The sequence below is a fragment of the Gymnoscopelus braueri genome (assembly GCF_963280865.1).
Source record: "Gymnoscopelus braueri genome assembly, chromosome: 3".
Classification (NCBI taxonomy): Eukaryota; Metazoa; Chordata; class Actinopteri; order Myctophiformes; family Myctophidae; genus Gymnoscopelus; species Gymnoscopelus braueri.
In genome coordinates, this window is record NC_137612.1 from 43,444,038 (window position 1) to 43,516,126 (window position 72,089).

Consider the following 72,089-nt stretch of genomic DNA (forward strand, 5'->3'; position numbering starts at 1 on the left):
AAATAGTCTCTTTTTTTGGAGAGAAACCGAAAAATGTCATTTTCTGACTTCAGCTGTATGGCTTGACAGGCTGTTATTGATCCAGACCTGTAAATACAGTAAAAGACAAACACAACAAAGAATCATGAATATCTTCCAGTGACATTCAGTCATATAACTGCTTGAAAATAATTAAAAAGTAATAGTTTCACAAATCAGCTATAGGCCTACTTACTTAATGTGACACTTGAGTCTGCATTTTCTCCACTAATCGTCTCAGGTCTGGCTGGTATACAGAAGTTGCTGTGCGCAGACAGTCGTGCAGGTGCTTGTCAGTGAGAGCGTTGCGCTGCTTTGACTTGATAATTCCCATCGCTGAAAAGGCACTTTCACACACATAGGTTGATCCGAAACAGGTCAGGATCTTCTTTGCACAAAGAGTAATGGTGCTGTAGGAATCGCCAGGTACATTGTGCATCCAGAAATCCACCACGGATTCATCATTATGTTTCTGCTTCAAAGCGTTATTGTTTTTCAATTCAATTAGTTCCTCTTCAAATCGCCAAACCTGTCACAGTGCTTTGAAACATCCCTCACATCAGCGCTGTATGGGTTCTCCACCATAAGAATCACTGGCATGATCAACTTTAGGTCAGTAAAACGATTTGCAAACTCAGTGGCTATCTCATCGAGGTATGCGACACATATTGCTGGTTGAAAGGAGACACTGCGCAGCTGACTGACTTGTGCACGTAAGCTTGGGAAGTGAGTAAAATCAGAGTCGCCAAGCTGGGCTTGATAAAGAGAGAGCTTCTCTCTGAAGGCTGAAACGTCATTCAACAACACAGGCAGCACTTTGTCATTTCCTTGAAGCTTCAAATTGAGGGAATTTAAGTGCTTGGTTATGTCTGCAAGAAAAGCCACATCTAGTGCGAATTTCTCATCACTGACATAATACAGATCAGCCTGCTTCTTCTGTGTAATGAACTCTCGAATCACCGGCAGCAAGTCCATAAACTTCTCCAGTACGATGCCTCTGCTCAGCCATCGGACTTCAGCGTGCAATGATAGGTCTTGATATTGTGTCTCGTATTCTTCAACCAATGTGCGGAATTGTCGGTGCTTAAGAGCATGACTTCTTATGTAATTAACAACTTTCACTACTTTACCCATCGTTGTTTTCAGTTCAACACCCCTCAGCTTGCAGCAGAGCTGTTCCTGGTGAATGATACAGTGGTAGGAAAAGAAGTCAGGAACTGCAGGTTCTTTTCTCAGTAATGCAACGAGCCCTTTCTCCCTTCCAACCATAGATGGTGCTCCATCCGTGGTAACTGACACCAGTTTTCCCAAATCAATCTCTCTCCCTGGTCCTCGGAAAAAGCCCATGAGTGTCGAACAAACGTCCTCTCCTCTTGTCTGACCTCTTAATGGCAGAAGTGCGAGAAGTTCCTCCTTGAAACTATTGCCATTAAAAAAACGCACCCAGATCATAAGCTGTGCTGTGTCTGACACATCAGTAGACTCGTCTATGGCCAGGCTGAAATAGTTTGATTTCTTGAGATCTTCTATCAGTTTCAAAAACAAATCATCAGAAATGTTTTCCACACGTCGGCAGAGGGTTGAATCAGAAAGCTGCAGTTTGGATATCTGTTTGATGATGGCGTCTTTGTTTTTAAAATCAGCAAAAAGAGACTCACTAGCATCCAGCCAACATGTTTTCAGCTCTCCTTCAGTGAAAGGCCTTCGGCTTCTCGCCACATTCCATGCTACTTTGAATGATGCCTCTGTTACCCTGTCACTTTCCTTACAGCTGAATTTCAAATTAGTTTGTTGGTCATGCAAGCCTGAAATAAGTTTGCGGATTTTATCTTTTTTAAGCTCCCAGGTGGATATTCATCACTGAACTCACTGTGGGTATCATGGTGACGTTTAATGTCACGTTTTAAGACAGCAATTGGTCTTTGGCAGAGGAGACACACACTGGCTTGTTATTCACTTCCACAAATGCAAACTCTTCCTCCCATTTTTGCTGAAACCCTCTGTGTTCATCTCCAATCTTTCTTTTTGGCCTGGCCTGGCCAATCGCCGGTGTTTGCCACGGAACACCGTCGTACAAGGAAGTACAAATGAGACATCAACACAACAGCCCTCTTATGTTTAGAAATGATTTCTCCACACTTAAAGTAGAAACATTATATTTTTATTGGTATAACCACCAAAAAAAGGAAGCAACCCATATATTTGAACGGAAATGTATATTTTTAAAATGTATATATATATATTTTTTTTTTAAAGAAGAAAAAAGCAGCCATGGGTATTTTCATAGACCTGGTTGCTTATTTCTCTCGCTAAATCTGGCAACACTGTTTTGTACTTCCTTGTACGGTGGTGTTGCCCAGAGTGTAGAAAAGAGAGTAACGACACGCTTTGATGTCGCCGCAAAGCGGGCTCCTATGGGCTATAGTTCCAAACATTGGAACTATCTCATTGAGATGTACAGAGAACTTCCGCATTCCATTCTTACAATGGGAGTCGACGCTAGTGTCAGAACTCTCTTTATGGCTCTGGTGTCGCCTACCAAACGCGAGCCGATCTACAAGTCATTCAGGCGTCGTGGATGAGACGCTTGTGGACTTGTAAACCGCCGGTGTTTGCCACGGAACACCGTCGTACAAGGAAGTACAAATGAGACATCAACACAACAGCCCTCTTATGTTTAGAAATGATTTCTCCACACTGAAAGTAGAAACATTATATTTTTATTGGTATAACCACCAAAAAAAGGAAGCAACCCATATATTTGAACGGAAATGTGTATTTTTAAAATGTATATTCTTATAAAAAAAATAAAAATGGTTTGACCATGGGGCCGCCAAGACGCTGCGTTGGGGCCGCATGCGGCCCGCGTGTTGAGTAGCGCTGTGATGCTAGTCTCTCATCAGGACAAACGAGGTTGAAAAAACTCTTATCCATGTGCTCCACAACATCAGCTCTTGGTTGGTGGATAACAGTACTCAATGTTCCTTAAATTAATACTCAGGTTCTTTGCAGTGTGAAGGCTCCTTTTACACGAAAGGGAAGAAGAAGTGGAAGGGTAGTTTGGCGTCCAGGGTGGGCGGGGCCCTGAAGCCTGGCACTGCCTCCGCAGACACTGGGGTGAAGGTCACCGAGGTCGTGACCTCTATGACCCAGCTGCCTCCAGAGTGCAACGCCTGAGGAACGACCAATCAGAAACGAGATCATTTACATGAACAACCAGCGAGATACAACATCTCATTCTTCAGCTTAGTTTAGTCAAAGATGGTTAATTTATGAAGATACACCATCCCGATTGGAGCCACTAGAGGCGACATGGTACACAAATCCTACAAATAGTCTCCTAAGTGGGCGCCGGGCCGCCGGCGTCTGACGGCAAATCTCGCGAACGTCCTATGTTTACTGGTGCTAGATTCCGCGAGAGTGTGTTGCTGGGACAGAGAAAGGTTGATAATAAAGTACATTTTCTCCTGATTTGTCTCACTGAAAAAAAGCCATTTTGTATGAAAATCTTGGGAATATTGTGTGGCTTGTGACGATAGGGTCCAATATTTACTTCAGTGACCATGGGGCCAAAGAATAGTTCAGAAACTGTGTTCACGTTCACTCTTCCATTGAAATTAATTGACTACAACATGCTTCCGGTCTCCTAGAAAGTTACTTCATACTTTAGTCCAGAATTAGATAAAATGGTGATCTTACCAAGTCACTGGTATTAGTGTTGATGGTCTCTGTGATGCTGACAACCTGTGCTTGAGCGTTATGTAAAGATCCATACTGGGTCCACTGAACCTCCAGGTTCAGAGACAGAGGGATGCTGCAGCCCTGGGCTTCCTGAACCAATCACAACACACCACATGTTTTTTAATTTAAAAACATCAAACGGGATTATACGCAACGATTTACAAATACACAATTATACTTAAAACATTCACAAAAAGTGGGGTTCACATTTCACAAAGTATATTCTTCACAGGTTTACCTATGTACCTACATATGCATTTCTTTTACCTTTTTTCTTCTATATATTTATTATTAATGTTCTACTAATCACAATTTTGCAAAAATGGGGGTGTCAGTGATTTTCCACATTGTTTTGTGGTCAACGCATGACTTGTCTTAACATAATGATCCTGTAAAAAAACATCAATTTAATCACAGTTTCTTCAGGGATATTGAATTTTTGGCAAACCCAAAAGTTTCTGGCTTTCCACAGACTTTCCTTCATGCAATTTACAATGACCCACCATTTATCAAAATTCCTTCCCAAGCAACCATAGTCTATGTCTTCATAGCATGCAGTAGTACCAAATAGTTCCCGCTGGGGATTAACCAAATGAACCCTAGCATCCCTATTCTGGGGGTGAACATTCAGCAAAGATTGCAGATCTTCAAGCTCACTATTTTCCCTATTTCTGCATGGCACCGTCGTACAAAAAAGTATAAAATAAGAGGTTAATACAGCCAGCCTCGGCTCACCTAATCATCTTGCAAAGTCACATTTATTCTCTGTAGTACGCTGGTGTCGCTTGCCGAAAAGACCTGATCTTGTTGGCAAGCGACGCTGTGTAAATAAAGCTCACCGTGGGCTTGTATGTGTAACTGATGGGGAGCCAGTCCAGGGGGCTGTTGGCTGCAGAATTCCCAAACGAGGAGACATACTGAGGGAAGCTTTGTCCTCTCAGAACATCCAGAAGAACCTGGGACACCCAGGAGCAGTTTGCTGCCTCCTCCAGGCTGCAGTGTAGACACATACAGATGTATGTCGGTTACTGTCTCACATACCGTATGACGTATGTTATGTAGATAGAAATGTGCTGTTTGCTTGCCCACAAATGTACAAAATGTTATTTAGATGTTACTTTGAAGCACTTAATTGGTTTCTTTGCATTCTATGTCACAGATGTCATTTTCGCTCTTATCCAGAGTGACTTACATTTTGTAAGTCATTCTGGATAAGAGCGTCTGAAAATGTCTAAATTTGTAATTGTTCTCTTTGCAAATCATCACATTTCCTTTGGCCTATATATGTCTGCATTTCTGTAGTGCAGGGGTCTTCAACGTTTTTCAGCCAAAGGACCCCTTAGCTGAGAGAGAGATGATCAAGCAGGGACCCCCCACTACATAGTGTATAAAATTGTGTTGCAGATTAAACTTTTTTTGTAGATTTCGTAGATGGCTCATAGACTTGTCTGACAGCACTATCACCAGTATTGGATTCATGTTCATAATGTATTTTCAAACATTTAACCAATTAAACCATCAATACTTGGTAAACTTGACCTTTCACTCTGTACTTATGTCTGCTCTGGTTTCCCTCTACAGCAGAGGTCTTCAACAGGGGGTCCGCGACCCCTAGGGGGTCCGCGGAGGTACTGCAGGGGAAATTGTTTGATAAAAAGAAAAAAAGTTAAAAAAAAGTTTTTATATTTTTTTCCCCAAAAATTTCAAGATGTCTAAACATAACATGACATATTTGAATAGCTTAGTATTGAATGCACAATAACATGGTATGTTTATACATATTTTGTAGAGAAAGAAAAGGTCTTTTGCACACCTACTGGGACAACCTGTGGGTAGGAGCAGGCTCCAGGCAACCATTTGTTCATGTTTATACATATAAAACACAATTTTATACATAAATATACGATATATGTGGTGGCCTACCCCCTACCCTACGAGGTAGGGGGTCCCTGCTCCATCACCCCATCAGTTTGGGGGTCCCTGGCCTGAAAAGGTTGAAGACCCCTGCTCTACAGTCTACACCAAACCTTGTTGCCAAAAATAGCCGATCTACAAGCTCACAACACCTCGCACGTTGTGAGCTTGTAGATCTGCTATTTTCGGCTAATGTTCCCCTCAGAATAGGGATGCTAGGGTTCAAGTGGTTAATGTGAAAAAAAACATTCCTATCACACAAAGATTTGGCGGCCCCCCTGTAGTAACTCTGAGGACCCCCTAGGGGTGCCGGACACCCTGTTGAAGACCCCTGCCGTAGTGCCTTGACACAGCTCATCGACTCGCCTTAACGTGCATCCAGACAGCGTGTCCACACCAAACAGCACAGGGGAGCGGTGGTGAGGTCCTTGAAGACAGTCCTGCTGTGCTGAACCCTGCAAAACAGTCAGCATGCCCCTCCTATCGCTGCTCTGAATCATCCCTGTGAAGAGATCCGTTAAGGATTTGAACCAGTGGGAAATTTGGGTAAAGTGATGATAAGATAATGACACATGTAAGTATCTGACAACATATAAAGTCACAATACCAACTTTGATGAGGCAGTATGAGGCAGAGGTAGTGTTGTTTTCATTTCCTGAAAAGTTAATGTTTTGGACATAGTTGGTTTCTGCCCGACACCAGAGATATAATAGATCTGCGACTGATCACTTGTAAATATCAGTCCTTAAAGATCAGATTTGAGAAACACCTCAGATTTGCCTGCAGTCTGAGCAAAGCCTTAACCACTTAAACCCCAGCCTCCGTATTGTGAAAATAACAGATCGACAAGCTCAAAACGGTGCGCTGCGACGCGTTGAGCTTGGCGATTGGCTATTTTCAGCAAAAAAAATAATATGCACTAATATATACACTAGTATAGAGCCCTGAGGGACTCCGCTCAGTTGGTTAATCCAGCTCTGCTCCAACATGGTTACTGATCTCATCCTCAGTAAGTAAAGGATATTCTGTAGATTTTGTTCCAGCCACAAGGGGGAGTCCTACCACATAACCTGGATTTCCACTGTAGGGGAGATTGTCTTGCTCCACACCATCCTGTGAAACAGAGAAATGACAAATCAAGATTTCACACTTGAGTGTCCACTGAAAACTGGATCTAAATCCTAACCAAATCTCTATCACACAATGCTGTTGCTTGCCGACTAGTCTTTTGAGACAGACTGTTGTTGGCTACAGGCTCACACAATTTTCAAATGCTTCCGCCATACAGTCTCTGCTAAGTCTGAAAATGTGCTGCCTTTGCTGACTTTGCAGTCGAATAAATACGTCCTGCTGTAAAGCAAATTAGTCGGCGCATATATAACTTTCCGTTTAGCAGAAATGGACATTAAAAAAAAAAGTATTTTAAAGATATTTACATGCAGAAAAGAAAGTACAGATGACAGCTTTCTGTGCACTGCTTCCAAGATTCGTAGTTACAGACCTATGTAGCGTACTTAGATTGTGGAATACTTGTCTGGCTTGAGAGACTACAGCTATTATCGGCAAGGGACACCATCGTAAACAATATCCTTCACATATTCAACACATTTGACCATTAGTTGTGTAGATATTACAGCTCTTCAGATGCAATATTGATATTCATGAGTTTTTCAGTCTGACTCATTATGGTATTATAATTGGAAAAATTTAAGTTGCGATATAATTTATTACCTGGACGAATGAAATAGTAAATTGCTGCTCCATGGTCAGTGCACGTCCACGGACGGATCCAAGTGTCACGGACGCACTGCAGTTCACTATTTCACCAGCAGGGGTGTACTTCACCACAAAGTCCACCTGAGGTGAGAAAAAATACATTATTTACATATTATGACTATAATAAAACAAGTTCTACATTTAATTTGGAATAAAAACAGGCAGGCTTCCATGGACCACTACAGTTACGGATTGAGCGGTCTCTCTCTCTCTCTCTCTCTCTCTCTCTCATATGACACACTGGGCGAGACCTGCTACTCTGGTTGTCTAAGCGGAAGTACCGACCAAGGACATCACGTTGATGCTTTGTAAATCTGCACTTTGTGCCTATAGCAGGCTTTTCTCCTTGTGAGATGGGATAACAGATGAGATAGCAGTTTGAGCTTGTACATCAGCTATTTTTGAATATCCCATTCATAGCCATTCGAATCGACATTCATTCATTCATTCATGTACCTTTAGCACCACAGCAGTACAGAGTAGTGGGCTCAGTAGAACTGGACTGAGGTTCTTCATTTCACTCAGCTCCACCTGAGTCACAGAACCTTCCAAAGACCTGTACACAACTGATGACAACTCCACAGCCACAATCTGGAACACACACACAACACAAACATAAATAAACAACCAGGACAGCTCTGGCCGCGGGTGTTCTGGACCGACACGCCAGCTACACACGACACATCATGTTGGCACATGGTGACAGCTGTCACTCATAACCTTGGACCCGACCCCAATGTATTGTTTTAGCGCTGTCGACTGGTGTCGACCCTGCCTGTGTCAATTCGGCATAAGATTCAATCAGCATTCACATTTGCATGTTACATTTTAAACTGGATAATAACTCATGTTATTATCCAGAACAAAAAAAAAGTTGAATCTTGAACAATGTAGCTATATATCTTTTGTCATGTATTATGGTTTGCACTCCTTTTATATTCACAAATCACACACCAGGCAATAAAAGGTTGTGCTTTGTTCAATGAACCCATTCAATCCGGGAAATCTGTGCCATTTTAGATTTTAGCTATATCTATCACATTAGTTCTCACAGTGGGGGTGCCTTTTAACCACTTAAACCATATTGTATACTTTGGCTACTGAAAATCGTGAAGATTTGCGCAAATCTTTGAATATATATATATTTTTTAACATTTTAACATTTTTAACAAAAATCTTTGCTTCTGGGGTTCCCTAGAACAAAATATTTTGAGATGGGGGGTCCACGGCCAAATACATTTTGATGATATAGCATCAAAATATAGCAACATAAGTTTTTCTGAAAACTGTTTCTGGATTTAGAAGACACTGGATTTAGAAGACATTTGTAGAATCGGCCTCAGGTCTTAACGTGTTAAAGTGATATAAGTTACTTAGGCTTAAATGCTCACCTCTGCATCTTTACTCTTCATCTGTGAAGCAGAGTAGAAGTATTTATCACAACATGACAACTTGAACAACAACTACATTGTGTTTGTGTATTACTAGTATAAAACATTTAAGCTACAGTGACCTGTAAATAAAAATGTTGCATTGCAACGAGTTAATGCCAGTACTTTTGTACTTTTACTCAAGTTAAAAGAGATTTTAATACATTACAACACATTGCTACTTTGACTTAAGTAAAAAAAAGAAAATCACAAAATTGTGTGTAGCTGGAAGTCAGTATAGGTGTAGATGTTCAGAGACAGGGTGGTGTGTGTGTGTGTGTGTGTGTGTATATATACAGTATTATGAGGACTCACAGAGCGTAGCTGGAGGTTAGTATAAGTATTGATATTCAGAGCAGGCAGAGTGATGCAGTCCTTATCTACAACAATGCTCCGGGAACAACGGCTGCTCTGTTGCTTTAAGAACGCTGAAGAGACACACGTGTTATTGATTTAAATCGATCACAGTACTGTTCTACAAGCTAAAACTGCGACACATTGTTAATAATAATAATAATTAATAATTAGACCACCAATTATTTCAGTTTACAGTTAGGGGTTACAGTAAGTGTCTTGCTCAGGGACACCTCGACACATTGCCAGGGCTGGAAATCGAATATGGGCCCTTCTGTTATTTTCTGGTGTTTTCACTGTTTGTTTAGGTAGAGACAGGGACGTTTTTGGGATACCAAAACAAACAGTGAAAACACTAAAATACAACAAAGTGTTTCTGCAGGTAAACACCACCACACTACTCGAGTGGTTGATGACTGCAGGTATAGAGGGAAATGGTGAGTATAAAATATATTGTTTTGTTATGTAAACACAGGGCAAAGTTACACACTATGCCTTTACGTAGAACATTAAATGTATATTCATGATATAAGTGTCCCTTGTTTGCAAGAGGGACACTACTAATACTACTTCCACTCCTGATGTCACAGCCTTAACTCTCTCAGTGCCACGCCCCGAGATATCCCGAGTTTTTCCCGAGTACCCTCAGTGCCAGCACGAGAAATCCCGAGTTTTTACTTTTGACTGTGGTCGCGCTATTCTGTTTATTTTTCATGATCACTTTCGCTTCCTGACTCCTTCAGACTCATTGGGTTCCGGTTTCATGACGCAGATTCCGTTTACGGTTCTCATTTTTTTCCCGCGGTCATTTTCGGCCAGAATAGGGAAAGTCACGGTTTTTCACACGGTATAAAAAACAAACGGAGAGGTCCACGTCTACTCTCTTTGGTCTGGGTGACGATCAGTCATCGTAGTCGTGTATCACATCGTAATTTAGCCCGATCAACGATTGTCAAAAATGTCAACATCCGGTTATGACCGGATGTGACGTAAGCCTGTTTGGGAGGGGGCGAGTGAGCCAGCGAGATCATCAATGTGTCGATTTGTTGCTCTCTACTGGTAGAACTGTATTATGGGTTTAAAAACCTAATCAGATCATTTATTTGAATGAAAAATTACAAAATTACAAAATAAAAAAAAACGCAAATTGCTGGCACTGGGGGAGTACTTTATGAAAATACTCTTGGCACTGAGAGAGTTAATATAAAGCTATTCTCTGGAGTGGGAAATGTTTAAATGTTCAAACACCGATTTCCAAAATATACATAACATATTTATTGTTTATGAGAATGTCAAATTAAAACATAGGCTTTAACCGGAGAATGTGATGCTCGCTGGTACCAACCTGCAGGATTTGTGTCTAAACAGTAGTGGGCGCTCCCGCCGGGCACAGGCAACTGCAAAACACCCTCCTGTTCCACCGTGGCTATGACGTCCCCAAACTGTAAAGTAACAAATAAATGTAGTACAGTATATATAATGTTGTATTTATTTAGTATTAAAACAGCCTTGTGGACAGGGTTTGAGACTCACCAGATATGCGTTTGATTCCTGGTTCTCTGTTTGAGCTGATAAAACACTGAAGCTTGCGTCTACAAACTGCTCAAAGAGGGAATCAAAACTCCTGACGGTTGGAAGAGCAGGCCAGGAATATGATAAACCATCAACACCTAGAAAACACACAGACAAATACCAGGAATATGATGAGGATAGGTGAGGATTAGGCGTGATAGCTATTGTTTTTTAACAGACTGTCTTGTTATGGTTCAGCTTGTCCTTGTAGCAGCTAATGTAGTATAACTATGGTCTGATCCCTGTGTTCATTGGCAGAATTACCATACCACCGATCTGAGTTTTATTGTACATCTCCCCATGATACCATGTACATTAAAATCAGTCATGGCGACTGAGAAATGTAATCCATGTGTACGGTTTAACTCTGTTTCCCAAAAACATGGTTGGGACTTAATTTTGAGTTGCAAGTAAATACCCCACCCCCCTTTTTTCCGTTTCCTACATCTAGCAATATTTATATAATTATTTCAAAAGATTTTCAAAAGATTAAAACATTTTTTTTAAATCTATTTTTTTTCTAAAGAATTTCATACATAAATGAACAAATCTAAGAAGTAGTGAAAATAGCAGATCAGCTATTTTCACTAGTTTGGGTCTCTTAAATGTCTCTTTTGGTTCTCGAGCTAAAAGGTTTGGGAACCGCTGTTTTAACTTGACTTACGGTTGTGGGACTGAAGGCAGAAGATGTCGTAGTTAAAGAGTGTCTGGAGTGTAGTGAGCGGAACGGAGAAACCATCCACGCTGCTGCCTAAAGAATAAGAGGCTGTGAGACGACTGCATTTCTTCTGGCTCTCACTGGAAAGACAAAAGCACACTACATTTAATAAATAAACAAGTACAGACAGACTAAAACATGAACACAATTTATAGAATTCCAAGAGCTACTTTAAAGTGATTTTTTGTTACACACACACACACACACACACACACACACACACACACACACACACACACACACACACACACACACACACACACACACACACACACACACACACACACACACACACACACACACACACACACACACACACAGTACGGCCCAAACCACAGAGTGGTGTCACTTGCCTGACATGTGTCACAGAGCATGCGGTGAACAGAGGCACTTCATCACTGCAGTCCATGATGTCACAACAGCAGTTGATGTCACACACGTCTTGCTGCTCATCACAGGGACACACATTGGCAGCTAGAACCACAACACACACACACACACACACACACACACACACACACACACACACACACACACACACACACACACACACACACACACACACACACACACACACACACACACACACACACACACACACACACACACACACACACACACACACACACACACACACACATTGACATCATATGGGATGCTGCAAACATGCACAATTGAAAGGTTTTTTGTTCAAATTAAAGTGTTAAATAGCTCTATGTTGTGATAGTAATCATTGCTACAGAGTGTATGTTCAGCAACAGGGGTCTCCCCTGTCTCTCCAGCCCTTTAGTAAACAAAATAATGCAATTTCAGTTAAGGATACCATTTTTATCCAATCAGGAAAGAGAACTCATACAGGATAAACAAGTGAAATTGGAAGTGATGACACAGGAATGAGCAGACAAAATTGGAACTGTCTGGAACCCTATACATTTTAAGTTGATAAAAGGGTACTCTCTCCTGATTGGCTGAAATTGGCAACCCACCTGAAAATGTATTTTCTGTTTATGAAAGAGCTGGAGAGATGGGAAGACCCCTGTTATTGAACAAACACTATAAAGCAATGAGTACTGTCAGAATATAGAGCTATTTAACACTTTAACACTGCATGTTTCAAATAAGTCCTGCATTGCAGCTTGATATGAACATTGAGGGTTTTAAATGTGCACCATCTGTGAGTGGAGAGAGCAGGCGTCCGGACAGAGGCAGGGGCTCAGCGGATGGTGGCACCGGTTTGGTGGGCAGAGGTTCGATTCCCGGAGTGTCCGGCGTGCTGCTGTAGGCAGTAGTGGAAAGTAAGTGCACTTACTGTAGTCAAATACTGTACTTACTTACTTATGTTGAGGTACTTTTTTTTACTTGAGTATGTCCTTTGAACAATACTTTATACTTCTACCACACACACATCTCAGAGGCAAATATTATACTTTATAGTTACTACTACTGGAAATATATTGTTTAAATGCATAAAATGGTCCATTTATAAAGAGTACTTGGTTGGCAAGATTTGCTATCCGATATCATGGGCATAGAAGCCACCGAAAAAAGCTGATTTATAAACCCACCATGTCGTGTGGCCCTAAACTAATGATATATTAACTTTGGTTAAGTCAGTAATTTCACCATTAATTAACAGGGATTAATGATTCTTAATGTATGAGTTAATCATTAATTACGTTATGAATTTTTCCCTTATATCATGAAGAAGTGTTAATAATACCCATATTTTGATGCCTTAATTCTTTGACTCAAATCAAAATCGTACTAAGTATTTCTTCATTGTGGTATTCAGTGGTGTAAAGTAACTAGTATATTTACTCAAGTACTGTAGAGTAAGTAAACTTACTTTACTGGAGTATTTCCAATTTTCAGTACTTTTACTTCTACTCCACTACATCTCAGAGGCAAATATTGTACTTTTGCTCCACTACAATTATTTGAAAACTTTAGTTACAAGTCACTTTTTTATTACTATACTAGCCCTAGAATGTCTGTGATCTTACATTCATTTCATGTATTTCAAATACATGAAATGTATGTAAGATCACAGACATTCTAGGGCTATTACTATACTAAACATATATTAACCACTTCAGCCAAAAATAGCAGATCTAAGCCCACAATGCATTGTGAGCTTGTAGATCTGCTATTTTCTAAATATTGTAATACATTGTTTACATTTGAAAACTTGTGAAACGGGACATTCTGCATAATGAGTACTTTCTACTTTAAGTACATTTGTATACCAATACTACTTTTACTCAAATACATTTTAAATTCCGGATATTGATACTTTTACTTAAGTAAATTTACTTATTCCAGTGCTGGCTGTAGGGTTCGATCCCCGGGTCCTCCGGCGTGCCGCTGCTGTAAGAGGGCGTGGTGGGATCAGCCGTGGGTTGTACGGTGGAATTATAGTCTATGAAGTTGAAATCCGTTGAGTTTTGCTCAGAAATCGAGGAAAACAACAAAGTACATAAAATACACCGAGACAAAACAGACGCCATGTTCCGTTGCTATGGCAGAGAGAGACGCGCTGTTGCATTCTGGGAATCCGCGTTTACGTCGATGAGCGCAAACCGTCATTTTACGTACATTTGTTGCCTTGATACATGACAGTCATGGATGAACTTCAACCTGGTGTTTGCAATTTCTCTCTTTTTAGGCCGTACATCTACATAAACGTTCAGATTTCAAACATAAAGTGCTTTCTCATGGAAACGGATGTTACAATTATGCACGGGCCATCAAATGTACCCGTATCTTCCGTATTGTTCAATAAAAAGCATTTTAACCCGATGGGTGGTTATTTTCTCATAGAGTTATAATGTATCAGAGTGCAATACACCTTCCAACCAATAGGGTAACGTAGTTGAAAGCATGGCAAAAATGCTGAGAAAATGGCCACCAATCGGATTAAAATGCTTTTTATTGAACAATACGGAAACTACGGGTACATTTGAGGGCCCGAACAGAAATGTAACATCTGTAACCACTAAGTAAGCACTTTATATTTGACATCTAAACGTTTGTGTAGATGTACAGGTAAAAAAGGGAGAAAGTACAAACACCAGGTTGAAGTTCATGTATGACACTAGTGTAACGTACGCCGTCTCTCGCAAAACCCTTATAGATGGGTTTCCGCGCGACGTCATCACAGAGCAGAGTGCGCAATATGCGCATGCGCGGGGGAGAACGAACCGGAAGCGCCATTCACTCTATTGTTATTTTCGGGATTTAGATAGGCATAATGCTGCTATTATAGGCATAATAGGCATAATGCTGCTATTATATACAAACAGATCCAACTTCCGACAAATCATTTTTATTGAGTAAAGAAGATATTACAAACTGCATCATTTAATCTACTTTCATTAAACCTGGTGAAGACCATTTATTTTCTGAATGTACAATGGCCAGAGCTGCTGCGGGTAATAGCGCCCTCTACAGGCTCATCCCGCCACTGCGCGCGCATCATCCTCTCATGTTTACAAACAGGAAACCCATCTACATATATTGTATACTTATGTATACAATTGTGTTTCATAAACATACATGTCATTGTGCATCAATACTAAGCTATTAAAAATAATAGACAGATTAATTAATATATTCATGGTTTTATTTTAAACATGTACAGGGTACAGTGAGTAGGGTGGCCGCACTGCCATTTATAAACATACCTTATTAACTGAGAACAAAATCTGTCAATTGCACAATAATCATGTATACAAGCTATACAAAATGGACATAATTATAATTATGTAATTTATAGATATCATCATTTATTTAATACATAAATGTGGAAAATGTTTAAAAAAGATATGAAGACAAATGGACCTTTTTGAAAAAAATGAAAAAATATATGGAAAAAATATTTGTATATATATATATATATATATATATATATATTTTTATTTTTTTTTCAATTTTCTAATCAAGCAACAATTTCGCGGACCACCTGCAGTACCTCGCGGACCCCCTAGGGGTCGCGGACCCCTGTTGAAGACTTGCACTAGGCCATTATGAGCACTTTAAACCTTTACTGTATACATTGAAAATAGCCGATCTACAAGCTCACAACGAGATCTGCTATTTAAAAATCTTGAAGTAAAATGTTAAGTATTGAGGAACACCACAAATCTGGTACGGGGCTCCCTGGCACAAAACATTTTCAATTTCAGATGGGGGTTAGGGACAAATACATATTCCTTTGAGGGTCCATGACATAAACATAATTGAGAACCACTGGTTAGAATAATTTTAAAATTGTGAAGCCCAAGTCCAAATAATAACTACACTTTAGAAAAAAGCCCAAAAAAACGCAACCACCAACTACCAATATTTACAAGCAACTTCACAGAAAAATAAGCCCAAAGTAGCTTATAATAAGTGGACATGGCAACACTGGTTTCTGGCTCGGCAGTATCGCGTAATTTGTGCTCTTTAGATAGCTCAATAAACGTATACAGTGGGGGTTATATTATACCTCTATGGTTGGGGTGTGCTGAAACTAGCGCACCCCGAAACAACAGGTTGAGAATTGATTGCATGAAACAATCACCTGTGCATTCCCCAGTCTCAATGTTGGTAAACAAATAATTGGTCTATAAGAGAGTTACGACAAATTTCATTTGTCTATGAAATTAACTCAAGGACCCCAACGGAAACAAGTCCGCAAGGACTTTTTTGGCCGTACCTTTTAGACAAAAGCATTATTAATGTAACTGTGTTGTTTTACATTCTTTTGCCTAATACAAATTTCAATCAATCAATCAATCAATCAATCAAAACGACACTAGCGTTGACTGAGTGCCATCGTAAGAATGGAATGCGGACGTACTCTGTCTATCTCAATGAGATAGTTCCAGCCAAAGATTGTTAATATAAGAAGATACACAATCTCAATTGTAGCCACTAGAGGCGAAATAGTACACAAATCCTACAAATGGTCTCCAAAGTAGGCGTGGTTTGCTTCTCCCCCTACCAAAATCTTGTACATATTGTGGGGCTTGTGATGATGGGGTAGCTTTTCAAATGCAAACTTCTAATTGTGATACATTATGAAATCGAGAGACAGAGAATCTAGATAAAACCCTTGTCTAATGGGAAAATAAAAAAAGACCAGCACAATTTGATGGGATAACTAATTTAATGTTTCTTTTACAAAAAGTAATTCATGATGATGAATATCCTCACAGTATGTTTCATTTGGACAGCAGTATTTCAATGGGCAGAGAGCAGTAACAACGCTGCAATTTAATATTTCTGATGCCAGGTTTTTGGGCGCAATGCAATTCCATAAAGTCCTAAATACATGTCCATAGGGTTATATTTACACTTCTGAAAAAAAATCAGATAATTGTCATTGTTATGTATGGGAGATTGGGCTCAATATCATCAAGACTTACATGTACCGTCATCAAAAAATCAGCATGTTTCTAAAACATATAATACAGGAGGACATCTAGGTCAGTAATACAGGAGGACATCTAGGTCAGTGGTTCTCCTAAGTGGGGTCTGGGGACACCCAGGGCAGGGGTCCTTAGGGAGTTCCAGGGGGTCTCCAACATGTCCCATTTCATTTTTCGGCTTTTAGAAAATACCCAATCTACAAGCTCACAACACATCTCATGGTGACCGTTGTGGATTGGCAATTTCCGAATATTGTTGACAAAATCTTGACAAATGTTGCCGAATATATATTAATTTGGGGGCTCTTGAAATTGAAACGTTTTAGAACCATTGATCCAGTTAATGGCACCATACTTAACTTGAAGCCCTGAGTCATATGGGACACAGTGTTAAAGCACTTGACCAAAGGGGAAAGGAGTAAATATAGCGTTTTACATACTCTCATTTTGAGGTATAATAGAATAACAAACTGTTCTGTATCCAAAAGCAGCCACGGGGTTGGACACTGGCAAACACAAAACAACATTTTGATACACTTTGTCACATTGACATGATCGTTACGATGGTTAAGAGGACAGGGAGGAAAGCCTCCATCTTTCAAATCACACCATTCAATGATTAATGATAATGCTACCATCTCTGCTACAGATATAGTATCGTTTAGAGTAGACCAGTGGTTCTCAAAGTGGGGTCCGGGGACCCCCAGGGGTCTTGGGGAGGTTCCAGGGGGTCCCCAGCAAAACTAGTCAATATAGCCAGGCATCACAATCGGTTAAACTACGTTATCCCTCATTGAACCCATTTCATACTTTGACTATTTGAAAATAGCAGATCTACAAGCTCACGTGTCACGATGTGACAAGTTGCGAGCTTGTAGAGCTGCTATTTTCAAAAGATTTTGACTGCTCTTTTTCCCTTTACACCAAATCTCTTTGCCAAAAATACCAAAGAGATTTAGGGTTGATGTGCTCAACAATCAACACAGATATACTTCTGAAGAGCATTTGTGAAGTTCTCTTGACCAATCAATACTAGTTCTCAACCATTTCTTCTAATACCAGGGATCAAGACATAGTGTGGCTTGAGATAAAGGCTTGCCCTTAACTATGTTGTTGACACAAGATTCAGTTACCCCAGGCCCAGATGTTTTCATTTACAAAAAATAAATAAATTATATTGACTGCAATAGAAATTCTTTATACACTGGCTGAAAAATACAGCAACTATTCCCTTTAGCAGCACTTGTTCAAGTGACAAGTCATTAAATTGCACTCCTTAGAATGATCATGATTCACTGGTCTGATTCCAATTAATCAGACCAATGCCTCAGGTCTTTAAAGAATCATTCTACAGAAAATGTCCATGTTTACAAGTAACATCTGCTAAACAAATACTTCGTAGGTGGAAACCTGCAAAGAACACTAGCTCGACATGAACCGTGTAAATAAAAGGCACATCTATATGCAGTCTCTGTTTACATACATAACACACTGAAGCCAACGCAATCTGTCCGTTACAGTACATATGAGGTAATGCCAGTAGTAATAGCAGGACTGGTCTGTACATGCTATTTACACATTTATGTTACAGTGCAAAATCTCCCCCAGTGCAGTTCTCTTCCCAAACAAGAACCTTTAGTTCTGGTATGTTCTTGAAGCAGCAGATCTTCAGATCTTCAGACGAAAAGAAGCCTATGTGAAGAATGGAGACGTTACAGTTCACGTGGAACAGCTCAGCTCCAGTGATGTTGGATCGGGACTTTGGGGACATTTGGCAAGGTAAACCGTTCCCCTGCGCAGAATCACTATAGACTTCACATTCCTTTAGCTGCCATCTGAGCCTTTTGGGCCAATTCTGCACCTTTGGCCTAGAGGGGAAGGAGAGAGATAAGAACAAACAAACAAAAATATTAGATTGGATTTAAAAATAAAAAGTTGAAGTCGAGTGCGATTTCTGTGCACCGATGAAAGTGACAAGCGAGTGAACATACGTGGATCAGCTGGGCTTCTATGGATGGCATGTCGTGTGACACATCCAGAATCCTGGCCGGGTCCAACATGTGCTCCATCTACAAAACAGGCAAGTTAGTTTGAATAAAGCGACACCGCTGTACTATGGAGTATAAATGAGGTTTGAGATGGAGGCCTACATAAAGCAGTAAGAAGCCTCTATGAGGATGAGTTGTGCTACCTTTCTGTCCATGAGGACCGGGGCAGGGTCCACCATGACTCGTGAGACTGAAAAGGACATGTCTTTCACTGGAGCTTCATCCTCCTTAGGAAGGACCGTAACGCTCTGCAAAACAGTAGTGTGGAAAACGGGAAACAGGTTTAATAATAAAAAAAGAACGCAGTGTGACACGTTGTGAGCTTGTAAATCTGATTTTTTAACAATTTGGCAAGCAATGACCGCCTACAATTCAAAAGTGGTTAAAAATCGGGACACATCGGCTGCATTAAGTTGCCGATTGCAGTGTCAGTCGGGCTCAATAGACAGTATATAAATACAGAACAGTACATATGAAATGTATACCTCCAGTTTGGGCACAGCAGGGATGATGGGGGTCTTGGGTTTGAGTTCAGTCAGGTATAAGGCACGAGACAGCAGCAGCAGAGATGGAGGAACCTTCTCTGTCAGGTGGAGATCCAACCACTGCAAAGATACAAGGGTTCATTGATCATCTGACACAAACAAAAACCAAGGAACACACTCAATCTACGAGACAATAGCTAAATCCCAACATTCAAATTTCTGCCTCCGCGCCTCCTACCTCCAGTGTGACTCGGAAATCGCGTCCCAAATGCTAATTTGCTTTTGGAGAGAGGAGGCTTCCCAAGCCGCTAGGGAGCGAGGATCAGCGAGGATACATCAAGTGCATCTTTCATGTCTCTTTGCAGAAGATTTTTCATCGGAATGCGTAACATAAATTCTCCTTCTCCACATGACAACCCTCCAGGCTACGGAGTGATCCAGCTGTGTGACACGTCATACGCAACTGCCATCACTTCAAAATGACGCTGACTGAGCGAGGAGCGTTCCCACTCCTTAAAGCGAACCCAAATGATTCCTCTGTCCTCGCCTCTCCTCCTCACTCAGAGGCGAGGCTAAGGCACGAGGAAACGACATGAGTGGCGGACGTGTGGGCAGAAGATTGAGTATTGGGATCTGGCCAGTAACCTGCTCTTTGGAGAAAAACAGCAGTCTCAGCTAAATGAGAAGAATCTTTGTAAAAGAGAGGATGGATTCACGGGGTTGAGGAGGGTTGAAAAACGAGACAAGCGTAGACATGGTACCTGATGTAGTTGCTCCTGGAGCAGCTGGGTTGTCAGACCCAGTGACCTCATTCCTCTGCTGTGACAGGCTGCCTGCAGCTCCGAGACGCTCAGCACGGACACACCCTCCTTAGCGATCATCTAGAGAAACACACACACACACGTTTGTATTAGTACACTTGTGAGGACATAAATATTTTAGGATGGTGAGGATGGTGAATGAATGCACTTTTTTTTATTATTGTTTAGCTATTTTTAACCATAACAATAAAGCCGAAAATAGCAGATCTACAAGATCATATGCATGCGAAACACCAGCACGCAACTAGTATAATTCTTACCCTAACCCCTAAAACCTGATCTCCAATTGTCTAATCCTAACCATAACCTTTTCCTAAAAGTAAGCCCAACTCTAAACATTTTTTGCCATTAACACAACCATTTATTTTGTGAGGACCAGGAAAATTGTCCTCACAATGTCCATTTGTCAAATTCTACTACTCTTGTAGGGACATTTGGCCCTCAGAAGTATAGTATTACAAGTACACACACACTCGAGTTGCATAACTGTGCCGTATCGGCAAGTCCTAACAAAGAAAGAACACCTAGTCCCTACCTCTTGGTTACGTCTGCAGACATGAATGTTAATGATTTATACGTGGTTGTGCGCCACAGAAACAGCCAATTAAGCACACAATTCATCACGATGCATTGCATTGTGAGCTTGTTGATCTGCTATTTACGAACGACACAGACACTTAAGGAAGTATAAATCAGGATTAAGGATATTGTGTAGATTTGCAGGGTCTAGTTTTAAAACCAAAGCTTCATGTTTTTCCTCCGGGAAGTGAAGTTCAACATTGTGATATGCGTTATTAACTGCATCTCAACGTTTATGTGCACATAGGGGATACAGCACATACTAGCACAGTGAAAGTAGACAGCTCACTGATTATGGAACACTAAAACATTACCGTTGTTTTCTTTTTAAAAAGACAACCAGAGATCTCTGCCCACCGATACATTGAATACAAATTCAATGTATGAACAGCGGTAACAAACCCACAACCACTGCTTAGAAAAACCAATCCTGATACCGTCCAAACATGAGGTTCCGCCCTAAAATAAGGTCTTTGCAATGGTCCAGTGAAGTTGTTATAGCCCACACATTGAATTTAGATGTCACCAGACGCATCAGTAGGACGAGAGCTCTGATCATCTGGCTACGACAGGTGTCCTGTGCAAAAAACATCAGATCTACAAGCTTACAACTATGGCAGGTGTTCCGAGTGGTTGTTCTCACCTCATCGTCAGCCTTGATGCTCCTGAGCTTCATGAGCAGGTGGAAGCGCAGCAGGTTGTTGGTTCCTATGGGTTGCAGCTCCAGCAGTTTACACAGCGCCACCAGCTGGCTGCGCTCCAGATGCTCCAGAGTCAGCTCGTCCTCAAACAGCTTGGAGAACTGCACAATGTCACGGGTGGTAGGCTGCTCCCCTGTGTGACGCACCTGGAACATGACCCACACACACACACACACACACACACACACACACACACACACACAGTTTGTCTACAATCGTTTAGATGTGGGACTCATATCTGCCCTTTACCTGATTTTGAAATTTTTGAAATTGGGACAACTCAACAGCTTACAAGTCTTTAGAACATCTATTAGCAATTTTAGTATGATTAAACAATTAAGTGTAAAGATTTGGCTCAAGTCATCCAAATACAAGGGAGAGACAAGTAACTTTCAGTTAGGGACTGGTCGTTATTTACCGGAGGTTGGTATGGCCCAGAAGAGGGGGGGGGGGTCATCAAACACTTTTTTGAGCCCTGGGGGGGGGGGCTTGTTTTTTTTATTTTGGCTTTAGAGGGGGTCATACAACTTTTATTTATTGAATTATGTACCGTAAATTTCGGACTATAAGCCGCGACTTTTTCCCAATTTTTCGACCCTGCGGCTTATATAACGGTGCGGCTTATCTATGGATTTTTACAGCTAACGGCCACTAGGGGACCTCCTACATCGATGGATTTTACACCCACGGCTTATAGTCCAGTGCGGCTTATATATGTTCCAAACATTCAATTTAGCTGCTGCGGCTTATAGTCAGGTGCGGCTTATAGTGCGAAAATTACGGTATGTTAAAAATGTTTAGTTTTTCATACTCCCCTATTTATATCGCGTTTAATAACCCTGTATGGTGAATTGACATGGTATCTCCCACAGTGGGAGTCTCACTTCTGTTTAGTTGCGCAGTGAACAATGTTGCCAGATTGACCAATTTTAAGTAATTGGGCTGGAAAAAATATGCTATGTGACATGCTATGTGCACATTCGCTTGCTTTTTAACATATCTGGCGTTTTTTTTTCACGTAGCAGCAGCAGGTTGGCAGCGGATGATTCAAAATGACTATACGGAAATATCTCAACCGCGCCCAAAAGCGGCTAGAACAGAAAAAAGCTAAAATATAGCAAAACTACTGAAAATGTCTTCAATATTTCAACCAACACAAACGGATGCTACTGCAAGTAGGCTACCAAGACTTTCTTTACACACTGTCGCACAAGTTTCCTCATCAAATGTAAATATGAGAGCTGCTCATTGACACATCGTACCACTGAAAGAGCGACAGCTCATCCGTTTTCCAATGTTGACATTGCTCTCAGAATGCATCTCTTCCCTGGATCAGTGGGGAAAGATCATTTTGCAAACTGGAAATGATCATAAATAGACTGGGGACTGCATCGATTCATGGCAACTGACTGAACCATCTAACTTGTCCATTGAATCACACGTTGCATCAATTGGATGTTTCCGACCTTAAAAGGACTTCCCCTTAAAAGAAAGCACTATTAAATCATATTGGTAAGTCAAACGTGCAGCGCTTTAATAATGTTCATTTATATATGCCCTGTATGCTGTGTTTGGCCTTCATGTAATGTATGGTTGGACATAAGGCAGCGCCGACTGCAGTCAGTGCTTTCTGAGAGAATGTGACAGCTGATTGTGTGTGTGTGTGTGTGTGTGTGTGTGTGTGTGAGAGTGTGGTGCAGAGGGCTTATAATGATGATAACACTTTCCCCGTGACAACGGCTCTAATAATAATAGACTGATTGCAAAGCACTATTATATTAATTTTGATAATGTCTAATAAACAATGTTGTCTATCAATGCATGCGCTCATTACACACATAACGCATGCGTCTGCTGACTCTGTGTTTTTGACAGCTTGATTATAAACGTCAGAAACGATCAGCATTCATTTTAAGTTCTACTCCTACTGTTGGTTGTGAATATAAAAAATATGGTTTATTGGGGGGGGGGGTCATACATTTTCCTCCAGTCACTCAGGGGGGGTCACAGAAAAATATTTGGAGGTCTGGGGGGGGGGGTCAAGAAAAAAAAAAAAAAAAAATTACATCTGGACCACCCCCCCCCTGGTAACTAAATAACGTCCAGTCCCTTAGGGCTGTCACGATTACAAATTTAAGTTGATGATTAATTGTCACTCAAATAATTGCGATTTAATTGTGTGTTTGGTATTGAACATTGGAACATATGAAGCCTTTTAGGCTTTGTAATCAAAAAATTGCACAGGGCAGATTTGACAAATAACTGAAATATACAAAGAAATGTACATATTTGATAATTTATGTATGTAAAAAAAAAGCTGAAATAGCGGATCTACAAGCTTACAACACGTAAGCTTGTAGATCTGCTATTTCTGCTTTTTTTATATTTGAAAATGTGTGAAAATCTTTCAACATGGAAACGATTATGACTATTATGCAAAAGTAATTGTGATTCTCAAATAATTGCGATTAGACGATTATGTAATGATTGTGACAGGCCTACTTTCAGTAAATAATCTTTTTTGTTTGGTTTGTTTCTTTTTTGAGTGTTCATATCCAGGCAGACAGGTGCAGACTGACCTTCTGTACAAAGGTTGAGAAGCGGTTGGTCTCGTCTCCCACCGCCTGGGCCTTGTTCCTGCTGGCCATCTCAGTGATGGTCTCCTGGAGGAACTTGGCCAGCTCAAGCTTAGCAGCCAGACCCTTCTTCTGCTTCTCCTCCTGACCATGCAAAGAAAAACACTCAGTTCTCAGTCCTCAGTTCACATGTTCTGAAGAAATGTCTCTATGACTGAAAAGAAAAGAAATGTATCATTGCTGATTCTGATCCTAATTTATGATTTAATAATACAGGAGGAATGCCATAACCACTTGAACCCTCGCGTATGGGGCGAACATACCGTGAAAATAGACCATCAACAAGCTCGCAACACATCGCGGCGCGTTGTGAGCTTGTCGATCGGCTATTTTCCGACAAGGAGATTTGCTGTAGAGAGGATAAGAAGAGAAGCCAAGTACAGATCCATCAGGGACCCCTGTCAACGTACCTTCTTGGACTCTGTCTCGAAGGTGGACGGCAGCATTTCAGGAAAAAGTTTGAGGAAGACGGGCAGTAGGAACTCCATGAAAGGAACGATGATGAAGACCGTGAAGGGGACCAGACGGAACAGATCTGCACACGTCCTCATCAACTGGAGACAAAAATATACAACGACATTGATGTAAGGCGTTACTGCTCCCACTCTAGTCACATATCTCAGAGGGTGACATACCCGTTTCCTGTTTCAGTTCATTTTCTCATAGCTTCATTTGATTGGCTCAGCATTAGATTTGAACCGGAAACATATGTGAAGGTGTCACGCATGTTTCCGGTTAAAATCTGCTGATGCTGCCTCATCATAACTACATGTCTGACATTTGTAACAAACCAAACCACATGACAATCGGTTGACAATTCATCGAGTTATGATGAATTTAATTGTGGAGAGACTCTGCTTCAATAGACCGAATATGGCGGTCACAATGTTGCATCGCTCAAATGAACCAATATAGGCATCTACGTGCATATTTCTATGGTTGCCAAAATAAACAGCATTTAATAAATAAAAGGTGTTCTTACTCTTCGGCGCTCTCTCCTGGTGAGGTTGTGTCCGTGCAGTAACCGCCAGGCCATGCTGCAGGCGATGTTGGTGTCTATAGCCAGTAGTCTGAAGCCGTTGTAGTAATGCTTCAGCTCCTCCATAACTCTTTTACTCAAAGGCTTCCTGGCCTCCACCAGCGGCCTGGCAACACAGAATGCATTGTTGTACAAATTATTGCCATTACATTCAGTGTTTTGGCATAAAAAATATATAAAGTCAAAATTACTTCTGTTTGCCTTTAGGCTTTTTAAAGAAAAATTGCACATGGCAGATATAACAAATACCTTTAAATATACACAGAAATAACTGACTATATCTGGTACGAATAATCAAAAATAAATAATGTACTATGGGCAAAACAGGCTATATATATATATATTTAATAAATGGTGCATTTATATAGCGCTTTTATCGCTTTACTAATGAATAATTTCACACTTTCAAAAAATGTCTACAGATTTTAAAAGCTCACAATGAACTTTTAGATAGTCCATTTGTGCCATTTCTCAACAGATGAATTCATACAGATTGAACGGAAACAAGTCAATTTGTGCCATTTCTCAATAGATGAATGGAAACGATTTTGACGATCATTTAGCACATATACATATATATATATATATATATATATATATATATATATATATATATATATATATATATATATATATATATATATATATATACAGTGGTTCTCAAAAATAGCAGATATACAAGCTTGTACATTTGCTATGTTGGAATAATCTTGATTTTTTTTATGGGGGTTCCTGGCACAAAACATTTTCAGATGGGGGTCCATGTCCAAATATATATCATTTTGGGGTTCCTTGGCACGAAAACAAAATTTGAGAACTACTGATTTAGAAGGCATTTGTAGGATCGGCCTCAGGTCTTAATGGGATAATCGTCACAGGCCTACCTGTCAACGGCACCGCTGCTGGTCGATGCTTCGGTCTGTGGGGGGGTGGGCTTGGCCTCGGCCAGCCTGTCACATGACTGGTGGAAGAAGCGCACTGGAACGCAGCCAAGATGATGCTGATGAGCTTCTGTAGTGCGTCCAAAGACGTAGGGTCTATGGTTCTGTGAAGGTGGTACGGCCCAGGTAACTGGCCTATGGCGCTGTGTGGGTGGTACGGTCCGGTCAACCGTTTCTGACAGTGGACCACTTTGAGACACGGACACGAGACGAGCATGGTGCTGGTGTCTGGAGATCAAATGTGACCCCCTGTGAAAAAAACAGACAAGCATTAAAGCCCTGTAACACTTTGTTAAGCACCAAAAGTACTAGCATTAGCTAATGACACCACGTGTCAGGCATCATTCATTCAAGTTTAACTAATAACAAACTGTAGCAGAAATGAAGCCAGCAAGTAGGTCAAATGAAAGAAAGGAAAAAAAAGACAATCATTAAACCCTATAATAATTATAATTCATTGCATACCAAAAGTAGCAAATGCACATTTCAGCTAATAACACCACATGTCAACCATCATTTATTGCCTTTTAAATATACATGACCATAGCTAATAAACTGCTACAGTCAGTGTAGCTTGTAGGAAGTAATGTCTCATTATTAGCACTTATTTTTAAGTACTTCAGCTTTAGAAGTAGTTCCCCCCGGAATTTACCCAATACCAGTATCTATATACTTGCAAGTCCGCCATCCCACCCATGACCCAAAATGTCATTATAAAACAAAATGCCAGACGCCAGAGGATATGGACTGAACTGACTGTGTGCAAATAGTTTGTACACTCAGAGTTAAATGAACTCTCAGGATTTTACTGTCTTTTACCTTGAACGAGTCACAGCTACCAGGACTTGGGATCCAAACACAGCCATGGTGGGAAGCAAGTCTAAAGGTCCTGGAGGTGAAAAGATTCATATAACAGATCACAGTTAAGACTACGAGTTATAGTGTGATTGCTGCTTGCTGAATACAGAAGCGAACCCCCACCCCAAGTCTGACACGACACTTTATTATGTTAATTAGCCTAAGTTCAGAGCAAAACAAACTGAGCAAGACACTTAACCCCTGAACGAGTCATCTGCTGTGTGACTGTGAACACAGAAAAGGAATTTCACCTCCCCCGGGATGATACAATACTCCTCCTTTCCTATATGTAACTCATGGCCAAAGTTCAGTACAGATAATTATCCTGTACAAGATGTTTGTCTTGTTTGGCTGCTGGTGTTTGTGAAGGGCAGGGAGCAGGGAGATGACCTGGCTTGCCTAGTATGTTGTTTGTTTACAACAGTGGTTCTGAACCTGTGGGTCAGGCCCCACAGGGGGTCCCCACATGCTTTTCTGGGGGTCCCCAGATGACAGTAAAGTGTCAATTTAAGGACTTAAGACAATTTTAATACCAAAAAGAAAGAAATGAAAAAATACCATTACTGCATCAAAAGTAATCAACAAACTATACACGCACTATAAAACTGGTCAACATTGGCCAAATTGTCGAATCATATAAGGAGGCAATCTACTGAGCTTGTAGGCTATTTTCACAATATTTATCTGTGCAACAGAGTTAAACTACATAATGCTTCAACACCTACAATTCCAAGTGCTTGTCAGGGTGAGGGGTCCCCATTTCAAATATGATTATTTTCGGGGGGGTCTGAAATGGTTGAGAACCACTAGTTTACAACATGTAGTGTGACAAGCAGCAACGCTCCCCCTCTGATGGGCGAGAACTTAACTTTATCACCAGGGGATACGTGGGATTGTTTCCAAATGTTCATACAAAAACATAAACACTGACAAGGTCACAATGTGTTGCAGACAGTGCAACATGTTGAGAGCTGGTAGATCTGCTATTTCGGTGTGCAACACCACACTCATTCACTTTCAAGGAAACTTGTCGGTCCAGCTCCAGTGTGCAGAGACAACAAAGTTGTCTTGATCTGAGTGATCAACTTTAGACAGCTTTACATACATAAAGCATTTATGTTGGCTAACAGAAGGTTATAGATTGTGGTGTTGTGGATCTTTGGTCAATGTTAAGATGTAAATCAATGAAAGGAATGTTACCTTTCAAGGAGCAGACCATATAGATTAAGGCTTAATTTATGCTTCGGCGAAAGTGTTGCAACATTATATCAATACTATACACAGCTTCAAATATCTGTTCTGCAGTCTAGCTTATTCTTCTCAATAACCACAGAGCACATTGTAATTTGTTTGTGCAACTCTGTTGCACTCGTTTTATTGTTTCTTCTGTACAATTTGATACCGTTTTCTGAATTAAGTTTACTTTTGGTAAAATCACCATTGGAAAATATTGCTAAATAAAATCAAGTTATTACTTATCTACTATTGTCCTCTACTATAACAAAATACCTCTGCGTAGTGCTCTGTTGTATGCTGTCATTGGCTGGGAGAGAAGCATGTCAGTTGATAAAAATAGGACCCAAGTAAACTGATTTAAAAAAAAAGCAGGCTCTGTTGTGGGCTGGAGTCCAAAATCCATGTAGGTTATTACAGAATGTACAGTACTGCAGTGTGAGGCCACACCCTCTGTGCTAGTAACACTGTTTCACTGTAAAGTCAGTGTTCTACCTCTTGTCTTTTAATGCCTGCAGCTGTTAAAACTATTTTAACCACGTTCGACCCTACGTGTCCCTATTTAGACAGGTCATAGTGTGGGAAATCCTAAGAAAACAGTGAAGATAGCAGGTCTACAAGCTCACTAGTTGTGAGCTTGTAGATCAACTATTTTTTTTACATTTTTGAAATAGTAGGGCTTAAATACGGCGACCGGACGTCATCCAGGATTGTCCCCGTTACAAGCTTTGTGTCCGTCTCTAAAGCACAGTGTTTTAGAGACAGAGACAGCTGTCCAAGTTTTACCACAATTTCAAATATACACTGCTCAAAAAAATAAAGGGAACACTTTGATCCCTTAATTCTTTTGAGTTTTTTCGTTAGCAGTATGTACACAGTTCATGAAAAAACTCAAAAGAATTAAGGGATCAAAGTGTTCCCTTTATTTTTTTGAGCAGTATATTATCATGTTCTGTTGAAAGGTGCAGTCACTGGGTGTGCTAAACTAAGACATTGATTCTCCTTTTTCATTTCAAGGACCCCCAGTTTGATATGCATTGGCCAAAGACCCCCATTTGATACCGTTTATTTTTTACAGTGTAGACCGCCCCAATCTACATTGTAAAATACTCCGTGTTAATTCGCTGAGAACCAGTGTGTGCCAAGCAATAATAAAATAATTGTCCCACATCCTGATGGAAATAGAACAGTATACGCAAGTCCTGGATTGGGTGTTTGAAAATGTAAAAGGTCTAGTGATTAATAACATGAAGTGATAGTTATTGTACCGACTGGGTGCATCTCTGCAGCTGACCGTGTTTTCAGCGAGTTTGTTTGTATGTCATTGTGTGTAACCTGGGGATAAAGCTGTCAAATCAATTAAAATAGTGTCACTCACACCCCTGTCGACACCCTGTGAGAATAGTCTGCTATATCTCTCTCACACTCACACACACACACACACACACACACGTACGTTGTGGGGGTGATACTGATGTCATCAGTAATCTAATCAGTTTAAATTCTTGACAAAGTTAAAGCTCTAGAGTAACTTGTTCATTAACAGGGGTCTCCCCATCACTCCAACAAACACACACACATGAAACAAACCTAGCCATGGTTCACATTCAGGACTAAATCAAACCAATCACTGTGATTATTATGGGAAGCTATTTAACACTCATTTTAACAAAGAATATCACTTACACTCTTCTGCACACTAGGTAGCCACAGTCACACCTAACAATCTGATGAAAAGGTATCAATTTAGCCTAGGCACTGTATATATATACACTTTAGTTTATGTTCACAGTCTGCCAGGCTCTCTGCATGCTAGAGCATTGGTTCTCAAAGTCGGGTCCGGGGAGGGGTACCAGGGGGTCCCCAGCAAAATTAGTTAATATAGTGCCACAATCATTTTAACCATATTTTATAGTTTGGCTATTCAAAAATAGCAGATGAGCAGCTATGAGCTTGTACATCTGCTATTTTTGGAGAATCCAAATGTATATTTTTAAAGCGACCATTTGTAACTCAAATCTTTACTTCTGGGGGCCCCTGGAACAAAATATTTTTAGATGGGGGGGGGGGGGGTCCACGGCCAAATACATATCATTTTGGGGGTCCTTGACATGGAAAAGTTTGAGAACCACTGTGCTAGACAGAGTGTGAATTACTGTGAGACAGCGCCCCCGGTGGTGGCGGGAGGCCATGATGACCTATCGGCTCACGTGTAAGAGATTTTCTGGTCAGTGAATAATGAAACGGACAGTCACGACTCACGATGCAGCGCGCGTGCACCGACTGTTATTATTGATGCCACCAATAATACATAAATAAAACCAACTAAATCACAACCGAACGCGACTTCGCCCGTTGTGTAACGAGCCGTCAACCGTTACATAATTCACGACGAACTCCGTGAACTTGTATCATAAAACCATTTAACCCAACGTGTTGATACTGATATGAAAAACCACAGTAAAGCGATTTTAAACCAAACGCTGAAATAAATTAACATCACTTACCTAAGAAACGTTGTGGGGTTGTTGTTTCTTTAGACTGTTTGCGTTTTATTCGTCATGAAAATGTTTTATTTATCCACTTCTAGGCCGGTAAATTTCCACCACGACGTCCTCTGACTGTCATGAAAGCACAGTGACAGACTGTTCTTCTGGGAACAGTGGGAAGGAGGAGGCCACGACCATATCCGAACATAGCCGACCACCGCCGATGAGTGTTGCCACCTCGGCTTATTATAAGCGACTTTGGGCTTCTTTTTCTGTAAAGTTGTTTGTAAAAGATAGTGGTTGCGTTTTTTTTTTTGGGGGGGGGGCTTGTTTCTAGTAGTGTTGTTTAAAACCAGTGTTTCTATATTTGATATTTGATATTTTATGCCAGGGAGTGGGACCAAGCCCTGGTCCACTCCAGAGCGTTTAATAGCGAGTTCTGACTATCGCTCTGGACCAGGGCTATGGGAGCCCTAGCCCAGTTAGAACCTCTCCCTCCGCTATGTAGCTCCGAGATGAGGTCCTACGTGGCCCGTTGCCGTTTTAGCGAAACTTTTTCCACACATTTTCCACTTTACATGTTTCTTACCCCTTTCTGAACATCGTATCCAAAAAGTAAAGGTTTTCTGAAATGCTCTCAGATGTTTTAACTTCTAGCGCGCAATTAAATCTATCCAACGAGTTGAAAAAAGCGTTCAAATAGCTTCTCTCCTAAATGTTTTTAAGACATACCCGGAAGTTGCGCCCGTAGAGATAACACTACTGATTCCCCTACTGGTCAAATGTTGAATTGCATCTTCTAATGCATAATATAATGGAACCGGCTGAGGAAGAGAAGCTATTTAAACGCTTTTTTCAACTCGTTGGATAGATTTTATTGTACGCTAGAAGTTAAAACATCTGAGAGCATTTCAGAAAACCTTTACTTTTTGGATACGATGTGCAGAAAGGGGTAAGAAACATGTAAAGTGGAAAATGTGCGGAAAAGTTTCGCGAAAACGGCACCGACACGAGGAACCTCATACAAGATTTGTGTTAGAATTTTTCGAAAATATTTTTCACATTTTCTTCAAGATTTGTATTTTTGTATTTGTATTTTCAAGAAGAATATAGCAGATCTACAAGCTCACAACGTGTGAGCTTGTAGATCGGCTATTTTCAAATAGCCAATGTATTATAAAACGCGAAGGGTTGCTTGTTTCTCTCGCAAAACTTGGCAACGCTACCACTACTATCGGCTAGAAACATAGCAGATCTACAAGTTCACAATTCGTCGCGGACGTGACGCGAGCTTGTAGATTTGCTATGTTGCTGGCGCGCGTACGGACGAATCACAAATCCCCCCTCCCCGTATAGAGGCACGTCTCCTACGGAGAGCAGTGTGTGGACAGAAAAATATGACAGACAATGCTCTCGGCCTAGCTGTAGTATACAACCCTCGTAGACGTATTTATGATTCTGACGTTTTCAATCTACGAGAGTTGTAGGGTGCACTTCCTATAGTGCTTTGGACTTTCTGCACTATGCCCCGTAGACACTCCAAACATTGTACAAAATGAAAATAAAGGTGCTTACCGCCGAGCCCCAAATGTTAACTACTTCTACGGGGTATTCGTTTAATGTAATAATCCATATATTTAAACAAAGAAGTGTTTTAATGCCGTCTGTGGCCGAACGCCATTTTTTCACCCTCGTTTACTTCCTGTTTACATTTAGTGTAATTCCGGTTTTCACCGGATGCGCCCCCTCACTTCCCGTCACTAACGCCCATTGGGAACTTCCGACAGAATCGGCCACAGACGGCATTAAAACACTTCTTTATTGAAAGATATGGATTATTACATTACACTACTACCCCGTAGAAGTAGTTAACATTTGGGGCTCGGCGGTAAGCACCTTTATTTTCATTTTGTACAATGTTTGGAGTGTCTACGGGGCATAGTGCAGAAAGTCCAAAGCACTATAGGAAGTGCACCCTACAACTCTCGTAGATTGAAAACGTCAGAATCATAAATACGTCTACGAGGGTTGTATACTACAGCTACTCTCGGCCAATCAAAATGGCAATAAGGCGTCGTCTTTCCCCAGAGTGGTGGTCTGCCTGACTGCCCATATTAAGGGGTAGGGGTCTGCCCTTGATACAGGAAGGTGTCACGTTGCAATAGCATCCAACTAAGCATCTATTCTACAAATCCTAATCCTTTAATCCTAGTGCAGCAGTACAACACACACTTTATGATTTTCACTTTTTGATTCAGATATTACATTTAATCTGTGGAGTCTGGCAGATGCTAAACACTACTTTACATGCTACACAGGCCTACACCTTATTCATGGCTCTGCACTGCCACTGTAGCCAAGACTGCAGGACTGCAATGCGAATTTACTAGGGTACCATATTATGCATAACTGTGTATGGTATTTTAAATTGTCTAAATAAATGAATCAAATAATAAATCAATCAATGGAGGAATGAGAGTTTGTGAACACTGTTTTTGTATAATGGGATTCATGTGTGTGGCTGTGATCAGCATAAATGTTATGATCCCAGGTCAACAGAGAACTATAAATTACTATCATACTGTTGAACAAGGCCTGGCCACCGCCTGGCATTTAAGCCGGCCTTGGTGTGGATTTTACCTGTACAAATGTACCGTGTGGACGATGTGGTTGAACCACATTGGACAATTACGTTGATACTCTATTAGCATGTTATCTCATGTACAATGTGCTGACACGCGTTTTCACCTTAATGTCTAATCTCATGTAAATACCTGCTACTGGACCTACATGTGCCACCACGTTTGTGTCTAACCTTATGCACATTATGTCTTCTCTAACATCATGTATACATACCAGCCCTGATTATATGTGTATATTATGTAGATATCTTAGATTTTTGTTTATATCCTTGACACGTTTTTCTGTTTTTCTTTCTTTCTTTCTTTTCTCCCTGCTCTCCCATGCCCTCCCCCTTCTTTTCTCTTCCTGAAAACAACAAAAAATGATGGAGCTCGCACAAAAACGAATTTCACCCACTTCTTTACACCTGTAAACCTATGATGTGACAATAAAGATGCTTCTGAAAAAAATCACATAAATAAAGAAAACGTAGAAAAGGTAGTGCTATAAAGTGACTAGGATACCAGGTAAACATCAAACCTAGCATCTGTCTAAACTCTAAAGTTTAAATGACATGCTATCTAAATAACATTCTGTACATTTGTGGTTGAGCAAAGAGTACATGTACGTATCTAAATAACATAACATGTGTGAACAAGTAACCAACATAGATGGGTTTCCGTGCGACGTCATCACAGAGCAGAGTGCGCAATCTGCGCATGCGGGTGGTAGAACGAACCGGAAGCGCCATTCACTCTGTTGTTATTTTCGGGATTTAGATAGGCATAATGCTGCTATTTTAGGCATAATAGGCATAATGCTGCTATTATATACAAACAGATCCAACTTCAGACAAATCATTTTTATTGAGTAAAGAAGATATTACAAACTGCATCATTTAATCTACTTTCATTAAACCCGGTGAAGACCATTTATTTTATGAATGTACATTTGACTAGAGCTGCTGCGGGTAATAGCGCCCTCTACTGCTCAACCCTCCACTGCGCGCGCATCATCCTCTCATGTTTACAAACAGGAAACCCATCTATACATCTGCACAATGAGCATCCATCAAAATAGACAACAAGAACTTAAAGGAGGAGTTCACCCAAAAAACGACTTATTTTCTATCAATTGCACACCCCATGAAGCCTTGAATCCATGGATTTATTTTTGTTTTTGTGGTATTCCTAAGCCAATAATTTGATTCCCGTCTCCTACCGGCTAATGTATCCGGTAGGAGACACAAAGTAGAAAGTTTGTGTCTCCTACCGGATACACACCCGGTCATCAAATTATTGGCTTAGGAATGCCACAAAAACTCAAATAAATCCATGAATTCAAGGCTTCATGGGGTGTGCAATTGATAGAAAATAAGTCATTTTTTGGGTGAACTCCTCCTGGGGGGGGGGGGGGGTTAGGTGATACAAGTATAGCCCCTAGTTTAGAAACCCTACCAGTGAAAGCTAAATAGAAACTGCAGGAAAGTTGGCATGCTATAATGGTAACCATTGTTCTCGCGATAACATAATAATGGTGAAATCTTGTTTGAAAAAAATAAAACCTGTCTATGATGATGTCACAGCTCCTTCTTACCTCCGGACTCTGGGCTATGGTCGATGCTTACACCCCTGCCCGACCACTTCGGTCTGCCGCCACGGGGCGACTGGTTGCCTCGTAGCTCAGTGGTCCTTCTGGTCGATCTACACGGTCACAGCTTTTTTCTGTTCTGGCCCCACAGTGGTGGAATGAACTCCCCACTGATGTCAGGACAGCAGAGTCACTGCCCATCTTTCGCCGCAGGCTGAAAACCCACCTCTTCAGGAAACACTACCCTTCCTCTTCGCCTTGCCTACTTGTTGTTAACTAGTTGTACAAACTCTTGTTTTATTGTTTTATTTGATCTTGTTTATTCGATACACGTATTTGTTTTAGCTCTTGCTCATTTGATTTTCCTATTTGTCTCATCTGTTTAAGAAAGTAGGTAGCTGATATATTGCACTTTTACCTTAGCGCTAGGTATACTCTTAGTTGCTTGTTTTAGAAGAGAATGCACTTAAGACTTCTGGAGATTAGTAGTTTCGTTCCCTACCTATGTTGAATGCACTTATTGTAAGTCGCTTTGGATAAAAGCGTCTGCTAAATGACTGTAATGTAATGTAATGTGTCCAGACACAGACCATTTTATCATGAGCATTAGTGAAGATTATATAAAGATAGGTTAAAAATGGGTGAAGTCGTTCTTTAATGAATCCACATGCCGATCTACAAGCTCAAAACACGTCACGATGACTGTTGTGAGATTGACTTGTAGATCTTTTCACAACTTAAAAGTTTGTAAAATATAAGTATGGAATTTCTTTGATTTTTTATCTTTTGAAATAATAAATATTTCTAAATGTAGCAAACGAAGGGAAAAAAGGGACAATATTTACTTGCGCCATATAAATGGGACCCAGTGTTTGGGAGCCACTGCAGTAGGCCTAGGTCATTTAGTCTAATGCATAGCGCAGTGTTGGGACAGTTCTGTTCACAACTGTTGTTCTAACTTTTACTTCTCCTACTATTGATGATTTCTTGTATATTTATATGACTTGATGAATTGAATACACAGGACCACAATGTAAACAAGCCCTCAGGGCTTTTTGTGTTATCCTTTTACCATTATTGTATACCTCTGCACTTTTTGCTAACTGTTAATAAAGTATTCAATCAATCAATCAAGAGTTGAAATTAAGCCTAATCAGACATAGTACGCAGTTGCCTTCTTTTTTATTCAGCAAAAATAAATAAAAAAATACAGCAACATGTTTTATCTTTTTAATCTTCATATTCACACATGTGTGCTATGCTGCCAGATTCAAATATAACTTTAATGTATTGTGGAAAAGGCTTAACGTGAAATAAACAATTTGGCATAATTTTCTCATAAATAATTGTTGTTTGAACATCAAAATCTTCCCCGCCCACAACATCTTAGTTAGTTGTTGTGATGTCAGGAGTGGGAGAAGTCCACCATGGTAAACTCACCCAAACTCTGTGTAAGCAAGTACAGGGATACTTATATCATCAGTGTGCAGTTAATATTTAACTGTAGAGAAGCTTCCAGAGAATTGTAATACTTGTGATGTCATTACTATGCTGTACCTGTACAGTCACCTTTTCAAAGCTTCTTATTCTCATTTTAAGGCATATGACCACCTGTCACCAGGCTGGCCTTGGACTTTTGCTCTTCCTCATGGACCTACCGTTGGATTCTACCAGTGAAAGTTACATTTTTGAGGACTATTGATTTAATACTTTATTAAACATAAATGCAAACAGCACGAAGTACAGTCAGACATGTGGGCTAAAAGGATAACACAAAAAAGTCCTGGGTATACTTCCATTGTGGTCCTATGTATTCAATTCATCAACATAGCATAAAAAATAACACCAAAAATACAATATCATCAACAAATATAAAACACAGAGTAGAAAGGGGGGAGGGGGGGTGTAGTCGGTGGGAGAGGTGAGTTTACCTCCTTCTCCTCCTTTGGCCTCCTGAAAGATGGTGAGTTTACCTCCTTCTCCTCCTTTGGCCTCCTGAAAGATGGATCCACATTTTTTAAGGGATGGTGTCACAGCATTCCACACTTTGGTAGCAGTGCAGTAGAAGGAGAATTTACCCATGTTTGTTCTATATGTGGGTGGTACCAGGTCGTCGTTGGCCCCCTTCCCTAGTATTGTACAATGGAGCTTGCACAAAAACTAATTTCACCCACTGTATTACACCTGTAAACATGTGACAATAAAAGTAATTCTGATTTCCATACAATTATTTAAAAAAGAAACTGATATTTTTGTCTTTTGCCCTATACCTCGAAGTGATTCACGTTTTTGGGGCGTGTGCAGAACTGGTAAGTGGGAAGAGGTTTGCATGTGAACAGTCCAGCAATGCAAAACTAACCACTGGACACATTGGCCTCTCTGACACCTCTGTTCAAAGAGGAACTGAGTTGTATTGTTATGTAACACACATACGCATGTCTAAGAGAATGTACTTTATTGTAATGATTACACACTGAATTAATTTGATGATGAATGATAGGATGATGACAGTGACGACACCACCCCCACCTCCTCAGACACAGCCTGGCCATTGATTTACAAGTCATATGTTAACTGTGAGACAGACCGACTGATATACAGACAGACATGGTTGAGGTTAAAATAATAAAACAGATACTTAAAAAGCATAAATACTTGAAATTTAATATTCCTATAAATAAATAAACAAGTGATAAAGTGCCACGTGGTAATATTCCATTGCACAGTCCAGTAAGAGTCCAGAGGGCATGGGTATGGGACAGGGAGATAGTTGTCCTGTAGTATAATTATGTTTGCTTTCAACCCTATTAAAATGAGGTTGGTATTTTGTGGGGAATATAGCCATAATGCATTATAATTAAAATTCTCTTAAAATGTATCACATATTTAGTCACGAGAAGGGAACGAGAAGAGGCCATTATGAAACACATTGTGCAACTGAATATGAACAAGTCCAGTTGGCTCTTGCTGGCACAGCAACTATATTTCCTACTTGCTTTGGTTCTATTAATTTATTTTTTACGTTTGGTTTAACTCCCTAGTTTATTCCCTATACGTCTGCTTTCGTCTGTTTGTTTGTTTATTAGGACATACGTTTCATCTGTACACGTTTGATGTGAAGTGCTCAATTTATATTTTATATAAATAGCATACATTCAGATTTGATTTGAGGTGTTTTATATCTCCACCACCAGGTGGCACTGTTGTATAGCCAATTCATTGCTATGTGGCATCCAACTCAGCCAAACAAACTTGAAAGTCAACATACACTTATACTTCCACCGAGTCTCTAAACTATAATTTCCAAGCCATTTAAGTTTGATTCAGTGCTCTGGTTCCATGATAAAACATATATTTTTTAGATTTAAAGCTGTAGCACTACACATAAATGGGTGTTGGTGGCTCTGTGCTGTTTTAAAGGTGATAAGGTAGTGCAGGACACTTTATGAAAGGAACCTTGTTTATTACAGTTGGTAACATTATTCGGCCCATTCAATCATATATTCATCATATCAATCATACAAATATTCGAGGTTAGAGGTTATAGGCTGCCATGATTATTATTATTATTATTAAATATATATATATATTAATATTTTGGGATCCTATTAATGGCTTGGGATTTGTAAAATGTGTTATACTTTCAAATATAAAAATACGAGTTCTAAAATAAGGCATTAATGTGGTCTTAGCAAATGTGGATAAATGTAGCAGTTGGCTACTACTGGTTCTCAACGAGTTAAATAAACATTGAGCAGTTTATAGTGTGGATTGTGGTCCCAGTGATAAACACACGGCACCAAACTGGGGGTCGTCGATGTTAAAGACGTTGTCTATCACTGTGTTATGTAATCAAATCAAAATAAGATTGTTTATGTACTATGTAGGCTACGGGCCATTGTTGTTCCAGCACGTTAGAGCCCAAGTGTGATAGGCAGTCAGTTTCGGTCATTGACGTCACAGGCTGCCTAGGCGATAGTAGCAGTAGTGCTGACGTCAATTACCATATTTGGAAGTGATCGGGGAAAGGCGGAATCAGTGTTGCCAGATTCTGTGAGAGAAATAAACAACCAGGTCAAGAAAACAAGCCCAAAAGTATCGACTATGGGGCCACATGAGCACTTTAAGTTTAAACAACGCGTTGTGAGGTTGTAGATCTGCTATTTCAAATAAAATGTTCGGGGGGAAAGGGGAAATTTGAAATATTTTGGAACGCAACGTCCCTGGCACAAAGTATTTGTAGATGGGGGGGGTCGGTGGACACATACATATTAACATGGGAGGTCCTTGACATGAAAATGTTTTAGAATCACTGGTTTGAACACCATAATGAAACAAGCCCAAATGAGTAACTACACTTTACAAACAAGCCCCAAAAACCGCAAGCACCAATATTTACAAGCAACTTTACAGAAAAACAAGCCCAAAGTCGCTTATATTAAGCGGACATGGCAACACTAGGCGGGCTCAGCGAGATGAAAGGAGGAGGAGGCTGATTGGCTCGATCGCCCGTCGATCACGGCAGGGAGGACAATAAACCCCCCTGCGGCCCACAGGACGTTCAGGCCCTATAAATAAACAGCCTGGCTGGCAGTCTGGCACCCATCTGCTCTCATTCGGACCCAAAGCCACACAGTGGACGGAACACAGCACGGATCAAACACTAATTTGTTTTACAACCAGGACGTTTCTTTTAGAATTAGACCCTTTTCTATTCTTTGGCGTCGAATTCCAACTGATTATTACATCGCCGATCCCGGAACTGGAGCTACCAATCTACCGATTTTTTCCTACCAATCTACCGATTATTCGGTCTGAAAAACAACCGAGTTGTCGTCTCAAAAGAAAGCATCTTTCTACGTTTGGATCGGAACTAAACTGTGATCAGACGATATAATGGATCACTGTGAGGGAGGATCGTCCGGATCTTGTAATAGGACCAAGATGGCTCCGGAGGTGTCGGCGGCCGCAGGCTTCGTGTCCAGACTGCTGAGGACCAGAGGTTGTCTAAGCGAGAACCAGCTGCAGGTCTTCAAAGACTGTCTCCAGAACTCACTATCAGGTTGGTACAATGTTCTCTGAAATCAAAGCTCTATTTGTATAGCAGTGATTCTCAGCCTTTTTAATGTAATCAAGGACCAGCATAGTTTGGTATGCATTGATTAGACCACGGACCCCCCATTTGATACGATATGTTTGGGTAAGGCTACGGGTCCATTTGGATCCATGGTGGTGCTGGACCCGACGTTGAAAACGGATGTACTAGAAAACATACAGGATATCAATCAACACGTAGATGATCAGTTTGCCTTCTAGACCAGCAGGCCTAGGTAGCTTGCTATGCTATTCATGTATAGCCTACTGGCTGGTAATATTATTTTAAGGCCCTGGTTCTCAAGCGGGGTCCTTGAGGGGTTTCCAGGCGAACAGTTTAAAGTAAACACAATTTGAAACGGATCTACAAGCTCACAACACAGTAATAACAACTGCAGCATACATGTAGTATGGTGGTAGTTGGTCGGGCAGCTCACCCTTTCAACCGTTTTGATGTAAACCACTACCAATTTGACGTTTATCTCAATTCTAGCCCTGGATCATAGATTTTTTTTTTATCGAGCCTTGACTTTTACTTCTTTGATAGTCATGATCCAATGCTATCTCAATTCTATGTTCAGTAGTTCTATTTACTTTAATGGTGAAGATTAATTGATTACTTTTTTTTAACAGTTTGCAAATAGTACAGGGGTATCATGATTCTTTATGTTTTGCATGAATTGGAGACATACTGTAAGTGTTCATTCGAATGCAATTGTTCTTTGCTGATAGTTTGTTTTTAATATTTTTTTAGAACGCTACCAGCACCACTGGTTCCCAGAGAGACCCCAGAAGGGTTCCGGGTTCCGCTGCATTCGCATCAACCACGAAATGGACCCCCTGATCGGCCGGGCGGCCCACCACATCGGAATCACCGCCGAGCGGCTCTTCAGTCTCTTACCCAGGGAACTCACGCTATGGGTGGACCCTTACGAGGTCTCCTACCGCATCGGCGAGGACGGCTCCATCTGCGTGTTGTACGAGGCCGACCGGGGCACGGCTAGCCCGCCGCCGTCACTACAGGCCCTCCGGGCCGACCTGTCGTACTGTAAGAACCATTTTCTGATGAGTGGCCGCAATAGCCCCCCGAAAAACTACCTGATGACCGTGTCCAGTTAACGTGAGCCGGCCAATGGCAGCACTACCATGACACCTCTGACGACCTCTGACCTCCTACCTACTTCCTGTTTGATTACGTAGCACTGGGGACAGGCACTAGACTTAAGACTTTTGGCAGATGTTTGGCTGTTGCTTTACAGACTTACTTTGCACTGCCAGTGGCTCTGGACATGTACTGTCATTCTCAACCTTTTTTTTATTTTTATTTCAAGGACCCCCAGTTTGATATGCATTAAGACCTGAGGCCATTCTTAAATGTTTTTAAATCCTAACAGTTTTTGAAAAAAAAAATGAATAGCCAAAGAAATCTAAAGTGACACTGATGCGTTCCAGGTATTAATGGGTTAAGCCACGGACCCCCATTTGATACAAAACATTTGTACAAATGGAACCAAATGGACCTTACAGGTACATTTCGTTCCATTCTTATACTTACAGACCTGTTCCAAGGTTCTGTGAGGGTCCATTTGGTCCCCAGTTATCAACCATTTAGCTGAGGACCCCATGGGACCCCATGGAACCCCACATTGAGAACCAGTCCTGTAATGTGAATGTTTTGTCCAGCCATCTTTGAGCACTAAATCTAGCCGCCATGGCTGTGTCAAATGTTGTTCTCTCAAGGTGCAGTAATAGCCATGATTCATCATAAAACAGCTTTTTTGGCAGATGTGAATGTTTATAGGTCTTTGTTCTGGTACATTTCCAAGATCACATTTGTAACTCTGAGAGTACAAATTGATAAATGAGCACTGAGGGTTTTTACTGTGCTGTGTTGTTACAGTGTGATGTTTGTATGGGACATGCCTGTGGGTTTGGACTTTCCCATCTGAATTCCAACATGAAGACTAGTGTCCCTATTCTGGGGTGAACATGTCAACAAAAATAGCAGATCTACAAGCTGTTGTGTAGATCTGCTAATTTTGCTAATGGAGAGTTTGGGTGTCTTGTGATGTTAAAAGCAAACCAAACCATTGTCACAGTTGAGGCTGGTAAGGTGGTTTATATTCTAACTGAAGTCTGTAAGTGGTTGGTGGGTTGGTCAGTGCTGTTGGCCCATCGTCTCATTCATACTGGCTTTACACTCCATCATGTCATGTGATGGGTGTAAATGAGTCCTTGTAGCATTTTAACTGGCCTGTTGAACAGTCCATGTTTACCTTTTTTTTTCTAGGAACTGAAAACATTTTAGTTTTGTAAGCTGTTTGAAGCTCAGTATACATTTATTGTATATTTTTGTAATGAGTTAGTATGCATTTATTGTACATTTTTGCAATGAGTTTCTGTATAGACATGTACAGTTTATTGTTTTTCTTTTTACAGTTTTTGTTACAATAAACTGAACATGAATTGAACGTGAATTGACTGTTTTGCTTGACTTACTTTCCCACAAAATAAGTGCAAGGTTGAATTTCATTTGATAGTAATGAGATCTATGCCTGCATGAATTTTAATGCTAGAAGCTTTGCAGACTTGAATGTCAGAACATTTACAATTGTAAGAACATTTAGTCCGGCAAACTCTTATCAAACTGATTATCTTGACTTAAAACATTTGGACCTCTAGGACTGAATACCTTAACTAGGGAGAAAGCCGATAGATACAGCCTTACAGTGAGTAGATAATGTTTTTTATCTAGCTTTTAATGCAATGCAAGTTTACAGTGTTGGCAGTCTTAAGAATGTTTACTCAAGCTTCTTTATTTCTGTTCCAACACAATTCAGCATGTATTATATTACAAAATTATCATATTATCAAAACAAAGCATAATTGTGTTATTTCCATGATAATTCAAATGCACAGAAGCATAAATGTAGTTTTTTTTCTGCCAGGTTTAGGTTGTGTAGAAACCAGTAGAATGCAGTTTGGTAGAGAGCCTGAAGAGGACATGTTGGCTAACAAAAGTTCTACCAGAACAAAGTTCTGACATATCAATGATGCTCACACTTATTAATTTCAAGGACCCCATTTTGGTATGCATGAGGCCACAGACCCCTATAACTCTGAGAGCGTACAAAGGGGCCGTGGGTCCATTTGGTTCCATTTGTACACTCAGTGTTACAGACTTGTAGGGGTCCATTTGGTTCCTAGCTATCAATCATTTAGCTGGGGACCCCCTGGAACCCCTTTGAGAAGCAGTGAACCACTGTCATATAGATGAATGACGTCACAGACACATGACACTCAGATCCACATGGAATGTACATCGTTATTCGTCAAGGGACTTCACAACTTCAGCAATCTGGTAATCCATCTGGTTTAAAGTAAACAAAACAAACATATTAAATTTTTTTTGGGGGGGGGATTACATTTTGGGTAACTTCAACACACCCAATCAGGTCTTTGTTGGCAAGGGACACCGTGGTACTACAGAGTATAAATTATAAGAGTAAAAAGGCCCCGCTGGGCTGGCTGCCCCTGGGGTTCCTCCTGTAATGGGGGGCACGTGGAGGCCAGCAGTGGGGGGTCGGCACGACTCGGCAGTGATGGGGGGGGGTTCATTAAAGTTGGGATAAAATCATGGGGTTGATTCACTGAAAGCAAACCCAACACAGCAGCTTAAAAGTAACTAGAATGAACTAAAACCAAAGTAATAAAAGGTAACTAACTAAAACTACAGTAGATAAAAGTAACAAAAAGTAAATAAAGTAATTAAGATGTACTTATTTAGATTTACTTTAGTACTTTTACTCAAGTACATTTTGGATAGCCTACCGAATACCAAGTTTTTTGACTGTGTGTTATCGCTACTTTTACTCAGTAAACAATGTGAGTACTTCTTCAATCACTGCTCAGAGTTAAATCTTCACCAAGAAGTGTATCCCTCACATCCCCCCCTCAGTGTAGAGTGGAACATCCCCCCAAAAAGAAAGAAAACCACACCCCCCCTCAGGTTAGAATGGAACATCCCCCCAAAAAGAAAGAAAACCACACCCCCCCTCAGGTTAGAATGGAACATCCCCCCAAAAAGAAAGAAAACCACACCCCCCCTCAGGTTAGAATGGAACATCCCCCCCAAAAAGAAAGAACAATCACATCCCCCCTCAGAGTAGAATGGAACATCCCCCCAAAAAAGAAAAAAAAATCACATCCCCAGCAGCCAGCCAGGCAGCCATGCTTGTCTGGAGGGGGGGGGGGGGGTTAAATGCTCCATTGACAATGAATGGTCTGCTCTGTGACCCTCAGGCAGCTGCTAGAGACTGTCAAAACACTGGAGAGCAGCCCGCAAGCGGATTGGTTGACGACCAGATCCCAGTATCCAGGCAGACTGTCTCTTCTTCACTTTCTTCTCTCTCCTTCACTCCCTTGATTCCCCCCACAAGGAAATACTACTTTGTTTGGCCTACAAGTTACAGCAGTGAGAAAATAAGGGATATTATATACACGTATATATTTAAACTTTTTTTAAACTTTCTTTTTTTACTTTAGTACACAGATGAGTATTTATTCAACAGGTTGTTACTAACATATCGCTGCTGTAAGGCAGAAGCCTTGTATCTTCAAATTACTAATAATAACTTTTTATGTTTTTGAATGAATGCCCTATGCAGTGTCGCACAAAAGCCGATCTACAAGTGTCACAACGCGCCGCAAAGTGACGTGTTGTGAGCTTGTAGATTTTTGCTATACTTTTGATGATAGTGAAAGGAGGATAAGTGTGTCTCAATGGAAAGGAATAAAAAGGAACAGAGTATGATAAGAGTAAGTACACAATAAAACATTATGTCAACAACAGTTGCATCTGGTATCACTAGGCATACAGTGATAAAGCTTTCACAGATGGGAGTGATTCAGTACAGATAACAGATAAAGGTTAAGCACATAAGCCTAAATCATATAACATAACAAGTAAAATCATTACATAGATCCGTCTATCTAGTCTAGTGGGTACTATTTCAACAGGTTGCGACACATTGCGACTACAATGTGCGACTACAATTAGAAAATATTAATTGGAAGCAGTTAGTTTAGAGTTTATTTTGTACCTTCTACTAGTGAGAAACTATTCTCAACATGAAGCAATTCTGCATTAACTATTACATAATGAAATATATGCTGAATAAACAATTACAATGTGATGTAGTGTTTTCTAATGTCATAATGTACTGGTCAGCTGACTCGACTGCACCGTTAGAAAGGTTTGATTCAACAAGCCTCGAGTTTAACTCAACAAAATCTGTCTCTGTCTCTGGTCTCTCTCAATTTTCAGAAACTCCCCCCGCCCCCCGGCCCGGCCCCTCCTTCTTCATCTATATTTCTTTGTCATTGGCCCTTCCCTCGCCCAGGGCCAGTGACACTTCCTGCAGTGTTGTCACTTGTTGCTCAACATAAGAATGCCAACTAATCCCTCAAAAGTGGCATACACACTCCTACCAAAACACATTGCATTACATTACATTACAGTCATTTAGCAGACGCTTTTATCCAAAGCGACTTACAATAAGTGCATTCAACATAGGTAGGGAATGAAACTACTAATCACCAGAAGTCTTAAGTGCATTTTCTGCTAAAACAGGCAACCAAGAGTGTATCTAGCGCTAAGGTAAAAGTGCAATATATCAGCTACCTACTTTCTTAAACAGATGAGACAAATAGCTTAATCAAATGAGCAAGAGCTAAAACAAATAAGTGTATTGACTAAAGAAGATCCAATAAAACAATACAATAATAAAACAAGAGTTCGTACAACTAGTTAACAACAAGTAGGCAAGGCGAAGAGGAAGGGTAGTGTTTCCTGAAGAGGTGGGTTTTCAGCCTGCGTTTTAGTATTTGTTGGCGGTTGTGTTTCATTCAAACTTTCTTGAACGTAGCCTGCTCAAACATGCACTGCACTCACCCTACTCACACATACCATAAGGCACCGGTTCTTAACGTGGGGTCCAGAGACCCCCAGGGGACCTCATAGGAACCAAATGGACCCTTAATGCCCTTAAGGGTCGAGTGTACAGAAATAATATCTACAAGCTCACAATTCATAGATCTGTTGTTTGTTTGTTTTTGCTATTTTTGAATAATGCTGAACCTGAAAGTGGTTAGTGCTTATGAACTAAATAATAACTATATTTCCTGAAAAGTAAGACATATACACACACACACACACACACACACACACACACACACACACACACACACACACACACACACACACACACACACACACACAGTGTCGAAATAGCTTCAAAGCGTCTTTACAGTAGCTGGTACAGTCAGTATATGACAATGGCTGTAAACGCGGACGTGTCACACATACAGGGGTGACACCTTGAAAGGCGGTGGGTGACATTTTATGGTATTTATTAGCAGCTGTTTGCCAAATCTCTGATCACACTCGTCTACCTCACCCCCTCACAGCCACCCCTCCCGACCCACCACAAAGCTTGGTATTGTCTGCAGTGTGTGATGCATGCTGGGACCTCTGTCCCTTCCCGCAGTCTCGGAGCAGCTGCTAGGGAGGACTCCTCCTCACCCTCCCCCCAAGCCACCAAAACAATCTCCTCTCCAGACCAGTGTTTTTCCAAACACTCTGGGTCAGGAGGACCCATTTGTGGGTCGTCGTGGGCTCGTTTTTTATGGGTCCCGGGTCGTGACTATCCCTTTTTTTCTCCCATTTCCTAAAAGACGTTTTTAGCTCACACTCCGCGATGGGTTGTGACCTTTGTAGATCTGCTATTTTCACTAGTTTGGGTCCCGGGGGCGAGATATCGAATTTCTCTTTTGGGTCTTGAGCTAAAACATTTGGGAACCACTGGTCTAGAACCCCACCCCACCCCACCCTCTCCCAAGCCACCGACCACCCAAATCAGTGGTGGAAGTAGTAGGCTACTCAGATCTTTCTAGAAGTAGCAATACCACAATGTAGAAATACTACAAGTAAAAGGACTGCATTAAAAATGCCATTTGAGTAAGAAGTACAAAAGTATTGGCATCAACTAAGATATAGTATATAGTATAGTATAACATAAAGAAATTGCCAAAATGATTAAAAAATAGCAGATCTAGAAGCTCACAAAGACTTGTCGTGATGCGTGAGATTGTAGATCTGCTATTTTTTAAGAGACTATGTATAAAAATAGGACTTAAAGGAGTTGTTCGCTAAAAAATGACTTATTTTCTATCAATTACACACCCATGATGACCGCCAGTCTCTGACAGGCGACTCAAAGAGTCTCCAACTGAGTCTCCTACTGACCGATGACCTGGTCATCAAATTATTGGCTTAGGAATGCAACAAAAACAAAACAATCTTCATGAATTCAAGGCTTCATGGGGTGTGTAATTGATAGAAAATAAGAAAAAAAAATTGGGGGTGAACTACTCCTTTAAGTGGTTAATGTATGTTTTGTAACAATAATCTTAACCAACAAAGTAACTTGCAAGTTTTCAAATAATTGTATTAAGTGGCTCTTTTAAATTTGCCTCTGAGATGAACAGCAGGGGGAGGGGACAGGGGGGGTTCCTTCACCCCTAGCACCAAAACAATCTCCTCTACACCCTCCCCCCAAGCCACCGACCACGACCAGCCAAACACAACCACAAACATTAAGGTCTCGGCTGGTTGACCCTTGAGCATATTGAAATACTAGGGGACAGAAGTCCAGAGCTGAGCGTGCTCTACTGTCAATAGTTTGAGAGAAGGATAGACGGGTGCAGACTCTCAGTGAACAGTCTATAGAAACATTCCACACTCACAAGTTGAATTTTCTTTGATTTTTTTTATTTATCGCAGCAGCAGTCCCTGACAAACGGACGAGTTTCGTCTACTCAGGCCTTCACCAGCGTTTGCCCCGCCTAGGCAGATGTGACCTATATATAGCTGTTTTGCAGTAATTAATTATGTCAATCACAATACAATACAATATAATAACAGTGCAAACATGCCTCAACAACAATACAAAATCTAAACATTAAGACATATAACAAATATTAAATATTATTAGTATGGTGTCAGAGACTGCTGCTGTGCTAAATAAAATTCACCTTGTGAGTGTGGACTGTTTCTATAGCCTTGAGCATATTGACCATAAAGGAAGTGTCCATTCACAACATCCACCATATATATATATATTTTTTTGTATTATTATTATTTTTATTCGCTTGGGGAGAGCTTCTACCTGTCGACTGTTAGAGCCATAAACAAACACGTGGACAAAAGAGGGAAAAAAATATTGTACAATGTATTTATGTATGTACAAGGAATACACATGCTCATGCCTTATTTTGCATGTTTTTAATGTTATGTTGATGTTAACACTGCTGTTATAGCAAATAATACAAGGTAACTGTTGATATTGCTGCTACAGTATATATTATATACAATGTGTCTTGCACGTTATGGTTATGCCGTATTTTTACCTCTCCCTTTATTGTTACGCTGATATTACTACTGCTGAAGGCTTCTTCTTATCTTATCTTAGTTTTTATCATCGTCATTGATATGTTGAGGACCTCACCTACTTGCATTTCACTGCCTACATCTGTATAAGTATAGTGACAAATAAACCTTCTCCATTCTTCAGCTTGTATGTTTACCGTTGCTGCTTACCAACAACAACTGCAGTAGAAAGATTAGCAGGTGCCTACTTAGTACTAGCTACAAACTTTAGCATACCACTTTACCACAAAAACACACATTAACTATTCTGTTCTTTTCACTGTAGACATACAAGTGTTATATGGTATACAGTATTACATAATACAGTGTGTTTCATAATAATAAGTGCTTAACAAGACGGTTCATTTGTGGAAAGACAATATAACTGAGAGGAAACAGATATATTTGTATTTTCCTGTCTGTTATTTTGTCACAATTCTTTCATATTGTTCAGAAATTAAAGTCATAGGGGTACTTCAGCTGACCCTTTGAGACAGGAGAAGGTTCAGTGCTCGAAAAAGGTTGAGAACCCCTGCCACAGTCAGCAGTGGACAGTTTTTAGTTACTTTCAGTCCACCACATTTCAAAGTGAAATATTGTAGTTTTGACTCCACTACATTTATAGGATTCTGAATTAACCACTTCAAATAAAGTGAAAATAGCAGATCTATAATAAATCTTGTAGATATGCTATTTTCACTATTAATGAGTCAAAATGTTAAGGAAGCAGTGCATTGATATTGAAAGAAAATTGACTTTCCTATTTGAGTTACTTGAGTCATTTTTAAAGCATGTACTTTTGAATACTTAAAAGAAAGCACTCCAGTACCTTAACTTGAGTACACATTTGACAGAGTAACTTTCACTTGTAGTCGAGTCATATTTGACCAGGAGTATCTATACTTTCACTCAAGTACTGGGTTTGAGTACTTTGTCCACCACTGATAGTGAAGGTAGGTGATCTGCATACAGGACAGTGTGTGTCTGTACTTTGCACAACATCTACTGAAACACAGATATCTACCCAGTGTGCTTACATAACAATGGAGCGACACTGACCACAGTCTTCACAGAATACCTGTGGAATTGGAAATGTATTGTTCTCTTCTCTCCATTTCTGGCAGTTCAATTGTAAATGTAATGGTAGTTTTATTGTGGGTGTGTGTGTGTGGGGGGGGGGGAGCCTTTTGAATGCAATCTCAGGTGATTTCCTGCTCATGCGTGTATTCACCATGTGAATGGCTGACGCATTCATTCTATGCATTCATAGTTAAGTAGCATTGTTTTGGTGGCAGGTAAAGTCACACTGAACTGTTGTCACCTCAACAAATAATCATAATAATAAAATAAAATGACCATGGTCAGGGTCCCTGGTGTTCTGCTAGTCATGTCTCTGGCATGTACAGGGTGGTTCTCCCAAGTTGTGCATTGCAAGAAGCAAGATTAACTTTTAACTGTCAAGGCAAAAGGTAATCACATGTTCCATCTTTTTTTGGTTCATAAATTAAAGGCATATTTCACTTTCAATAAAACTTTGGGTCATGTTATCGTCTACTCAGGCTTATGTGAACCCCCCAGACCATTTTTAAGTTGCTTGATTCAGTATTTAGATATTTGATATTGATTTTATCAGACACGCCCCCTTCCTATACAAACCCATTATAACTTCAAACTAAATTTTTAACATGTTAGATTCATCAAAAACACCGTCCTTGGTTCTGGTGACTCACCCTGCCCTCCTAATACGCGAGGAGGGCATTTTTAAGGGCAAATTTAAAAATAAATGAAGAAAGTAATCAAAAAAAACACGGCCCCCTCGCGTATTAGGAGGGCAGGGTGAGTCACCAGAACCAAGGACGGGTGTTTTTGATGAATCTAACTTGTTAAAAATTGAGTTTGAAGTTATAATGGGTTTGTATAGGAAGGGGGCGTGTCTGATCAAATGAATATCAAATGTCTAAATACTGAAGCAACTTAAAACTTAAAAACGGTCTGGGGCGTTCACATAAGCCTGAGTAGACGATAAAATGACCCAAAGTTTTTTTTAAAGTGAAATATCCCTTTAATGCAGTATACTTATCGCCTATAATGACATGCCCATTGCCCAAAAACAGGGACGCCGGGTTGAAAGTGGTTAATGTCTGTCTGTGGGTTTTATACTACATGTTTACACTTTATTGCCCCCCCCCCACCACCACCATACCTCCCCATGAACACACTAGGTGGAGTTTATCTTGTTTGGAATGCAGAGGAGCTCTGCTCACTGTTGCCAGACTTCGTGAGAGAAATAAGCAACCAGGTCTACAAAAACAAGCCCAAAAGAAGCGACTAGAATAGGCCACATGAGCACTTTAAACCTATATACTTATATACTGTACATTGGCTATTTGAAAATAGCCAATCTACAAGGTGTGAGCTTGTTGATCAGCTATTTTCAGGGGGAAAAAAGGTGGAAGATTTTTGACACAAATCTGATACGGGGCTCCCTGGCACAAAACATTTACAGATGGGGGTTAGGGACAAATGGTTTAAATAATAATATATATATATTTTAAAGCAAGCCCAAATAAGCAACTACACTTTAGAAACAAGCCCAAAGCCACTCATATATTTAGCGGACATGGCAACACTGGCTCAGCTTGATGCCACACTTTGTGAGATTCTAGATTGGCTCTTTGGGGCGAGCGACACCATGGTATGACAACATATAAACCAGGCTTAACCCTGCCATCTGCTCCTCCTTTGAGCCCAACAGAGGCATGCAGGGTGGGGTGCCTGCCCCCCCCCCCACACACACACATCCCACACATAAACAAAACAGAGAGGTGGAGCCTGGCAGCAGTAGAATAATTATGACCTTTCAACAGGAGAAAAACAGTTTCCTCTTCGCAAGTTTGAGTTTTTTATCAGCCGTCTCATTTTGAATGAATGCGCAGAGCTGAAAGCAGTACTGAGATGTTTTACTTAAGTAAATACTCTGCATAAAAATTCTACTTGAGTGAAAGTACGAAAGTATTGGCAACAGTAGCCTACCATATACAAGTACTCATTATGCAGAATGGTCCATAAGTAAAGAGAGGGGATGATTTTAATGTTTCAAACATTATGTGCTCATAGGAAGATTAATTTATAATGATGCATCACCATTTATCACTTAATCTATGTTTTGTATTAATAATCTAAAGTCAGTAGTAACTAAACAGCAAAATAATTGTAGTGGGGTAAAAACCTCTAAGATGTAGTGGAGTAAGCTAAAAAGTATAATACAATGGAAATACTCAAGTAACTGTTTGTCACTCACTCTCAAATTGTAATTGAAGTTGGGTTTTTTAATTTTTGCATTTCTTTAGAAGCCAAAGAGAGACTTGTTGCTGCATATTTTATGCCATGTCCTTAAGGCAAGGTATTTTTTAGAATTATTATTATGCTTCCTTCCACTATCTTCACACAATCAGTAGCCTACTCTTCTTTCTCATGCAGCTTTGAGATGTAAGCCCTCACACACCATTGTGACTTGCATGCTTGAGTTGACTTGCCTTGTCTTTATTTACAAAGCTCCCCTAGCTGCTGCTACTTATCTTTGTAATTATAGAGTGTGGTAACCCACTGTTTCTCAACTTCTGGTCCGAGGGGCCACCGGGCCCCCCCTAGAAGTCCTAGATGGACCCTTAACGCAGTGGTTCTCAACCTTGTCAGGCCGCGACCCCCCAAAATAATCATATTTGAACTGGGGACCCCCACCCTTACAAGCAATTGTAGGAGTTGAGGCATTACATTTAGTTTGACTCGGTTCCACAGATAAATATTGTGAAATAGCAGATTTACAAGCTCACAACGCCTCGCAGCGCAAGGCGTTGTGAGCTTGTAGATTCGCTATTTTCACAAATTTTGTCTCAATCTTATTTGACAATTTGGCCAATGTTCGACAATGTTTTAGTAATGTATTAAAAAAGTCTTAAATTGTCACTTTACTGTCATCTGGGGACCCCCAAAAAAATCAAGTGGGGAGCCCCTGGGGGTCCCGGCCCACAGGTTGAGAACCACAGCCTACACAGGTCCATTTGTACCCTCTCAGATTTAAAGACACTAACACTTACTCAAGTAACATTTTGGATGCAGGCCTTTTACTTAGCAGGGTATTTCTACATTGTAGTAGTGCTACTTTCACTTTCTGAGAACTTAATAATAATAATGAATTGCATTTTTATAGCGCTTTTCCAAGTGCTCAAAGCGCTTTACAATGGTTCATTCATTCATACAGGTGGGGGACATTGGGAGGTTGGGAGGTGGAGCGGCGAACAGTCGACGCCAGCGTCCCCACTTTTCCCACATTCACACACCAATGGTGGCAAGCGAGCGCCGACCGAATCATTGGAGGCAATGTAGGGTTCAGTGTCTTGCCCAGGGACACTTCGACATGTGGTCAGGAGGAGCCGGGATTCGAACCGCCGACCCACGGATCATTGGACGACCTGCTCTACCTCCTGAGCCACAGCCACCCAAAACTTGTTCCACTGCTGGTTATAGTGCATTAATCCACTGCAGAGAATTTTTATTGATTGATTGATTGAATATTTTATTAGGCAAAAAATGTAAAACAGCACAGTTACATTTAAAATACTTTGTCTAACAGGTCCGTTCATGAAAGTCCTTGCGGTCTTGTTTCCAATGAGGGCCTTGGCTGACTCAATTAACGTACACTCAGAATTGGTCAATTTAGAGATAAACTCTTTGTCCTGTCTATGTTTTGTTTAACTGGTTTCTTTTAGTATTCATGATTATGATTATTGGTCACAGTCAATTAGGTCTCCAGCTAATTGATTTGAGCCTATATACTTCAGCATTATTAAGTAAACACTAAACAGAACAATTTCACTGTTATCCCTACAAGAGACCAGTATGTTGATTATATAGGCTACGTCTGCAGCATACAGACAGACAGACAGACAGACAGACAGACTGTCTGTCTGACAGACAGATCGATATAAAGCATATCATATCATACTATATAATGATATAATAATGTCCATGTTTATATATTACTAGCCCATATAGACCACATCAGAATGCTTGAATGTTTGCAAACAAACGTGTATTTCCGCCTGTCTGTCTGTCAGAATGTCGATGGACGGTTTTTAGTGTCCAGAACATTAGCTATGTATAGTTCGCCAACCTGTGGATATTTAGAACAAAATAATATATTTCTAATAGTCAATAACAATATCATATGTGTCCTCCTGTTCTTCCAGAAATAAGGTTAATGAAGTGAATAATATACTCCAATGCGATATGCTACCCGGAAATAAAATGTTGGTTGTGGTGGTGATGTCATGATGCTACGTGGGGGATAATATAGGATAATACAAGGACAATAATAAATCCACAACTTTGAATAAATATCAGCCTGTGACTCTGATATTACACTACAAACTGTGAATTTCCTTGCCAGCTAGCCCTAGAATCTGTTGTGGGAAAAGTACTTAACGTACACTCAGAATTGGTCAATTTAGAGATAAACTCTTTGTCCTGTCCATGTTTTGTTTAACTGGTTTCTTTTTGTATTCATGATTATGATTATTGGTCACAGTCAATTAGGTCTCCAGCTAATTGATTTGAGCCTATATACTTCAGCATTATTAAGTAAACACTAAACAGAACGATTTCACTGTTATCCCTACAAGAGACCAGCATACAGACAAGACAGACAGACAAGACAGACAGACAGACAGACAGACAGATCGATATAAAGCATATCATATCATACTATATAATGATATAATAATGTCCATGTTTATATATTACTAGCCCATATAGACCACATCAGAATGCTTGAATGTTTGCAAACAAACGTGTATTTCCAAATTCCGCCTGTCTGTCTGTCAGAATGTCGATGGACGTTATAGTGTCCACAACATTAGCTATGTATAGTTCGCCAACCTGTGGATATTTAGAACAAAATAATATATTTCTAATAGTCAATAACAATATCATATGTGTCCTCCTGTTCTTCCAGAAATAAGGTTAATGAAGTGAATAATATACTCCAATGCGATATGCTACCCGGAAATACAATGTTGGTTGTGGTGGTGATGTCATGATGCTACATGGGGGATGATATAGGATAATAGCTAGGACAATAATAAATCCACAACTTTGAATAAATATCAGCCTGTGACTCTGATATTACACTACAAACTTTGAATTTCCTTGCCTATAGCTAGCCCTAGAATCTGTTGTGGGAAAAGTACTCAATAAAAAAAAATAACTTAAGTAGGTAGAATACTCAGTAAAGTAAAAGTCAGGAATTCTAAATGTACTTGATTAAGCGCGATTGAGCTTGTACATAGGTACGACAATAATAAGTCCACTACTTTGAATAAATATCAGTCTGATAATTCCATAGAGGTATAATATAACGGATAATTCACTACAAAATGTGCATTTCCTTATAGCTAGCACTAGAATCATAATCGCAATACAGTTAAGATGTGCAGTGCTATGCTGCCCTCTAGCGGTGGTAACGATACATAATCTATGTATGTCCATAAACAGTGGTGGAAGAAGTACTCACATGTTTTAGGCTACTTAAATAAAAATAGCAATACCACAATGTAGAAATACTCTGTTACAAGTCAAAGTCCGGTGTTCAACATTTCACTTGAGTAAAAGTACAAAAGTATGGGCATTAAAATGTACTTAAAGTACCAAAAGTAAAAGTACTCAAAATTAATAAACCTTTTTAAAATAGCAGATCTACAAGCTCGCAATGCGTTGCGAAGCTTGCACTGAGATGTAGTGGAGTAGAAGTAAAAGTAAAGAAAATTATAAATACTCCAGTAAAGTACTCCCTCAAAATTGTACTTAGGTACAGTACTTCAGTAAATGTATGTGGTTACTTTCCACCACTGTACACTACAAACGGTGCATTGCAGTGCTATGCTGCCATCTAGCGATGGTAACGAAAAATAACTTATTACCTCGACGTGCACTGTGTAATGCTGCCATCTAGCGGCGGTAACCAGTACCTGACCTCGGTGCAAACCATCCTCAGTCAGTAATGTGTTAATGTTTATAAAGTAAACCAGCTGATTGATTGGTTTTAATATGAGCCCGGGAATTATTGTATTGATGATCCAGGCTACATGGTGATATGCTATTACTCAACCAAGCAGCCGCGACAGATGTATAGCGTTGGTGGTATAGGGGCCGGGCATAGCGATGTCACAGGGTCGAGACGCCGTTAAATCAGCCCACTTTCGCCGCCATAGTGAGTGAGTAGATTGACAGCTGCCACAAGTGTAGAGTAGTGTAGTAGCCTAGTATGTAGTCCTGTGTTTGTTGTCCAGCAAGTAGACGGTGTACATATTATCTATCTCTAACTTGTCTGTTGCTCTAATTTAGCAATGGTACGACAGTGCTGCATTATCGGATGCAATGCCAAGGTTTCAGACGTTAAATTAAAAAAGGCAAGGGCGAGGCGAGCATCAGCGCCCTTGCCATGTCGGCTTATTATAAGCGACTTTGGGCTTCTTTTTCTGTTAAGTTGCTTGTAAAATTAGTAGTTTTGTGTGGCTTATTTACAAAGACAAGTGCACTTGCTTATTTAGGTACTTGCTTATTTAGGCTTTATAAAAAAATAAAATAAAAATTAAACCAGTGGTTCTCAAATCTTTTCATGAAAATGTTTTGTGCCAGGGAGCATTTGTGTTGTTAGAATGTTTAAAAAAATATTCCAAATATTCTTTATTTTATTGCAAGAGTTTTTTTTAATAGCCTATGTACAAGCTCACGTGAGCTTGTAGATCGGCTATTTTCAAGTAGCTGATGTCACTTAAAGCCACTTCTTTTGGGCTTGTTTTCATAGACCTGGTTGCTTATTTCTCTCGCAAAATATGGCAACACTGATCGCAACAGGTCCGTTGTGCACTTTCTCAATGATCAATGAACAATATAAAATTAATAATAATACTTCGCTATAATAATATTATAAATATATATATAAATAATCAGTACTCAAGATGACTATATTTTATTTCGGTTACACAACTAAGCAACAAAACGTTGTTCTTTTCAGGTAAAATGAATGATTGTGACTGACTGGGCACTGTCATTACATCTGATCTAGGGCACAGATGTAATGACTTTTTTCCAGGTAGCGTGCCTTTGCGTCTGCGTTCAGCTTCTCTCTGTATGGTATCTCTCTGTCACGCATTGCCCGGTCCATCTTCTGTCCTTTACCAATAAACTCGCTGTAGTTCAGCACACGTCGTGACTCGTGGGTAACTGTCAATGTTGTTGATACGAGCTGTTGTTATGGAGCTCCCCTAATATGGCCACCGGAACTACTTCCGCCTAAGCTTGGCCACGCCTTTTGCCCGGCCCCTATAGTGGTGAGCATAGCTGCCTTCCAAGCAGTTGACACGGGTTCGATTTCCGGTCAACGCATATTCTTTAAGGCTTGTGAATCAGATTTCCAGGGATTAATTTCCGGCCCGAGCAATTATGTCGAGGTGTGCTTTGAACAAGACACGAATAACTGCTCACCAGTGGTAGAAAAAGTAGGCTACTTACATAGTTTGCTTAAATAAAAGTAGCAATAATACAATATAAGTATACAAGTCAAAGTCCTGTGTTCAAAATGTTACTTGAGTAAAAGTGGAAAAGTATGGTCATCAAAATATACTTTAAGTAGCCTACCAGAAGTAAAAGTACTAAAATGTTTGAAAATAGCAGATCTAAAAGCTCACACAACGCGCTGCCATGCGTTTCCACCACTGCTGCTCACTTGAAAGGCACTCAGCTGACTGAAGTGGGAAACTGAATTTCCCCTTTGGGATTAGATAGGTGTATCTTCACTTTACAAGCTACTTACCATGTAGCCTAAATACTGAGTCATGGAATGGAGTAGTTAACAGAAGCTTAACATTTACTGTTGTAAATGTTGTAATTTAGTTAATGTTTAGAAACAAATAAGTTACTGACAGAGTGAAGCCACTCATATACTCAATACTCTATATCTATCTATCTATAGTATAAATACTATAGATAGATATAATTTATATCTATCTATAGTATTTATATTATAAATCAATTATCCATGTCAATTATATTGATTGATACGATATGAGCATTTGTGAGCTTAATTATCAACACTGTAAGGCTAACAGTATGCAATCAAGATGATTGGGGCTGTGCCCTAAAACCATTGGAACCACTTAAACCCCAGACTCCTTATCTTCACTGTAAACAGTACTTTTTTATTTTAACCTAAACCTTGAAGGTCTGCTACGTCCACGATTTCTTAAATGTTTTTTTTGTTGATTGATTTTAAATGTTTAATTCTTTTTTCTCATTTTTGACAATCTTTTGGAATATATATATATATATTTTATCTATACAGAGTGTGTCTGCTTCACAGACCAAAACTGGGAGAATGTTCTGCAGTTGAGGTGCCTGAGGGTTCTAACCTTTTTTAGAACCTCAATACTTTTTGCATACTGGGAACGCATTATATATTAGTATTTGAAATGGACTTGAGCAAAAGTACAAAAGGATTGGCATCAAGATATACTTAAACAAGTAAAAGTACTCATTATGCACAATGTCCAATTTCAGAAGTTTTCAAAATGTATTAAAAATCTTTTGAAAATAGCTGATCTACAAGGTCACAACGTGCCACGATTCAAAGCGTTGTGAGCTTGTAGATAGCTTCTAAGTATTTTTAGGGCGGAAGTGGTTAATGTATGTTTTGTAATAATAATCAAAATCTACAACGTAATTAGTAACTAAAGTTTTTAAATAATTGTTGTTGAGTAAAAGTACAACATTTGAGATGTTATGGAGTACAAGTAAAAGTATTGACATTTGGAAATACTCCAATAAAGTAAAAAATAATCCCTTAACATTGTACTTATGTACTTACTTGAGTAAATGTACTTAGTTACTTTCCACCACTGTTCATAAGACAATCCAAATTCAAAAACAAAAAGAAAGACAAAAAAAAAAAGAAAAGAAAAGAAAAACAACAAAAAACATTGTTAATTATATGTCCTTAATTTGGGTTCGACATATGTGATTAAGCCCCCTTTAAACTCGCCTTACCAAAACCATTATTGCTGTGAGAGCAGCATTTCAACAACGAAATTGGATGCTTCGCCAAGCTGGCTGTAGGAGGCTCCGAGAACTTTGGTTCCATTCGTATAGGGTCCATTTGGTTCCATTTGTACACTCTCAGAGTTACAGCCCCGATAAGGGTCCATTTGGCTGGGGACCCCGTGGAACCCTGCCAAGGACCCCTGTGGGGTCCTCGAACCCCACGTGGTGGCTGGTTCTAACGCTAACGCACGTAGTAGCCATACATGAGAGCCGCAGCAGCTGCAGTGATAGCATATATCAACCATGCAGTCCAAGAGGAGCTACTACTACTTCTGGACTCTCCTTGTGTCGGCTTGTCCTTTCCGACATCCGTATGAAGCACCTCCCCAACGTAGTACTGCTCCAGAATCTCTCGAGCATCGGTGGAATGGCCGACATCCTCAAAGCCTTCTGTGGCATCCGTGCCCGCCAGCTCGAGCAAAACCTCCTTACCCCCAGGATGCTCCTCGAGGAAGTCTGTGATGTCGTACACCTTACCGTGGATGACGAGCCACGTGTCCTCGCTCGCGTTGTGGGATCGGATTTCTTCAAGAGTGTAACGAGTTACATGGTTTTCTGTTGTTTTGCCGCTGACGCTGTTGATTGGACCCATCACGCTGCGTAACTTGGCTCTGACACGTTTTTCACATTACGCTTTTGAGCTTGTACGAGAAAGAATTCCACCCACTTCTTTTTAGCACCTGTAAACATGTGATGTGACAATAAGTTCGCTTGTGGACGCTGTATACTAACGTTCGAAGGGTAGAAGGTGCTTAGATCAATAGGTCGTGGCAGCAATCACTTCAGATTGTCGAGAGTCAGCATACCATCCTCAGGATTCAGTTTAGACTGTGGCTATTTGTACAGATGTGTGCTCCAACAACATTGTTCTTGATTGTTCTTCCGCTGTTGTCAGTTATCGTCTGCTGAGAGGGGTTATCCTAAGCAGATAGATCGATAGCTGTCTTCTGCTACTCGAGAGCTAATGGCGCTGCGTTCGGCTACAAAGTGTTCCCTTTATACGATTTTGCCATGATGTAGACGTGATGACACTGTGATGTAGACATCCATATCCTGGCACGGCAGTGGAAGCCATCCCTATTTGGAAAGATCATAGAAGGCAACATAAGGACTCTGCATGACATTTTTACGGCGTGGCTTTGGAAGAGGATAGCCACCTGTAAGAGCGCCTGCCTGCCTGCCTGCCTGCCTGCCTGCCTCCCTGCCTGCCTGCCTGCCTGCCTGCCTCCCTCCCTGCCTGCCTGCCTGCCTGCCTGCCTGCCTGCCTGTCTGTCTGTCTGTCTGTCTGTCAGTCTGTCGTGGAAATGAACTGCATTTACAGTGTAAAGTCTCAAAAGCACTTTTATAATGTCACATTCACACAGTCACACACCGGTATCATTATTATGACATCAGCACTGTGTGTATACTGGTAGCTCGCAGCCAATAGTCTATGATGTCAGTAATGTCACATGAGACATGTCCATATTTGGGCGTAATCTGGGCACTCACACCCACTGACAAACTTCATCTTTAAATAGCAGATGCTTGTAACCAAATATGGATTCTTCTCGGAGTCAGTGTGACTTAATAAGTGCGATGAAGCTACGGAGGAGTCGATTGAACGCGTTGAACACGACCGAGGATGTTTAAAAAGTTTGACGAGAAGGAAAACGTTTCCAACTGCATTCAGCTGAAGTCGTCAGTTATCAAAGGAATCAAGAACCAGCTGTTGGAGCAGTTTCCCAACATCGAGGCATGGCTCAACCACATAATGCCGAAAAAGGACCCCGTCAAAATAGTGAGATGCCACGAACACATCGAAGTCCTGACAGCGAACGGGGAGCTGCTTTTCTTCAGACAGAGGGAAGGACCATTCTGCCCAACTCTCAGACTGCTGCATAAATATCCATTCATACTTCCACACCAGCAAGTAGACAAAGGGGCCATCAAATTTGTCTTGAGTGGAGCCAACATCATGTGCCCGGGACTCACGTCCCTGGGAGCTAAACTCCAGCCCGCCGCTGTGGACACGGTAGTTGGCATCACAGCGGAGGGCAAACAGCATGCCCTCTGTGTTGGACTGATGAAGATGTCTGCAGAAAACATCAAGAAAGTCAACAAGGGAATCGGAATCGAGAATGTTCACTATCTTAATGACGGATTGTGGCACATGAAGATGTACAATTGATGTGACTGTCTATATGAGAAACCTTTCACCCACACTCCCCGTAGGCCAAGGATACTCCAAACGATTTGACTGTAATTGCCTTTACAAATTTCTTACAAAAGATGCCATATATCATGAACACAACATCCAATCCCATTGGCCCATAGGGTCCACAACAAATGCTAACAGTTGCACCGTCTGTCATACAAACTCTATTTCCCCCGTGTGTGCGGAGCGCACGTAATCGACAGGCCTAGTTGCCTACCAGTCGTGGGGTGCAGTCATCAGGACACGAGAAAGCTTGGGGGTAAATAGAGTTTGTACGACAGATGGTGCAACTATTCGCACGCTGTTCCAATTTGTGTATGATTGAATGTTGCATTATTCATGTGTATAAGTGCATGAAACCCATGTTGTACTGATTTGCGTGATCTTTTTCTTCAAAAAAGTGTGTTTTGAAGAAAACGCTAAATGGTGGAAGATCTTGTCAGGCAGACATGGGCGGGGCCTATATGGGAAGTTGCGTCATGAGCCTCAGCAATCCAGGGGAAAGAAATTGTATTGTATGACCTGCGGTTCAAGACTTATAGGCCAAAATGTGAAGCACTCTGTTATAGCAAATGAGGCAGATCTAAAAAGGTTTGGGTGCAGGTTCCACCTTGGCCTATGGGGGAGGGTGCGTGCAAAGCTCCACACCGATCGATCAAGCAGTGCCTAAGATTAGCTGCTCACAGAAAGACAGACAGACGGATGGACGGATGGATGGATTTGAGAATATAATCCCCGCCCCCGGCCATCCTGGCCTGGGGGGGATATTAAGATACTTAATGTTCTACATTTTGTGTGAGAAATAATTTGTGGTCATAGAGTCAAAAAGTCTCATTTTGTAAATATAAACCACGAGAATATTGTATTGTGAACCCAGTATTGTTGATTATTGTCTCCGCCAGGCCGAAGGCATGGTGGAGAGTATGTTTTACCCTCTGAGTGTGTGTCCGGCTCAGCCAAGCTAACATTGGTCAAACTTCACGTGACATCACAAGCTTGTGTGTGTGTGTCCGGCTCAGCCAAGCTAACATTGGTCAAGCTTCACGTGACATCACAATATATGTAATATAAATAGGTAAGACAGGATTAATCAGGAACAGTACTCGCCTGGCGGAGACCTGTGCTCCGAGGAGAACATTTTCTAGTTATTATTTTTTTTACAACTGTTTCCACCAAGTAAAAGAAAAAGAAAGCTGTGAGATTGTCCTCTCTGTCTAGTCTTTAGAAGTCTTTAGAGTTCTGGTTCTCAATGTAGACCACCAGGGCCCGGGGTCCCAAGCAAAATGAGGAACAGTTTAACCACTTAAGCCCTATTTTATTCCCCGGCTTTCACAACGAATCGCAATGCAACACATTGTGAGCTTTTAGATCGGCTGTTTTTTGACAAACGTGACAAAATATTATCTTATGGGGTCCCTCAGTCCCTAGCACATACAATATGTTTTCAAATAGGGGTTAGCAGTTTAGCAGTCAAGAATGTCTGCAAGCAGCCCTTACAGTTAACTTGTACGTAAGTAATGTCCTTCCAGTGTGAAAAAGTCCACTCACTGTGCATCCCTGTTTAACTCCCACCTCTAGCTCTGCCCATTACATTTCTGTGAATATACCGTATATGATTCACCTGTGACTGTAGTGCCTGTACTGTTAATACCGGTAATCGTGTTAATAAAGTATTCAATCAATCAATCAATCAATCAATCAATCAACCAACTGGATCACGTATAGACAAAGCAATGGCCCATGAGCAACCATCATTGTGCTGAAAATATGCTAAAAACAAGTTAAATTAAAAAAAAAAAATCATTACACACTACTGTTTCTTACACACAGAAAAATAATAGTAAAATAAAGTGTGGTTCCAAAAAGAACCTTCACCTAGGCTACTGAAGAACTATTTTATTTAGTGAATGTTCTTTATGTTCTTCCTATGGTTCTAATGAGCCTTTTGTGTCAATGAACAGCATCCCAACTTTGGACATTGTTTGAATAGGCAACATTCACCGAAAATAGCTGATCTGTAATCTCACACCATCTCACAGCACGAACCGCTGTATTTTCAACTTTTGATTTGGTGTAGAGGGAAAAAGAAGCAGAGCGGACCAAGTATATAGTCTAGCAGGGGAGACACTGGTCGATGGAGTATAATATACTTCAACTGTTACGAGTTCTTTATATAACTATTAAAAGTCTGAAAGGTTTTTAGAGGATCCAAACAGGTTTTTTTCTTTACCATCACACAAGAACCCGTTTCCAGTTGGCACCTGTATTTTTCTGGTGTGTTCAGACAAAGCAATGAGATACTTTTAATGACAATGAGAAGACAACGAGCTATCATCCATATGCACTACTTTACTGACTGAATTGTGAATGGTAAAGCGATTGGCCAATCTATATGTGTCACACCCACCCAACAATGAATCAAATCAAATAAGTGTAATAATAGTAAATTATTCATTAATTTATATCCTATTCATATGAAGGTCATAGATTACAGCGGATACAAATATTCGTTTTTTTTATTTTGTAAACACAGATGCATTCTCTTGCATTGGGAGCCGTAAATATTTTATTGTGTCATTTCAACTCATCTATCTGTGGTGATCACGTCCATCCTCAGTCCTGTATTAAGTTAAACATTATAAAACAGATTGAGAGAGTGAGCGAGCCTGCTCGAGGATGGGGCTGTTTATTTGAGAGGAATAGGGCTTGCAGACAGAGAGAGAGAGAGAGAGCAGTGTGTGTATGTGTGTGTGTGTGTGTGTGTGTGTGTGTGTGTGTGTGTGTGTGTGTCTGTGTGTCTGTGTGCATGCGTGCGTGCGTGCGTGCGTGCGTGTGAGAGAGAGAGAGGGGGGGTAAATATTTCTCATAATTGCAAAAAAATATATATGCATGGCTATATTATCATGCATCAAGAAAAGTTGCTGCCGATAGCCCTAATAGCCTGCAGTTGACTCAGCCTTTGCCATTGATTATGTGAGAAAAATACTGAATTATGTCTTGCAACTGAACACGATATTTTTGTAAACACATCATTTAAACAATAAACAAATTTAAATCGTTTCGATACAGGCTGTTCAGCTTTGTACCAACGGAAACACAAAGTGGACATATCTGTGTAAGACCATATTATGATAATTCAGTTTCTGAACAGTATTGCCAGATTTTGCAAGAGAAATAAGCAACCAGGTCTATGAAAACAAGCCCAGCAAATGCGACTAGACCGCATGGGCACTTTAAACCTATATACAAATAAAATAGCCAATCTACAAGCTCACAACGCGTCGCAGCTATTTTCAAAGAAAAAAAAAAGCCTTAGGAAACAAGCCAAATAAGCAACTACACTTTAGAAATAAGCTAAAAAAAAACGCAACCACCAATATTTTTTACAAGCAACTCGCTTATAATAAGCGGACACGGCAACACTGCTTCTGATCTGAATTGCACCGTGGTTGACTTTTTTAAACGTTTGTTTCAGAGAGAGAGATAGAGAAATAGAGAATTATTTAATGTCAATCATTAGCGTCCTGTCTCGGTGTCGCGCATACATCACGGGAGCCTTTCACATTTTCGTGAGACGTTTGGAATAAAAACAAATGTATGTATTAGGTTGGGATCACATCGTGGTGAAATATCTTGCAATGAGTGAACCCCTGTCGCCAACCAATCAATCGTGCGAGAACCACAACAATATATATAGCCCGATTTCAAGAGAGAAACTCGTGCAATGTGAAATGCTTAACGATCTGTTTACTCGCCGACCATTTCAAATGTCGGGCTCGGGCAGTGTGTAGGTCCTCAGAGCGGAAGTTGGGGGCGTGGCCAGGAATAGGGTCTATACGCATTACTGCTGTATTCTGTTCTTTGCACTGACTAAATGCAACAGTGGGGGCTGTTAACCAATACAGTCTATTGTTGGTGTGTCCCACCCCCCCCCCCACTCTGATTGGACCATCAGACCCCCTCTGTGAGTATTTAGCAGGGCTCTGTTTTGTATGGTGTCACTGTAACAGGTTTTTGGGTAGAGTTGTTACCACTCTTGTTGTCGGTAAAGGCCAGGAACTTATTGCCCCACAAGTAGTCCTTAAACTTTTCCGTAACAGCCCACTTGAGGGCCAAAAACTTTAAAGGAACTATAGTTTTGGTCATTTCTCTCTGTTGGAATCAAGCTTCTGCTGGCATCCTGCACTTGTGATAACACGGCCCCCAAACCCCCTAGGCTAGCATCAGTGTAGAGGTTGAAAGGCTTTGAGAAGTCTGCATAGGCTAAGACTGGAGCACTCACCAGAGCAGTCTTCAGAGCGTCAAACGCCGTCTGGCAGTCAGGAGTCCAGTCAATGCTTCTCTTCTTTTGCAAACTGGCTGTGCCTACTAGGAGGGCGTTGAGGGGTGCGGCTACCTTGGAGAAGCCCTTAATGAATCTTCTATAATATCCCACGAACCCAAGAAATGAGCGTACCTGACTGACTGTTGAAGGGATAGCCCAGTCCCTTACGACAGCGGTCTTTCCAGGGTCAGTGGAGATCCCACCACTGGAGATGACATGGCCAAGGTAGGTGACCTTCCTCTGGAACAGGTGGCATTTCTTGGGTTGCAGCTTCAGGCCATGGGCTACCAACTTTTTGAAAACCTGCTCCAGGTGTTCAATGTGGGTGTTACGACCTTATATGGTCTAGAGGACAAGGAGTAACATATTTCAGACCAGTCAGGTTCAACCAAAAAAGTGTACAGTTTATTAACTCAAATTCACAAGGGAAAACAAACAGGGGAAGCAACAACGTCGGGGTGGCCAAGGCCAGAACAAACCCTACCTTAAAAGAAAAACAATCTAAGCTACACCAAAATAAAAAGTACAATATAAACTCCCTACCTAATAAACAGGGGAAAAAGGGGGAACAAAGAAAATGGCAGCACACCCCTACCAGCTTCCCTGTTCGGAGGTACTCAGGAAAAGTGTAAATACTATTAAGGAAGGTCTCCTATCTAAGGATGGGTTTAGTTTGGGTTGACTTAGTCTGAATATAAAGAAGTAGAACTAACTTTACTAAAGTACGGCCTAACTGATGAGGCTTGGAATTACTCTAACAGTCAGTTGGGAAAACAGGTCTCAGCAGGTGGTGTTGCAATGGTAAAAGAGGGACTGAGGGCTGATCTTTCCAGGCTTTTATAGTGGCTGCTTGATTTGGGGAATGGGAGCCAGGTGTGTCCCCAATCCCCACGCCACTCCTCCAATCTCCATGGCCACTCCCACCTTCATTCATCCTGCAGCACTGACAGAGGGTTAAACACACACACTAAGGCCATATAGGGCCGTAACAGTGGGTGTCGAAATCCGGGGAATAGACTATGACATCGTCCAGGTAGATTAGGAGAGACTCATTGACCTGCCCGCCCAGGCACCGCTGCATCAGTCGTTGGAAAGTTGCAGGCGCGTTGCATAGGCCAAAAGGCATCCTCTGGAACTCGTAGAGGCCCATGGGGGTGGTGAATGCAGTCTTCTCCCGGTCCTTTGGGTCCACGTCCACCTGCCAGAATCCACTGGCAAGGTCGAGAGTGGAGTACCAGGCCGCTTGTTTTAGACAGGTGAGGGACTCTTCTATCCTGGGTAGAGGGTAGGCGTCTTTGTGGGTGAGGGCATTAAGCTTCCTGTAGTCCACGCAGAAGCGCCAGGACCCATCCTTCTTCTTCACGAGGACAATTGGCGCCGCCCAAGGGCTGGAGCTTTCCTTGATGACATCAGTGTCCAACATGTTTTGGAAGAGCCCTCTCAGCTCTGGATACAGGCTTGGTGGGATCGGCCTGTAGCGCTCCCTGCTGGGTGGTGCTGAGCCTGTAGGGATCGAATGGAGGACTGCATCAGTCTGTCCGAAATCCTCTTCTCCTGCTGCAAAGGCGCACTTCCATCACTGCAACAGGGAGTCCATCGTCTGCTGCTGCTCTGCAGACAGCCCTTCGCCTTCCAGCAGGTGGACTGGATGCTGGTCTTCTGTGGTGACCTGGTTCACCTGGACATCAACTTCAACTACACCAGGGTCTGAAGCCTTCAACACCAGGTCCTTCTCCCCTCGCACCTGGCTTGCATCGACCTGAAAGACGTTAGCGAGGGGGCGCCGTTGGGGTATTAAGATGGGGTATGGATTCACGTTGCGTATCCTTATGGGGAGGCGTCCCTTCACCACCCAGGCAATGGACCGGGCCACCTGCCATTCGTCATCTCTCTCTGAGCCCTCCACCAGAGCGCAGAAGTTGGACCTGGTCCTGGTCCCATACAGGTGTGTCCATAACACCATCTCAGTGTTGGGAGGGACGTAGACTGGATCTTGGCGGATTAACCGGGCCACTCCAACCTGTCCATCTGATAGTTCAGCCTGCGACACTTTCTGGCAGACAGCGAAGGCACGTTCCCACTCTTTTCTGGCTTGTGAGGACATGGTAGCACCAAACGCAGTCAGCCCCGGGTGGACGCCCTGGAACAGTTCTTTCCAGCAGTGTGAGATCACGTTCATTCCTAGAATTCCCTTCTCGGCATTCAGGCACTCGTCTTTGACTATGATGACCCCCTTTCCAGACACAGTGACCCCTCCCACTGTGAAATCCAATATGGCGTATCCGGTATAGGGGATTCGTAGGCCATTGGCAGCTTTCAGGGTCAGCCAGTACAGATCCTGTGGGTCCTGTGTCTGCTCCCCACTGAGCCATTTCTGAAAGAAAGTTTCACTGAACAAAGTTACTTGGGAGCCCGTGTCGAGCAAGCAGGGCAACTTAACCCCTGCGACAACTATTTCTACCCCTGGACATGTACCAATCATAGCGTTCTCATCTGCTCGGTTCCCTTGACTCCCCTCCCCAACCACTTGGCTCCCAGTGGCTGGGGCTATTAGTTTAAATGCCTCCTCTCCTGTGGACAGTGCCTCTGGATGTGGCCTGCCTGTCCACAGCCTTTGCAGATGGGCTGGCCCTGTTGGTCCCATTCGAATGGCTGGTGTCGCCTGGGGGAGGGTGAATAACGGCCTTCCTGAACTCTCCCTCTTGTAGACGGGCGTCTGTGCTCATCTGGGGCATTCTGTGGGGAAAGTTGGCGTTTAATTTCCTCTTTCAGTGTTTCAGTGAGAACAGATATTTGGTCTTTCATTTCTTTCCTTAGTTCAGCTCTTACAGTCTCTCTCCACTCATCTAGGCTAGGGGTTACTGGGGTCTGTCGCGGCGGAGGCACTGAGACACGTGCTGCGCATGCAGACTCCATCCTCTGTTCAGCTTCCAATGCTCTGGCTTCACTACAAACTTCACTGAAGGATAATGTAGGGTTTCTACGCACCTGTCGTTGGAGTTCCTGTTGTACTGTGCTAGGCCTCAAACCCAGGACAAGCTGGTCTCGTATTGTCATCTCATCTTGAGCTGAGCCAGTTGGTTCATGCTCTCGCCATATGGAGAATAGCTCCCGGAGCCGGAGAATGTAGCCGGCAGCGGTTTCTCCTTCCTGTTGGTGACACTTAAAGAATTGTGCCCGGAGCTGGGCTACTGGTGTTGTCTGTCCATATAGTTTCTTTAGCTCCTGTAGGATGGCTGCACTGGTTGCACGCCTGTTTGGGTCTAATAATCGTATCTCTCGTTTTGCTTCGCCTTCAAGTGCTCCAAAAATAAAATCAATTTTCTGTTCCTCATTTAACCCTTGTGCCCGCAGCATAGCCCGAACCTGCCCATTCCAATCTGAAAACCTCATTTTACTTTGATCACCATTACATTTTGGGATCCATGGGACCCCCATAAACCATGGCATCATCATTGCATTTATCAATGGCTGGCTTGCATTAACATTTTCTGCCCTGGCCCCAGTTTCCAGTGGCAAATTAAGGCCTACACCTTCAACGTGCATTTCATTTTCGTCTGCCATTCTGCTCTGTATGGTGTGAAAAAGGAGTCCTGCCGACTACGCCACTTATGTAACAGGTTTTTGGGTAGAGTTGTTACCACTCTAGGTTCGTACTCCCGTTCACACCAATATACAGAGGGAATGACACGACACAGTATGTATAAAAATATAGACCTTTTATTATAAAACTAAACAGACAATTTATGCAAGGGTACCCTTTTCAATACAATACATCAATGGATCAACATTTAAAATTGCAAGCACTTCAATTCATATAACAAGCAACTCCAATTCATATAACTGTGGAAGGAAGCAAGTCAGTCAGTGGGTTAGGTGGATTAGAGACACCGAGTTTGAATCAGTCCAGTCCGGTCCTGTGGTGAATCCGATCAGTTTTTTGCGGCTAGACGGCCAGTATAACTCTGTTCAGTCCGCGAACTCCAGTCCGGAGTTTCCGCGTTGCCGCTCGCCGGCGTCCTGCAGACAGCTCCGCTGTAGGAGGAGAACGGTACAATGAATGACAGCCCTCTTTGCAACCGGCACTTTCAAACTATGATAACACGCTGGCGTGATCACTTTCCTTTAACAGGAGTATTAGAAGCACATCAATAAATCTCTACCACTGCTGCTCTGCCGTCGTCACGTCACCCGTCTGGCTCCAGCGCCTCGACACAGGGAAACAGGAGGACTCGAATTAGTCTCCACAATCACGCTCATAAAGAGCCTTAACACATACGCCAGAGAGGGAAATAGTTACTTTCCTTTATCTGGACGTTTAGAGAGCGTTGACACTGCAGAGATCGGATCCTCAGCGATGTGGAGGGAGGAGGCGATTCAACGTTGCGGAGATCCGACCCACGGTGTGGTGAGAGAGAAGAGGTCTGGTCCACGGGCAAAGCGTGGAGAGAAGAGGAGATCTTGCCTACAACATGTAGGGAGAAGAAGAGGTCTGGTGTGGCGTGACCCGACGGCAACAACAGCAGCAGGCAACTGTCTGGGTGGCGAGAGAGAGCCCGAGGTAGGAACCTGGTGTCCCTTTTATATGGGCGTGGAGTTTTCCTGGCGAATGAATGCCTTGATATCAGTCTGTGTCTGATGCACACACCTCTGTCACAGCACCTGACAGGTGAACAATATACTGTGGCATACAAGTTCATTGTCCATCACGTCAAATATAACACACAGTAATCAATAAAACACAGCAAGCATAATCAAAATCACAGCAAACTATAAAACTCACAATATAAAGTAAACCATAGTCATGCTGCTTAACCATTGGCCCTGTGCATTCTGTGACATCACTTTAATGTGTGTTGTTGTTAAGAGCTGAACTTCTCTCTTCTGGACTTGGTGAAGTTATCAGGTATGTCATTTGTGATTTCACAATTCTTGTGTGTGTTTATCTGACTAGCAGTGATTTCAAAGGCTATGTGGGGGTGCAGTCAGTCAACCAACAATGATCTGGTTTGGTTTCTCTCTGATCTATCATACACTCTGGTACATCAAAGAACCTTTGTGAGAATTTAAGAGGGGTCTGTTTTGTTTAGTTATTATATTTATTTAACTTCTATCTAAGGTTATCATATCTCATAGTATATGAATAAAGAGGTACAATTTGAACAGGTTAAAACAGGTCACAAAGTTGACAGACTACAAAGACAATAACAACAGATTGTACAAATGTTGAAAAGGTACAGTTTTTGATTGTTTTTTTGTTAAAATTAAAGCTCTATATTCGGATAGTGGCATATTATAAGCATTTGATTGGTTGTTGCACAAGATACTTCAAAACAATTATACACTGAAGAAGTGTAAAAAAAATGGTGTTTGTTGAACTCACATTGCATCTTCCTGTGATTTATGCAAAAGCCTTTTCATTTAACATCTTTAAGCAACTGAGAATCAGTGTTGGAAATGTCTTTATACAACTTAGTTAAATTTCAGAAAGTAAATTTCAATAGTGTATGAAAGTAAATTTCAATCAAACGGTGTGTCAAAGTTTATTAAGTTTAAGAAAACTACAACTACTAGTGCCACTGCTGCTCAAAATGCTAACACTGTTGTTTCCTCTACTAGAACGTTTGCTGACAACATGGCTTCCTGTGTGACTCGGAGTCAGAAGGAAGAGGAGCTCACTTGCCCTGTGTGCCGTGACATCTTTAAACATCCAGTTCTCCTGCCGTGTAGCCACAGCCTCTGTGAAGCCTGTCTGCAGCAATGGTGGACAGGAAAACCAACCAAGGACTGTCCTGTTTGCAAAACCAGCTGCTCCCATGAGAAACCTCCCATCAACTTAGCATTGAGGAACCTTTGTGAAAACTTCTTAGAGGAGAGAAGGCACAGATCTTTGTCAGCGAGGTCTGAGGTTGTCTGCACTCTGCATGGGGAGAAACTCAGGCTGTTCTGTCTAGATGATGAAGATCTGGCATGCCTTGTGTGTCGAGATTCTGAAAAACATGCCGGGCACAAGTTCAGACCTATCGACAAAGCTCCACAATATCGCAAAGAGGATGTCCAGAAATTCATGAAAACCTTAAAGGATAAACTGAAGAGCTTTAATCAAGTTAAAGCAAACTATGATCACACAGCAGGACACATTATGGCCCAGGCCTGGCACACAGAGCTGCACATTAGGAAAGAGTTCACAAAGCTTCACCAGTTCCTACAAGAGGAAGAGGACACCAGGATCTCTGTGTTGAGGGAGGAAGAGAGGCAGAAGAGAGGGATGATAAGGGAAAAGATTGATGGGCTGAACAGAGAGATGGTGACTCTTTCCAAAGCCATCAGATATATCGAGACAGATGACATCTCACTGCAGAACTACAAGACCATAGTGGAAAGAGTCCAGTGCACACCTCCGGATCCACAGCTGGTCTCAGGAGCACTAGTAGACGTGGCCAAACACCTGGGCAACCTGACCTTCAGAGTCTGGGACAAGATGAAGGACATTGTCTCGTACACTCCTGTGATCCTTGACCCCAACACCCAGAATAAAGAACTCAAGCTGTCTGATGATCTGACTAGTTTGATATATGATTGTTTAGTTACAACATTTTAAGTTGCAAGCTTATATTTTATAGAGTGTTTTGTTTAAAGCAATTCTGTATGTTCTGTAATTGGGTGTGGTCACTTTAAGAGCAGAATGTATCAATAGTCATGTGACCTGCAGCATGTCATGTGATCACCTGTAACCAGGAAGTAAAGTCAGTTTAGCACATGGCTGAGCACAGAGAGGCTGTGTTTTTCATCTATCACAATCCAGCAACATCTACCTACATCTTAGCTGTTTGATAGCATCGTGGGTATGTA

At 41.2% G+C, this 72,089-nt stretch overlaps 5 protein-coding genes across 8 annotated transcripts; 2 read left to right on the forward strand and 3 right to left on the reverse strand.

The window, feature by feature from the left end:
* Positions 1–2,797: 2,797 nt before the first annotated feature.
* Positions 2,798–14,034, reverse strand: LOC308079083 (tectonic-1-like). Of its 4 annotated transcripts, none has more exons than XM_080420421.1 (15): positions 13,837–14,034; positions 12,693–12,796; positions 11,877–11,997; positions 11,470–11,603; positions 10,767–10,903; positions 10,579–10,675; positions 9,195–9,307; positions 8,841–8,861; positions 7,906–8,040; positions 7,405–7,530; positions 6,697–6,786; positions 6,040–6,176; positions 4,599–4,752; positions 3,718–3,849; positions 2,798–3,191 (listed from the first exon to the last, which is right to left on the reverse strand). In XM_080420421.1, the coding sequence occupies exons 1-15, from the start codon at positions 14,028–14,030 to the stop codon at positions 3,045–3,047; spliced, it is 1,842 nt and encodes a 613-aa protein (XP_080276547.1). In that variant the 5' UTR covers positions 14,031–14,034; the 3' UTR covers positions 2,798–3,044. The 4 variants fall into 4 exon arrangements, with proteins under 4 accessions (XP_080276547.1, XP_080276549.1, XP_080276546.1 ...); XM_080420423.1 differs by having other exon boundaries at positions 6,040–6,164; positions 6,736–6,786; positions 12,693–12,799; XM_080420420.1 differs by having other exon boundaries at positions 12,693–12,799.
* A 3,751-nt stretch (positions 14,035–17,785) lies between these two features.
* Positions 17,786–30,924, reverse strand: LOC308079187 (LETM1 domain-containing protein LETM2, mitochondrial-like). Its single transcript, XM_080420566.1, has 12 exons — positions 30,786–30,924; positions 27,007–27,076; positions 26,131–26,436; positions 25,190–25,352; positions 24,618–24,761; positions 24,151–24,291; positions 21,514–21,717; positions 20,232–20,351; positions 19,471–19,590; positions 19,129–19,233; positions 18,929–19,006; positions 17,786–18,805 (listed from the first exon to the last, which is right to left on the reverse strand). The coding sequence occupies exons 2-12, from the start codon at positions 27,051–27,053 to the stop codon at positions 18,752–18,754; spliced, it is 1,482 nt and encodes a 493-aa protein (XP_080276692.1). The 5' UTR covers positions 27,054–27,076; positions 30,786–30,924; the 3' UTR covers positions 17,786–18,751.
* Positions 30,925–39,540: 8,616 nt separating this feature from the next.
* On the forward strand, positions 39,541–42,550 carry btg2 (B-cell translocation gene 2). The gene is made up of 2 exons (XM_080420638.1): positions 39,541–40,041; positions 40,828–42,550. The coding sequence occupies exons 1-2, from the start codon at positions 39,876–39,878 to the stop codon at positions 41,190–41,192; spliced, it is 531 nt and encodes a 176-aa protein (XP_080276764.1). The 5' UTR covers positions 39,541–39,875; the 3' UTR covers positions 41,193–42,550.
* A 16,347-nt stretch (positions 42,551–58,897) lies between these two features.
* LOC308081954 (cytochrome b5-like) lies at positions 58,898–59,308 on the reverse strand (the record flags this gene model as incomplete). The annotated part of the gene is made up of 1 exon (XM_080423569.1): positions 58,898–59,308. The coding sequence occupies one exon, from the start codon at positions 59,306–59,308 to the stop codon at positions 58,898–58,900; it is 411 nt and encodes a 136-aa protein (XP_080279695.1).
* Positions 59,309–60,340: 1,032 nt separating this feature from the next.
* Positions 60,341–61,317, forward strand: LOC308079252 (malignant T-cell-amplified sequence 1-like; the record flags this gene model as incomplete). Its single annotated transcript, XM_080420627.1, has 1 exon — positions 60,341–61,317. One exon carries the CDS (start codon positions 60,341–60,343, stop codon positions 60,884–60,886), a length of 546 nt encoding a protein of 181 aa, XP_080276753.1. The 3' UTR covers positions 60,887–61,317.
* Between the last annotated feature and the right edge of the window lie 10,772 nt (positions 61,318–72,089).

What these genes read in the sequence shown, in the direction of transcription:
- LOC308079187 (XM_080420566.1), bottom strand. Translation starts at nt 27,053, where the DNA reads ATGGCTGTGTTTGGATCCCAAGTCCTGGTAGCTGTGACTCGTTCAAG. An exon ending in TCTCAACCTTTGTACAGAAG is followed by an intron (nt 21,718 to 24,150) that starts GTCAGTCTGCAC and finishes GTCATGTTCCAG; the next exon opens with GTGCGTCACACAGGGGAGCA. An exon ending in GCATCAAGGCTGACGATGAG is followed by an intron (nt 20,352 to 21,513) that starts GTGAGAACAACC and finishes GTGTTTCTCTAG; the next exon opens with ATGATCGCTAAGGAGGGTGT.
- btg2 (XM_080420638.1), top strand. Translation starts at nt 39,876, where the DNA reads ATGGATCACTGTGAGGGAGGATCGTCCGGATCTTGTAATAGGACCAAG. An exon ending in TCTCCAGAACTCACTATCAG is followed by an intron (nt 40,042 to 40,827) that starts GTTGGTACAATG and finishes ATATTTTTTTAG; the next exon opens with AACGCTACCAGCACCACTGG.
- LOC308079083 (XM_080420420.1), bottom strand. Translation starts at nt 14,030, where the DNA reads ATGGCGTCTGTTTTGTCTCGGTGTATTTTATGTACTTTGTTGTTTTCC. An exon ending in AGGAATCAAACGCATATCTG is followed by an intron (nt 10,676 to 10,766) that starts GTGAGTCTCAAA and finishes GTTACTTTACAG; the next exon opens with TTTGGGGACGTCATAGCCAC. An exon ending in CTGGAACAAAATCTACAGAA is followed by an intron (nt 6,177 to 6,696) that starts TATCCTTTACTT and finishes GATCTCTTCACA; the next exon opens with GGGATGATTCAGAGCAGCGA.